Source organism: Mesoplodon mirus (assembly GCF_964341445.2).
Source record: "Mesoplodon mirus genome assembly, chromosome: 19".
Taxonomy (NCBI): domain Eukaryota; kingdom Metazoa; phylum Chordata; class Mammalia; order Artiodactyla; family Ziphiidae; genus Mesoplodon; species Mesoplodon mirus.
Window position 1 is genome coordinate 59,993,700 of NC_138995.1, and position 60,948 is coordinate 60,054,647.

A 60,948-nucleotide genomic window follows, 5' to 3' on the forward strand; every position below is an offset into this window, starting at 1 on the left:
TGTGAATTCTGTGATGTCTTTTAAGATTTGTTACTGGGCTGAAAGACCTCACACATGAATTATGTTCATAGTACAGGGCTCGAGGATGGGAGGTTTCAGGTAGAGTATGGAAAAATGACTTCTCATAACCATTTAACTCATCAGAGTTCATTTCTGCATAGCTTTTACTCTGAAAACTTGGGTCTGAATACTGTTTCAAACTTATTCCTCTTGAGACATATTTATGGGGTCTTTCTGTAAATGAAACAAAGTTTTTGCTCAAAGGAAATATTTTTCCCAATGCATTGTTTTCATGATCTCTCTCCACAGGTCCACCCTTCCCGTTATCTTCCCGATGCCAATCATAAACTTGCCACATTACTTCTAGAAAAAACAAATCAATGAATACTACCATTATCATGAAATGGAGAGGGATGAAATCTCAAGTCAATATCCAAAGAGATGGAGAAAGCGATACAGCAGGTGCACAATGTAAGCCTGAGGCACCCAATAAAAGAAACAGTAATAAGTAATGAACTGAAGGACATGGGTGTCATCAAACATTGGAACAAATCTATGAATATTTGAAAGAAAAATAGAAGAGGTATATGAATATGGATAAAAGGTAAAAGAGGTTGGTTGTGTCTAATGAGCTACGGTAAAAGAACAACTAAGCAAAAAAGAAAAGACCAAATGAACTAGGCAAAGATCTGACCCAGGGTAGATACAAAGAGGTAAGTCTCCGCCTAGGTGGCTAGCAAAAGAGAGTCATATATGGAAGGGTAGTAAGAGAAGCAGGCAACATTCATACTGAAGACTTCTTTTCATTCAAAGTCACCTCTAAAGGTTCAGAGACTATGAGAAAAAAATATTAAAATGGGGGGAGGGATAAATTAGGAGTTTGGGATTAACAGATACACACTACTATATATAAAATACACAAACAACAAGGACCTACTATATAGCACAGGGATCTATATTCAATATCTTGTAATAACCTATAATGGAAAAGAATCTGAAAAAGAACATATATATATATATATATATATATATATATACACATATAACTGAATCACTCTGCTGTACATCTGAAACTAACATAACATTGTAAATTAAATATACTTCAATTAAAAAATATATTAAAATAACAAAGTTCCCAACCCAACAATGACCAACTGTTACTTTGCTTCCACAAACTCCCACTGCATTGGTTTCACTCACCTGGACCACAATGACTTGGGAATTCCCTCTCTACTACTGCTTTTTCTTTTTCTTTTCCTTTCTCCAAGTGCATCACTGGTTCTGGCTTGGTAACTTGATAACCTGACAAGGGGGGTAATCACAGAGAATCTGAGCAGTATTGGGCCCTGTGAGGAAAAGTTCTGTTTCAGGGAATGTATAGTTTAAATCTCAGCAAAATTGAAACTTTTCACTTGGAAAATGAAATTAAGTACAGTCACTGTATGATACTAAATAAAATAAGCTCTGTTACCTACCTATACTAGTCCAAGTCCAAAATCATTGACGATATCAGAGTATGCATAAATTGTAGCAATGGAAAAAAGACAGGCAATAAATGGGCTTACGCTGAGATATTTAGGAAAGTTGTCTTTACCCAATGACATTAGGTTGCTATAATTTTCCAACATCACATCCCGGTAGAGGTTTTTCTGAACAATGTCTAGCAGCTGCCACTCTTCCCAGGTGAAATCCACAGCCACATCATTGAATGACAATAAGCCCTGTTGTAACATAATCCTTTTTAATCTGGAGTTAATATAATGGAATAAAATAGTAACGATCTATAGGATATTATTCTATTTTTACTATGAAATTTTATAAACATATATCATTCTGTACCTAGTTTTTTTGTTTGTTTGTTTGTTTGTTTGTTTGCAGTACAGGGGCCTCTCACTGTTGTGGCCTCTCCCGTTGCACACGGCTCACGGGCCCAGCCGCTCCGTGGTATGTGGGATCTTCCCGGACCAGGGCACGGACCCATGTCCCCTGCATCGGCAGGCGGACTCTCAGCCACTGCGCCACCAGGGAAGTCCTGTACCTAGTTTTGATTGACATTCTGTGGGCTAAATTCATTAAAGCTCTCCTTTCTTTGTGCATTCTTCATTCACTTCTTCACTCATTCACTTACCCAATGTAAAATGTCACTGAAACTTTAAACTACTTAAAGACAATCTGCAACCCACCTTACAAGCATTTAATGTTACTTACTATATATATATTTTGCATTAAAAAAGGAAATAGAGCATGGTCCTGCCGTCAAATGCCTTCTGATCTATTTGAGTCCAAAGAACTGCATACAGTTCAAAGGGACAGGAGAAGAGGCTGAAAGGGACAGATGCCCAGGTGACAGGCAGGAACACGTCTTGGAGCAAGAATGCACATGTCCTGCAGACACTTGGTAGCCACTGCAGTGTTTTTCATATACAAAAGTATGCTATGCTCAGAACTGCCTATTGGAAATTGGACTACGTATTAAATCACAATACTCAAAACAAAGCAAACACAGAGCTTTCACTGTGTGTTATGTATCGTTCTAAGCATCTTACGCACAGCAACACAATGATCTGCACAGTGACCTTTATGTAAGCACTACTATTATCTTTTTTTTAATAGGTAAGGGATTTTTAAAATTTTCTATCTGTGCCTGTTATACCTCCCACATTTCCCTAGGAAGATGACTTTTCACTGGGTCCACTGTCTGGATGAGAAAAAAAAGTAACAGGAAGACCCATCTTCACACTTAAATGTCCAGGAAATCTTTACTGAATTCATGTGCTTCCTTCTTAAATACAAAGTAAATCTTGCAACACATTTTTATCTTTTGTGATGGTTTCCAGTATTAACAGAGAAATGTAGGCAACCCACTTCTGGATCCTGCTGCTTATGTGGCAATGTTCTAATTATCAGCACCTTGCAGGACCCTATGACATGCAGATGAGTTTCCCTTCCTGATTAGCTATTCTGGATCATTTATTCTATCTCCCAATCTAAGCACGTCCCTCCTAGCCACAATGTATCTATATATATTGTTCTCTTTAATTGGATACATTTTAATAAAACTCCAAAGATCAAAATGCAAAACAAACTGGGAAAAAAACCAAACAGCTCACCTGGGACTTGGTCATTTTTAACATCTTTTAGGAAGTGGCCACCACATTTAGGATCTGTCCTGAAATCCTGGTAATGGTGTCTCATCAAGGGTATCCTTAGCAAGGATGAATTTCCGGGCTTGAGACCTACTTTTTTCCTTTATAGGAGTGGCCTTATTCTAGGAAGCTGGCATCTATGGATTCAAGAAAAGATTTGTTTAGTATGGAAGTAATGATAAAAGCAAGTTCCAATACATGCAAGGAACTGTTTCAGGTATGTTCTTTTCTCACTTAACCCTCATGACAACCCTATAATGTACAGATGATAATTATTCCATTTTAGAGAAAACTAACAGAGGAAAGGTTAAGCACCTAGCTAAAACCCAACAGCTAGTAACTGGCAGAGAAAGGACTAAAACACAAACCCCCAGAATCAATAGATCCCCTGAGTCTAAGGAGAACTACCAGAATTATCCTTTCATCTTAGCCAACCAACACAAAAGGTAGGAAAAATATCTAGAACAACTACTTAAAGACCCAGAAGTCAGAGAAAAAGGAAAACAAACAAGGTGAGAACTCTGTGCTGCAGCTCACTGCCTGGAGAGACTTTCCAGTCCAGAGCACAGGGAGAAGGAACCCCAAAACCGTCCAGCAGTCTTGCTGAGTTAATGATACAGAATTTCAAGTCTGAGAAGCAAAGGTGGCTAGAGTTTGCCAGGTAGTACCTCAGAAAAAAGAGAAAAAAGTCACTCTGTAGATATGCAGAGGGTTCCTCTGAGTCTCTGGCTAAGGACTGGTGAACTGAGGAAATTACCAAGGCCCCTGGAAAGGAGGAGGTGGAACAATTCCTGGAGCTCAAACAAGATCAGGAATACTCAGCATTCCCACTAGCCAGGGTAGAAAGACCTTCCACCAGGACTTCAAACAGAGGCCTCAGAAGAGTACTGCCTCAGTAATAGGTACAGAGTAATCACAGACAAAAGACTGCTTTGGCTCCACCTAAGAAAGTTGAAAAGAAAGCCTCGGAAGAATCAAACCTTTTCAAAGTAACGTGACTACGTGCCAGAGCAAACCTCAAAAGTAGTTAAAGGAATAAAAGAAAATCCTGTAAACAACATCAAACTGACAATATCTGACATCCAATAGAAAATTACCAGACATGCAAAGAAGCAAAAAAAATAAGACCCAAAGCCAAGGGAAAATTCAAGCTAGAGAGACAGACCAAAATGACAAAAGGGATAGAATGGGCGGACTAGTACATTTCTTTAAAATTATACACACACACACAAACACACACACACACACATATATAATATGGAATATGTATATATTCCACATATTCCACAAGAGAAAAGCATGAGCATGATGAGAAAAATAATAATAAATTATTTAACAAGTGCAGTTGAAACAAATAGGATATTCATGTTTGCCTCAAACCAAAATTAACTCAAAATGGATTATAAATGTAAGGGTTAAAACTATAAAACTTCTGGAAGAAAGCATAGAAAAATTTTAAGTGAGGCAAAGATTTCTTAATCAGGGCACAAAATGCATGATAAAAGAAAAAGTTGATAAATTGGACTTCTTCACTACTAAAAATTTGTGATATTCAAAAGACACTGCTAAAAAATGAAGAAGGATCAAGCCACAGGCTAGAGGAAAATATTAACAAAGCATATACCTGACTAAAAGACTTCTATTTTAAAAATATGAAGAACTTTTCCAACTTAATAAAAGAAGAGACAATCCAATAAAAAGGAACAGAAGTTTCAAACAGACACTTCATCACAAAAAAAAAAAAAAAAAAAGAAAGAGATGGCAAATAAGCATATGAAAAGTTGCTTTGGGCTTCCCTGGTGGCACAGTGGTTGAGAGTCCGCCTGCCGATGCAGGGGACACGGGTTCATGCCCCGGTCCGGGAAGATCCCACATGCCGCGGAGCAGCTGGGCCCGTGAGCCATGGCCGCTGAGCCTGCGCGTCCCGAGCCTGTGCTCTGCAATGGGAGAGGCCACAACAGTGAGAGGCCCGCGTACCGCAAAAAAAAAAAAAAAAAAAAAAAAGTCAAGGGAATAACACATTCTAATTTGTGAATAGTGATTCCAAAGCTTGGGATGGTTAGGTGGGAACAAGGATGGAGGACTTTCCCATTTTCCAATGATCAAACATGACATTCATTAAACAAAATTATAAAGAAAAGCCAAGGTAATCAAATTTCTAAATTGGGCTATCATATGAGAAAAGAAGGATGATATGCCCATTGTTGCTAAAGATGTAGAAAAATCTGGCACACTGTGTGTAGAAGCATTATGGAATAGAAAGTTATTAGGGAAATTTGGTAAAACTAAATCAGAAGCCTCTGAAATATGCGTTTAATTTGACCTACTTTTATAAATTAAAAACAGAAAAATATCCATAATATATAATTCAGTTTAAAAATACATTTCAAAACATTACAGGTAGTTTACAGATAGTAAATTGGGGGTTAATTTTTTTTTTTTTACCACTCTCTGGGGCTTGTGGGATCTTATTTCCCTGACCAGGGATCAAACCCAGGGCCAGGGAATTCTCCAAGGGTGATTTTTATTTCCTGTTTTTTACTGATAATAAACATACAATGATATTCTGATTAAAAAAACTTAGAGAGCTCCATTTAATATCATATATAAAGTCACATAGGAGGAGGATTTTTTAATTATTCTAACTTAATAAAAATAAGTTGAAAGTATTGTTTTGAGTAGAAAGAAATCCCATTAGAAAGGTATACATTTGAATAATAATAGCTACCTTCTGTCAAATACCTACTTGTTATATAGACTTAATATTTGTGTCCCTCAAATTCATACGCTGAAGCTTCAATGTGATGGTATTTGTGAATGGGGTCTTTGGGAGGTAATTAGCGTTAGATGAGGTCATGAAGACAGGGCCTTCATGAGAACCGGTGAGGTGGAAATCAATTTGTTTGAATGGGAAAAGAGACTTATAGAACTTGGTACTTTATCCAAAGTCACAGAAACAAGTGGCAGAATTGACATACAAAGCTAGGATTAACTTGATTTCAAGCGCGTACAAGCACACGTAAGCTCTTAAGTATTCATGGGCACGATTTTAACAATTCATGGATCTAGATGGCAGGTACACAGCAGAACATTTGGCTATTCTTTCGACTTTTCTGTATGCTTGAAATTCTCCAGTATAAAACGTTGGGAAATATAATACCCCAGTGCTCAGCACACACCCAAATGTCTGTCCACCTGAGGCCTCTTTATGTCCCAAACCCCCTCAACCTCTCCTAAGGATACCCACAGAGCTCCCCAACCTGCACTTCGCTGTCGCACCCATTCACAGCTCCCCAGACATCTATTTTTCACTCACTTGCCCCTCCGAAGCTCAAATTCCAACCACAGGAATCCCAGGTGACTAACCCCCAAGCCCTATCCTCACCAACCTATCTAGATGGACCCCTTTGACCATTGGCTCTTCCACCTCCTCTTTCCACCGCCTGGGGCGGGGGCGGGGTGCGGGGGCGGCGATCCGGCGCCGACCTGTCATTGTCAACAGCAATGGTCTCTCGTTACTTCCTCAACCCACTCCTCAACACTGATGCTGGCCCAAGCCACCCACAACGCCCCCAAAACTCCGAGGCCGCCTTCAACAACAATCCTCTACAAGTACCCACCACAAACTACATCTCAAGTCAGAATTCCCACCACGCGGGATTCTTAAATCCACTCGCAGAAATCTCACGTAGCCTCAAATGCCAATTCTGTGACAGTACGCTCGGGGAAGCCAAGCTTTGGACGCTACTTCCGTTTCCGCTGACGTAAGTAGCGGGCCCCTGTTATCACTCACATTCAAGGCCACTTTGGAAATGAGCGATGGGTTCTGATGCCTGGAGGAATTAGTGCCGTGCAATATGGCCGCGCCCATGGCGTTACATTATGTGGGAGCGGCCATATTGGATCGTGCGCCGCCATTTTGGACCGTCCTGCCGGCCAGTACGGAGAGGCGGAAATTCAACCGGTTGTCTCCAAGATTTTTCACCCTGGGCTGTTCCATCTCTGCAGCTGCTCAGGTACATGTTCAGTAGCGTTTCAACACTCTCGCCTACAGTCTTCCGACCTGACCCGGGAGCTAAACCAGTCACAGGCCAGGCCTAAGCAGAATGGCCGCGCCCACTCTCTTTCGGATCCCTTTTTATGCCGCAGGAAAGACGTGGCCGTGTTGGGAAGGTTGGGGCTTCGGGACAGAGAAATGGGGAGCGTTTGCAGACAGGATGCCGGTTAAACGTTGCAGAGAATGGGGATTAGGAGGCTAGAGCTGTAGCTGAAGGAGCAGAGGTGTTACGAGGAGAGCACTCTGGACGTACCTCGTGAGGCGAGACCGTGAGGGGGTGAGGACCGGGGCGGATACGTTTTGTGGAGCAGACACTGGCAACCACAGTCCCCGCCAAAAGAGTATCACTTCTGTCTCACGGTACAAGGTGACTCTGTAATAGAGGCGGAGCGGGCGCGCAGCCCTTAGCTCCAGGGGTTAGAGGTCCCGCTCTCTCTCAGTGGACCACCCGGAAGAGAGTGCGTGAGAGGCAGATGGGGACCTCCTCCGAGGGGCCCTGGCCTTGCGCCTGGCGGGTGAGGTGGGGGACCTGGGGACAGTCTGAGGACTGTGTCCTGCAAAACTGGAGAGCCCTCGCCACTGCCGCCACTGGCTGGGCCCGGGCCTTGAAGTAGACGGGAACCTCTCCCCCATCCCTGCCTCTGGGACCTAACGGCGGCTGTGGTCTCCATGGGTCGAAGTCCGCAGGACCCTGCCCCTGTTTGCGCTGCCAAAGGAGCCTGAAGTCTGACTGGGGCCTGGGCACCCGGCTCCCTCAGTGATGACAGCTGGGCAGGGTCTGGAGACCTGGCCCTGAGGGCACCGCCAACTGAGATCCACGTCTTCAGCCAGGCCTGGGCACTGGCGGGAACATCTAGTCTGGGTGCTGGACCAACGCTCCTGGGCAAGGTAACCGGCCTGCGCAGGGAGCCCCTCCTCTTAGCCAGGGCTTGGACTTCTGAAAGCTGAGCCTTGGGACCTTGCCCTTTCTTGTCAGAACAGAGAATAACATTTGTTTTGGTGGAGGTTTCCAGGAACGTCGTGACCTGACCTCAAGAGCAAGGGATCTGATAGCAAGAAGTGTGCAACAACTAACCACACCCCTCCCTCACCTTTCCTGTAAAAGGGCTTTGCTGAAAGCTTTCAGGGAGTTCAGGGTTTTTATGGCACGAACCACCGGTCTCTTTGCATGGCCCTGCAATAAACCTTTCTCTGCTCCAAACTCCAACGTTCTGGTATTGTTTGGCCTCACTGTGCATCGGGTACGTGGACTTGCGCTCAGTAACAAATACATTCAAGAAGGATTCTGTGTATCTTGAATAGTCACAACCCGCCCAGTCATTTGTTTTTGTGAAAACTGTGATACAGGGATCAACTTTCTTTTTTCCTCTGTATAGATAGTTGTCCCAGCAGCTTTATTTAAAGTGAGGCTCTTCTGCACTGTTGGGCAGTGCCACCTCTATCATAAATCAAGCGTCCATGTCTGTATGGCTCTGATTTAGGACGTTGTTCTGTTCCATTGCTCTCTCGTTTATTCCTGGGCCAATACTACTCTGTTTTAGCTACGGGATCATTTCTAAGTCTTAGGTCTGATAAAGCAAGGCCGCCTACTGTATTCTTTTTCTGCAAGAGTGTCTTTGTTCTCTTGGCCCTTTATATTTTCACATAAAATTTTACCTCAACTTGTCAACTTCCACACACACACACACAAAGTCTGGGATTTGTACTGGGGCTGCACTGAGTCTATAAATCTTTTGAGTAATGACATATTTATAGTATGAACGCTTAAAATTCATGAACACCATGTATCATTCCACTTATTCTTTAATGTCTCTGAATAAAGTTGATGTTTCTTATAGAAGTCATTTTTTAGATTCATTTCATGATACTTGAAATTTTTAATGCTCTTGTAAATGGTATTTTATAATTTCATTAACCTTTGTTGGTCATATACAGAAATACAATTAACTTGTATATTGATATTATACCAAGCAAACTTGATAAACTGTCTTATTAATTCTTTTTTTTTTTTTTTTTTTTGTGGTACGTGGGCCTCTCACTGTTGTGGCCCCTCCCGTTGCGGAGCGCAGGCTCCGGACGCACAGGCTCAGCGGCCATGGCTCACGGGCCCAGCCGCTCCGCGGCATATGGGATCCTCCCAGACCGGGGCACGAACCCGCGTCCCCTGCATCGGCAGGCGGATTCTCAACCACTGCGCCACCAGGGAAGCCCGTCTTATTAATTCTAATAGCTTTTGTGTAGATCGTTGTATTTAAATTTTTAAAACTTCATATTTTCCCTCTGCCTCAACATCCCCACAAACAAGCTCTGACTACACTGACCACGCAACCATGTACACCAGTGTAATAAGGTTGGTCCCTGCCTCAAGTTCCTCTTCCTACCCTCCCGTGCCTGTGACCTAGCGTCATTCAAATGCACCAACGAAATCTCCTCCAGTCTTTTCTTGTGTACTCCACCCTAATCCGCCAATAAGAGCACTTCCCCGTGGATTCTTCCCCATGGATGCTCCCACCCCCCTACTTGGTTGAGCCTGATCCCTTGGTGCTCTCTCTGATGTGACCTTTCAGCATGCAGTGACTCTTGTCTCTCATGACCTGTGAGTATAACAAACTTTTTTTTCCCTGTACCTATTCTGAGTCCCTTCTTGTGGTCTCACCCGACTGACCATCACCTAAAAGAACACAAAACAATTATTCTAGATTTTTATGTAAACAGTCATATCATCCTTGGGCTTCCCTCGTGGCGCAGTGGTTGAGAGTCCGCCTGCCGATGCAGGGGACACGGGTTCATGCCCCGGTCCGGGAGGATCCCACATGCCGCGGAGTGGCTGGGCCCGTGAGCCATGGCCACTGAGCCTGTGCGTCCGGAGCCTGTGCTCTGCAACGGGAGAGGCCACAACAGTGAGAGGCCCGTGTACCACAAAACAACAACAACAAAAAACCCCCCAAAAAGTCATATCATCCTTAAATAGTGAATTTTCCCCATCATTTCACATTTTAAAATCTTTATTTTTCTACCAATTGCACTGGTGAGAACTTCTGTCCAATGTTGAAAGAAGTGATGATGCAGCATTCTAGCCTTCTTCCTGATTTCAAAGTTTCTCCTTTAAGTATGATGTTCACCAAAGATTTTTATAAATTCCCTTTATCAACTTTAGTCATGCCTATGTGATTAAGCCTCCATTAAAAAAATCCATAAACCACAGAGAGCTTCTGGGTAGCTGAACAACACATCCAAGTGCCAGGAGGGTGGTGCCCTCCATCTCCACAGCGACAGAAGCTCCGGCATTTATCTGCACGTCACCCTTAGCCAGACCTAAGCTGCTGCTGATGTCTTCACTTAGCCTCATTGCCCTTTTGAGGACACAAGGAAGTTCTGACTGTTTTGGAGTTCAGAGGTCTGTACAGCAAAGAACATATTCCCTGGGCAATGAAAAGAGCCTCTGGCAGGGAGGACTCCAAGGATGCCTCTGGCATCAGGGGGGATTCTGAAACATCATTGTCATACTTCCTTCAGTTCTTCAGAGATGGTTTTTTTTAGTTCCTCAAACATATTTATAATAGCTGATTTAACGTCTTCCTGTAGTAATGACATATGAGACCCCTCCGATAGCGTCTATGGATTCCTTTTTCTTCCTGTGTGAAGGCCATACTTTCCTGTTCTTTGTGTCTCACTTTTTTGCCAAAGCGAGACGTCTTAGAAAATACAGTGTTGTTCCTTTCGGTATCCGATGCCCCTTCTCCTCAGAATTCGTTGCTATTGCTGTTACTGTTCTTGCAGTTTGTTCAGTGACATTCCTGGTCTGTTTCCCTTGCAGGGTGCAGTCTCTGAAGTCTCTGCCTGCTTAGCTTCCTTAGTTGTCCTGAGTCAGTGAGGCCTTCACCTTTTGCCAAGGGTAGTTTGTGCCTTAATGCTCCACTACTTTATTTTTTCTTTTTTATTATTATTATATTATTATTTTAATTTTTATTTATTTATTTATTTATTTTGTGGTACGCGGGCCTCTCACTGTCGTGGCCTCTCCCGTTGCGGAGCACAGGCTCTGGATGCGCAGGCTCAGTGGCCATGGCTCACGGGCCCAGCCGCTCCACGGCATGTGGGATCCTCCCAGACCGGGGCACGAACCCGCGTCCCCTGCATCGGCAGGCGGACTCCCGACCACTGTGCCACCAGGGAAGCCCTTTTTTTATTATTTTTAAAGATTTAACTATAGTTGATTTACAATATTGTGTTAGTGTCAGGTGTACAGCTTCAGATTATTTTCCATTATGTTATTACAAGATGTGGAATATAGTTCCCTGTGCTCTACAGTAAATCCTTGTGTTTATCTACTTTCTATGTGGTCAGGTATATCTGTTCGTCCCATACTCCTAATGTATTCCCCAACCCCTCCCTCTACTACTACTTCGATGCTTAGGCAGTTTACAAGTCTGTCCTAGCCTTCTCTTCCTGCTGCAGGATTTCAAGGTCAGCCAGAGGTGAATTATCAGTGATCGTCAGGTCTTTTCTGGGCATGTACATATCGCTGTGTAGGTGTGTGGCCTCTTAGAGCCTCAGGAATGTGTCAGAGTGTTTAACAGCTCCTTATGAATATCTTATTCTTCAGACATTCCTTTTTAAAATTTTGGCTGAGCTAATGTTTTCCCCAACTGGTTTTGCGGCCTTAAGCTACCACAGTGTTAAACAATTGAGACTGGTTTTTGACAAATGGTTTTCATGGCTACTGTAGCAGTGAGGTTGCTGTTTTTCTAAAGCTAGTGCAGAACTGGGGAGGGGGGATGGGAGTAAACAAAGTTAGAACTCCACAAACCCTACTGTTTTTACTGAGGTTCAACATTTTTTCTTGACTAAAAATGCTCTTCAGGTTGTTTGTACGCCCTTTGGTTCATTTCTAGAGTCGTAAAAGAGTTGACTTTAATCATTTTTCCAATATTTGAAAAAAATTTAAAATATCTTTATTGGAGTATAATTGCTTTACAGTGTTGTGTTAGTTTCTGCTGTGCAACAAAGTGAATCAGCTATACATATACATACATCCCCATATCCCCTCCCTCTTGCGTCTCCCTCCCACCCTCCCTATCCCTCCCACCCCTCTGGGTCACAAAACATCGAGCTGATCTTCATCTCCCTGTGCTATGCAGCTGCTTCCCACTAGCCATCCATTTTACATTTGGTAGTGTATATACGTCCATGATACTTTCTCACTTCATCCCAGCTTCCCCTTCCCCCTCTGTGTCCGCGAGTCCATTCTCTATGTCTGTGTTTTTATTCCTGCCCTGCCACTAGGTTCATCAGTACCGTATTTTTTAGATTTCATATATATGCGTTAGCATACGGTATTTGTTTTTCTCTTTCTGACTTACTTCACTCTGTATGACAGACTCTAGGTCCATCCACCTCACTACAAATAACTCAATTTCGTTTCTTTTTATGGCTGAGTAATATTCCATTGTATATATGTGCCACATTTCTTTATCCATTCATCTGTCGATGGACACTTAGGTTGCTTCCATGTCCTGGCTACTGTAAATAGAGCTGCATTTTTCCAGTATTTATGTTGCTTTCATAAAACAGTGGGTTTACACAGGTCCTCTGCTATTTTGGAAGTCCTGCCTCCTCACCATTTAGTTCTGCACAATAATCTAATAGGATACAATTTATTAATTTTATAGGTAAATACCCTAAGTCTTATAATAAGCTGCTTCCCGTGAGTTATAATTATTGTTGGCACACAAAGCCAGCACTGCTTATCAATATACAATATTGCATCCGATTTAATAATTGCCCTAATAAACCATTAAACTTATGATATATCCCAAAATTATTTCTGTCCAACTTCACTTCCATCCTTCCGTCAATGACTTCAAAGGAAGAACAATCACAAAGCATCAAGATAACACTAACACTTATGCACTATTGTATTTATTTGTTTGTCTGCCTTCTGAGTGAAGCTGGAAGCCTCCACACGGCTTAGTCAGTGTCGTCCAAATCTTTCCATCATCAGTATCTTGGGTGTATGTCTGTCATGTGCTGGACATCCATATATCCTTGCTTGAATAAGTGATTAACCAGAAGATTTGAAGAAAAGAGAAAGTGTTGTGAATGGGCTATTAGTCACGTGGGATTTTTTTTTTTCACCATTTAAGAGCAGAATCTTGGCGCTTGGAGATCCTGAAGGAACAATATCAGGGGGCTGAGGGTGGGATAACATGCTGCCAGAAAGGTAGCGGTGTGTTGCACCCAGAGGTGAGATTGGGAAAAAAAACATTACAGATTATAAGGATAGAATGGGTGAAGTAAAACAGAATGAAGGTGATTGCTAGAAGCAGGACAGTTTGAGTGGCTTTTGCCTCAGGAGAGAATCTATGAGAGTTTCTGAGAGTGTGAATATGGTTCACTCGCTGGTGGTGTCTATGTAGAAGGCCCATGTAAACACTGGCCCCATTCATGAGTCTCATGAACACAACATCTGGCAAAGTCATGATAATTGTGAATTTTGCGGCACTAGACATTTCAGGATTTTTTTTTTTTTTTTTTTTTTTTTTTTTTTGCTGTACACGGGCCTCTCACTGTTGTGGCCTCTCCCGTTGTGGAGCACGGGCTCCGGACACGCAGGCTCAGCAGCCATGGCTCACGGGCCCAGCCGCTCCACGGCATGTGGGATCTTCCCGGACCGGGGCACGAACCCACGTCCCCTGCATTGGCAGGCGGACTCTCAACCACTGCGCCACCAGGGAAGCCCCTACCCTAATTCTTGAGTCCCTACTATGGGTAATGATACAATTCACAGAGTTCCACCTCCTCTTTTTTTCCTTCCACTGCCCAGAGTTAACCACAGACTTGATGTTTCTTTTTATACTTTACATGTATGTGAAATAAAATTCACACTTTATGGCACGACAAGAAAATTTTATTTATTTTATATTTTTATTTTTTGGCCATGCCACGCGGCCTATGGGACTTTAGTTCCCCAACCAGGGATCAAATCTGGGCCCTCGGCAGTGAGAGTGCAGAGTCCTAACCACAGGACTGCCAGGGAATGCCCAAGAAAATTTAAACATATAAAAATGTTCTCTGCCCTGTGGCCTCCCCTCTCCCCGCACTGTGCATTGTGTATCTGCATTAGGCACTGACCAAACCTGCCCCATCAGGAGAAATACCTGCTCAACCATAAAGAGCAACATCCTCCGAGCATCAACAAGACAACTCCTAGATCTTCCATTTCTTCCTTAGATCAACTAATTTTTCGTTGACATGTACTTAGTCTTCTATTTCTTTATAAGTCAGTTTAGATTATATCTACCTCCCTCCCTAGACTAAAATGATGAGATCAATGTTCCTATATTACCGTTTACCTTCTTTTCCCATTTCTCTCCCAATTTTTTTACTTTTATAATTTTTTTAAAATTGAAGTATAGTTGATTTACAATGTTAATTTCTGATGTACGGCAAAGTGATTCAGTTATACATATACGTTATTTTTTATATTCTTTTCCATTATGGTTTTATCACAGGATATTGAATATATTTCCCTGAGTTATACAGTAGGACCTTATGTTTATCCATCCTATATATAATAGTTTGCGTCTGCTAACCCCAACCTCCCACTCCATCCCTCCCCCTTGGCAACCACAAGTCTGTTCTCTGTGACTCTGTTCCTGTTTCGTAGGTAGGTTCATTTGTGTCATATTTTAGATTCCACATATAAGTGATATCATATGGTATTTGCCTTTCTGACTTACTTCACTTAGCATGATAATCTCTAGGTCCATCCATGTTGCTGCAAATGGCATTTTTTTTTAATGGCTAAGTAGTATTCAGTTTTATATTTTCTATAGTCATTGTTTTTAGCACTTACATTAGGCTCTGTCAATAAATTCCCATAATCTACTAAAGGCTTATATCTATGGTTAAACGGATTCGTTGCTTATTCACAGTTCTTTTGCCATTGCTTGTCTCTTACAGATACAATTCATGTTTTAGTAATTTCTTCAAGAAGTTCATGCATATTCTTGGATGTTCAACAATGTTTATTTGCATCTTGGTTCTTAAAAGACTTATTTATTGGAGGCGAACCATTACCTTTGTTATACTGAGCCTTCTCATTTAATAGACAATCTACTTCCTTTATTTTGGTCATCTTAAAGGTCTTTCAATAAAGTGATATAAATCTTTCAAATTCTCTCGTAATTTTTATTGTGAATAGAGAACTTTTCAAAAGTGTTCTGATTATCGCTAGTGCCTAGCACTCCACTGAAGTTGCATATTGACCAAGCATCTAGAGAATGCTACTAGATTCATTTTTTTTCTTTTTTCTTGAAGTATAGTTGATTTACAATGTTGAGTTAATTTCTGCTGTACAGCACAGTGATTCAGTTATATATATATATATATATATATATATATATATATTTGCATGTATACACACACACACACACACACACATATACACACACATTCTTTTTTTATGTTCTTTTCCATTATGGTTTATCACAGGATATTGAATATAGTTGCCTGTGCTATATGGTGGACTCTCATTATTTTACGTGGTTGTCTGTGGGTTCTCCTCTTTCCACATAGGCAGTCACATCATCTGCAAATAATGACAATTTTATTCCCAATTTTTACACCCTTTAGTTATTACTGTCATGCTGTGCTGCTTAAGACCTCCAGCAGAGTGTTAAGCAGGAATCGAGGCAGCAGACTTGTACCTCAGTGGTGAACAACTAGGGAACAGCTTCAAAGGTTCCTCATTAAATATGATGTTAGCTATAAAGTTCTGGTAGCTAATATCTATTAAGTGAAAGAAGATATATTTACACCGGTTTTGCTGAGGTTTTTTTTTTCTGTAAGCAACTTGATTTTTATCTGCATTTTGAGTGCCAAGGTTCCTGCAATGTTATTCTTTTGAAATATACTTTTATTGATGTAAAAATTCACAAAATATAAAATTAACCATTTCAAAGTATACAATTCAGTGACCACTTACTCTATCGACAATGTTATGCAACCACCACCTCTATCTAGTTCCAAAACATTTTCATCAGTCTAAAAGAAAACTACATATCCATTAATCATTCAAGTTCCCCTTCCCCCCAGGTCCTTGTAACCACCAATTTGCTTTATGTCTCTATAGATTTACCTATTCTTCACATTTCATATAAATAGAAATACAATATGTGATCTCTTGTGTCTGGCTTCTTTCACTCAGTGTACTGTTTTTGAGGCTTATTCATGTTATAATGTATATCGATGCTTCACTTGTATAGGTGATTAATATTCCATTACACATATATGTGTGTGTATAGGTACATGTATATACACATACCACATTTTGGTTTTCCAGTAACCCACTGCTGGGCATCTGGGTTGTTTCCACCTTCTGGCTATTGTGAATAGTGCTGCTATGAATAACGTTATGCAAGTATTTAAGTACCTGTTTTCAATTTCATTGGGCATATACCCAAAAGTGGAATTCCTGGGTCATATAGTAATTCTATATTTAACTTTTTAGAGGGACCACCAACTTTTTTCTACATAGCAATGGAACCATTTTATATGCCAGCAATGTGCAAGAGTTCCAATTTCTGCAATGTTATTCTTAATATTAGAAAAATACCAGGCATTTTAGGAAATGCTAAGAGGAAAGGAAATGTTTGTAGTGCCCAAGGACATGTTATAATAATGATTCCAAACTTCCTGTTTGACACAGCAGTGGAAATACATGCACTTGAACTCACCACACATAACCCTGTCTTCTTCCCTCCTTCAGTCTTATGTGCTGCTTGTTTTTTAGTATTTTATGTACATCTTTTATCATCTTTGGATATTTCAAAAATAAGGCTCTAGAAAAATGTAGGCTTCAAGAAGTGATGTATCATCACAGTTGGCAGAAATACTACAAAAGACAGTAAAAATAAGGACAACAAACTTTTGTGGTGTAATTCTTTAGACTTATTAATGAGTCAAATTACATATTAAATTTTGATTTATAAGGAAATAGAACACTTCTATTTATATTAGATTATATTACTCAACATTCTATGCCTATGCTGGAAATTTATTAAACCCTAAAAATTACATTCTTCATGTAATTCCAAAAATAAAAATAAAATTAAATACATAAAGTCCATTTTACGTAGTATATAGTCTACAACATAACCCTTACAAACCTTGGTCGAAATCCAACTGATCCTTATGTTCTGATTTTTTTCTATATTCAAACAGCATTGTATTTGCAGTGAAAATACCTAATATTTGTAGTAGAATATTCTCTGGAATCCTTTCTAAAACAATTATATTAAACCCTTAGAAAATTATTTCATTCTATAGTTTCCAGGTTTTACTTAATTACTCAAATCTAGAATGCCACCAAATGTAGAAAAGCCCTAACAATGAAATGATGACATTCCATCAACTGTAACATGCATCACAGTTTAAGATACAGTCAGATGTGAAGAAATAAAACCATGAAATGCAAAAATAAAATATAATTTATCTGGCTTCCCTGGTGGCGCAGTGGTTGAGAGTCCACCTGCCGATGCAGGGGACACGGGTTTGTGCCCCGGTCTGGGAAGATCCCACATGCCGCGGAGCGGCTGGGCCCTTGAGCCATGGCCGCTGGGCCTGCACGTCTGGAGCCTGTGCTCTGCAACGGGAGAGGCCACAACAGTGAGAGGCCCACGTACTACAAAAAAAAAAAAATATATATATATATATATATATGTATATATATATATATATAATTTATCACTGATGCTTTTGCCACATTCATTCATAAAGTCTCTGTGTGGAGCAAATTGTTTCTATTTTCAAGAGCTCATGGTGCTTAATGATAGCCAATCCTCCATAGGAAGCATTTTCAGTGACTATAATCACAGTTTTTCTGTAATGTATGCGTTTACTGGAGTAGAACAGAAATATCATTCCTTAAGGATTTTATAACTTCATTGAATCTAGAAATTATCCCCCTGAGAACGGGGTCTTTCTGCTATATGAGTTAGCGGGCAATTAAGGAGCTCTGAATTGTAAATAAAGCATTTTGACAATCACTGCAATTCGTACCCTTTTGTGGCCAAAGGCAGACTTTAACTATATCTACTGGACTCTCTCCTGAATTAAGTAACTGGTGTTTAATATGTCACTTTCAAAAGCTTTCCACATTTCTTGTTTCAAAAAGATTTATCTATTATATGAATCTGTCGATGATTAGTGAGCTTTGACATCTATATGAAGGATGTACTACATTAACAAGGCTTTCCTCCTATCTGGGTTTGTTGATGTAAGGAAGATATGCATTATCGGAAGATAATGCATGCATTAAGACTACCACATTCACTCCACCTACAGGATCTCTCTCCTGTACAAGATGTTCAAAGAGTTTTGAGTTTCTAGGGAATACTGTCATTATCACAACGTTCCTGAAATTTCTATTTTTATGTACAATGAGATGTAATTTTTCTTAGCTTGGCTGCATTCACTGCAACTGTAGGGTCCCTCTCCTGAATGAATACCATTATGTTTAACAAATATGACTTGAAAAAGAATAATTTCCCACTTTCCCTGCATCCATAGGTTTTTACCTCCTAAATGCATAGGCTGTGACTTTCAAATAAAGTCTTTTGACAATTGCTGCCTTTATAATGTTTCTTTTTTGGTGAGATTCCCTAAGGTTTAATGAGGAGATGTCTTCAGTTGGAAGATGTACAACTTTCATTCCATATATAAGGTTTTCCTACAAGAGTTCCAAAAGGGTCTATATAATCAAAGCCTTCATAGGCATTTCTATTCTGTATGAGTTCTCTGAGTAGATAAGATTAATCAAAAGAGATTTCTCACATTCCTACAGTCATTGCATAGAGGATTTTCCTCTATGCTGAGTTTGCTGATGATTAGCAAGAGCTGATTTCCGAAAGAAGGCTTTCTGACATTCATTGCACCCGTAGGGTCTCTCTCCTGTGTGAGTTCTCCGGTGACCAATGAGAGTTGACAAAGTAGCAAACGCTTTCTTACAATTGCAGCATTCATATGGTCTCTCTCCTGTATGAATTCTCTGATGTACAGTAAGATAGGATTTAGCTGCGAAAGCTTTGTCACATACACTACATTTGAATGGTTTCTCACCTGTATGGGTTCTCTGATGTATAATGAGAGTTGACTTACAGGACAGAACCTTCCCACATTCACTGCATCCATACAATTTTGCCCCAGCATGACAATTTTGTAGATGGTTAGTGAGACCTGACTTCTGGATGAAAGCTTGTTGACATTCATTACATCCATAAGCCCTCTCTCCTGTGTGAATTCGCTGATGAATCATGAGCTGTGCCTTAGTGGAGAAGGCTTTCTCACAATTTAAGCATTCATATGGTCTCTCTCCTGTATGAATTCTCTCATGTACAATGAGATGTGCCTTTGTTGTGAAGGCTTTATCACATGCACTACATTTGAATGGTTTCTCACCTGTATGGGTTCTCCGATGTATAATGAGAGCTGACTTAGAGGACAAAGCCTTCCCACATTCACTGCATTCATGGGATATCCCTACTGTATGATGAGTTTTCTTATGATTACTGAGATCTGACTTCTGGATGAAGGCTTGTGGACATTCACTGCATCCATATGGTCTCTCTCCTGTGTGAATTCGCTGATGAAGCAGGAGCTGAGCCTTTTTTGAAAAGGCTTTCTCACAATCTGAGCATTCGTATGGTTTCTCTCCTGTGTGAGTTCTCTGATGTACAGTGAGATGTGTCTTAACCATGAAGGCTTTATCACATACTGTGCATCTGAAAGGTCTCTCTCCTGAATGAGTCCTCTGATGTAAAATGAGTTTTGACCTCCAAGGAAAAGCTTTCCCACATTTGTTGCATCCATAGGATTTTCCTTCTCTGTGACGGGTTTTCTGATGATAGATTAGTGCTGACTTTGTAATGAAGGATTTCTGACATTGACTACATCCAAATGGTCTCTCTCCTGTGTGAATTCGCTGATGAATCAGGAGCTGAGCCTTTTTTGAGAAGGCTTTCTCACAATCTGAGCATTCATATGGTTTCTCTCCTGTGTGAGTTCTCTGATGTACAGTGAGATGTGTCCTAACCATGAAGGCTTTATCACATACTCTGCATCTGAAAGGTCTCTCTCCCGAATGAGTCCTCTGATGTAAAGTGAGCTGTTTTGACTTCCAAGGGAAAGTTTTCCCACATTTGCTGCATCCATAGGACTTCCCTTCTCTGTGACGGGTCTTCTGATGATAGGTGAGCACTGACTTTGTAATGAAGACTTTCTGATGTTGATTGCATCCATATGGTTTCTCTCCTGTGTGAGTTTCCTGATGAGTGATTAGCTTTAACTTACTGGGAAAGGCTCTCTTACAATCACAGCATTCATGGGGTTTCTTTCCTGCATGAGTTCTCCAAGGCATGGTCATGAGTGGTTTACAAGTATTCACTGCACTTTTGTTGCATCCATATAGTTTCTTGCCTAAAGAAGTTGAGTCATAATTAGCAAGCTCTGACGTCTAGATTAAAGCCAGAGTACCCACGGAAGAATGAGCAAGACAGCAAAAGAAGGGTTTTTTTTTTCATTTACTATAAAAAATATTAGTGAGACAATCAGTAGAATCTGAATAAACTCTGTAGATTGGATAATAGTTCTGTAACAATATTAATGTTCTGATTTTGATAACTGTATTCTGTTTATGTTTTAAAATGACCTTGTTTCTAGGAAATACACACTTAAGTATTTAGGGGTAAAGAGTTCAGGAAAACAATATGTACCTCTGTGTGTGTGTGTGTGTGTGTGTGTGTGTGTGTGTGTGTGTGTAATGACAGATAGATAGACTATGATAAAGCAAATGTGGTAAAATTACCACTTAAGGAAATCTGCAAAAACAATGTGCATAAAATTTGTGTATAATCTTGGGATTTCACATTAAGTCTAAACCATTTAGAAATAAATATTTTCAAAAAAAATAAAATAAAATAAAGGAAGACACTTACATAAAACTATATAGGATGATTACTCATAAAGGCCTGAATGCAGAATGAATAAATTGTTTTATATTCACACAATGGCATCCGGCACAGTACTCTGGTATTCTTGATCTAAATGCTCATTATACAGTGTGCTGATTGTAAAAATTAACTATGTTATACTTCAAACATTTTTATACAAAGTAAACAGAAATGTAGTCAGTAGTCAGGAAATGCTCACGTGTAGGAGGACCCTGGAAGGAATTTTGATATTATACTAATAGTAACAGGATGCCATTCAAGGCAATAGTAGGAGACAGATGTACTAGTTTTCACTTTAAAAATGTCATCCTGGACTTCCTTGGTGGTGCAGTGGTTAAGAATCTACCTGCCAATGCAGGGGACACGGGTTTGATCCCTGCTCCAGGAAGATCCCACATGTGGCGAGCAACTAAGCCCGTGAGCCACAACTACTGAAGCCTGCACGCCTAGAGCCCGTGCTCCACAACAAGAGAAGCCGCCGCAATGAGAAGCCCGTGCACTGCAACAAAGACCCAACACAGCCAAAAATAAATAAATAAAATTAAAATTCACCTTTTAAAAAAAATGTCATCCTTTGCGTATCTGTATCACAAGGTTTTAAATCTTGTGACATAAATACTTTTTTAGGTTTGTGGACTGTGGTTGTGAAAATTGGTAATGATCTGCTATGTCATATAGCATTTTTCTTAGATTTTACTTTAGATCTTTCTCTCTACCCTTCCACTTGAAGACTCTTCTTTCTGTATGATGGTTTATATTCCCATATCCCTTTTTTTCTTTCCAAGTAACTGTCAAAACCTTATGTCTTTAAAAATGCAGATGTTTCTGAAGTTTATGTTCATGACCTTTGGGGGAGAGTAGCTTGAAACACTGACTTTCCTTACTTACTATTTATAAATAAATAACAATAGTAAAATTTTTAAAATCATCTGGTTATTATGTGGAGAATAGAGAGAAATAAGATTAAAGAAGTGAGAGTATCTTCAAGTAAACTAAAAAAATTTTGGCAAAAAATACTGGATATTGAGGCTTGAGTGAAAACAATAGTTACAGAAAAGAGTGGAGGCCCTTGGGATATAATAAGGAGACAGGAAGACCAGACTTGGTAATGGATTAAATTTGTGGTGTGAGTGAAAAGAGGAATGAAAAGTGATGTGAATTTGAGATAGGTATTAGATCTCCAAGTGCAAAAAGGAAGTATCCAGGTGACTATATGAGGATAAGGGAAGGTTTGGCCTGTAGACAGAAATTTGGGGGTCATCAGCATATAAATAGTATTGTTAAGGCCATGAAATTTAATGCATTTACACTGCTAACAAATGATAGAAATAGACAAAGATGAGGCTTTATGCTATCCAACTCTGAAGACTTTAGAAGATGCCCAGAGCATGGAGAAAGTCCATCCATCAGACACAACCAATGATTACAAAGGAAAGATGCCAACTAAAGTCTTGAAAAAATATCTGGGGGAAGCAGGTTAAAATAAAGAACCCTCAGGGCTTCCCTGGTGGTGCAGTGGTTGAGAGTCTGCCTGCCGATGCCGGGGACGCGGGTTGGTGCCCCGGTTTGGGAAGATCCCACATGCCACGGAGCGGCTGGGCCCATGAGCCATGGCCACTGAGCCTGCACGTCCGGAGCCTGTGCTCTGCAACGGGAGAGGCCACAACAGTGAGAGGCCCACGTACCGCAGAAAAATAAATAAATAAATAAATAAATAAATAAATAAATAAATAAATAAAGGACCCTCAGCTTCTCACCTTAAGTGTAGTTATCCTATCCTACTGATTCTTTCTTCTCTAATTAATTCTGAAAGCAATAGCCAATGAACCTTACCAAAGCTTCAATATCATACTTAGAGACCACCACTGTGGTCAACATTCCCACCTTCTAGCTTGCTTTGATACATTCTCACATGGCCCACAGAAAGCCACCTGCACAGTGGACCAAATCTCCTTACCCCAGGACAAAAGGTGCTGCTGTATTAACTGGAAGAATTGTTACATTTGACCAGGTAAAAGAAGTGAAAACAAGAGATGTGGAGAAAACAGGAACTGACATTGCCAAAGAGGAAGCAGAAGAAAAGGAGGAAGTCTGGATGCTGCAAAGAAAATGATGTTCTACTGAACACTGAATCAAACCAAAAGAGAGAAAAAGAGGCACATCTTCCTTGAAACAGCAAGCAAGAGAGCCTTGCCAATGATTTAGGTATTTGTAATGACCTTCAGAGTTTCAGCCTTTTTAAACACATATGGAAGGGTCAACACTTCATGGCTAATTACTTTACTTTCAAGGTCTCCCATCTTGCTGCTTCTCAGTTGTTTACTCACTAGAAAAGTACTGTCACTGCATTTCATCTTCTACTCTCCATGGCTCTTTTCCAGGTTTGAAATTAAGGATTATATCTGCTTTGGTAGCCTGATAGCCTGTTCATGGGCAATGACAAAGACTTGGACACTTACAATTGGACTTGGTGGGGGACGTCTAGGAAGAGTACAGAATGTTTCAGGAATGGACACACTTTCACCTTGGCATATTAAAGATCAAATGAAGGTGAAAGCATGTTAATTTCCACCTGGGAACAGAAGAGGGTCTGAGAATCTATTGTCTATAAACTCAAATTCAGTATCTTGAGGCCCTTTGGAAGCTAGGGCAACTGAAAAAGGAAAGGCTATTATTGGCTGTGTGCTCCAAATGATAGGGCAATCATCTTTAACTAGTGTCACAGGTTACTAGAATTCTCCAACAACATATCCTGGTACAGGTTCTTCTGAGCAGAACCTAGTGGCTATCACTCCTCCCAGGTAAAGTCCACAGAAATATACTCAAATGATACTAATTCCTGTAATTATCACACATTCTTCTTCCAATGTGTGGTGACCATTACTGATGAGAAAAAGACCTACCGGTATATGTTATGGCTGTTTTCACCATAAGTTACAAAGGCTATATCTCTGTGTCATAGTTCTCACTAGTCATTATGGAAAGAAGTAAAATGCCATTTTATCTATCTTGCAACTGAACACTTAAGTATCAACTAATCCAGTAAATCAGAAGTTTTTGAAAGGTATATTCACTATATCCTGCAGGTAAAATATCCCTAAAACAGTAATCTCTGTAAAATATTTTTAACATATATTTAAAAGGTGGAAAAGAACTAAATGCTCATATAACACAGCAAAAATCTGTCCTCAAGGAGCTTTTATCCTGAACACTTTTCAACAGATAGAACAAACAATAGAATCAGATATGAAATGACTACACATGCAGGAATTATCAGCTCAGAATATTATGAATGTTTAATGTAAAGCTTTAATATATTGAGAAATAAGATATCTAAAATATGGGGAAGGAATAAGATATTATTAAAATGACCATTTAGATGTACATAAACCAGCAGAAAAATTTAAAAATAAAGTACAGTCGATCCTCATTATTCGTGGATTTATTGTGAATTCACCTACCTGCTAAAATTTCTTTCTGACTCAAAATCAATAATCACAGCACTTTCATGAACATTTGCTGACATGCATAGAATAGTTTGAGCAATGAATCATTTGAGTTGCCCAATGTGTATGTTCCCAGCTAAGTCTGAGCAAAATGATGTTCTGCCTTATTTCAGCTCTGCTATTGAAAACAAGTGTCCTTTTCGTGGTCTACTTAGTGTCACGTTTTTCACATTTTTAAACTTTTTTTTTGGTAATTTTGTTGTTTAAAATGGCCCCCAAGCACAGTGCTCAAGTACTGTCTAGTGTTTTTAAGTGCAAGAAGGCAGTGATGTACCTTATCGAGCAAATATATGTGTTAGATAAGCTTTGTTCAGGCAAGAGTTATAGTGAGTTTAATGTTAATAAATGAATGATACATATTAAATAAGGTGTCTTTAAGCAGAAACACACATAAAACAAGGTTATCCACTGACTGACTGACAGAAATGTTGTAACCAGCGGCTTGTAGAAACCTAGTCCATAATCCCCCTATGAGCAATGTTCAATATTTGCTAATTCAGTGTTCACAGTGATTTTATAGAAGTACAGTGAATAACAAGAATCAACTGGATACGGTAACTAAAATTAGAGACCAATTGACAAACTAATAGCCATATAGATACGGCTGAAGAATTAGTATACTCGAATAAAGAATGCAAAGAGATAAAGTATATGAAAGAGAGGGTAAGAAATAATGGAGGTGAGTTCTAAAATTTAAATGGATGTACAAAAGACTTGAATAGCCAGGGCAACCTTGAAGAAGAAAAAAACTGGAGGGCATAACCCTACCAGATTTCAGCAAAAACCTACTGTAATTAGACAGTGTAGTATTATTAGTACAAGGATAGTAAATACAACAATGGAACAAAATACAAAGATCCTGGAAAAAGATTCAGTATACACTACCATCCACTTTATGACACAATGCCAACATAATTCAGTGGGGAAAAAGAACAGTCTTTTCAATAAACTGTACTAGTTCAACTGGATAACAATATGGAGAGAAAAAGAAGGAACTTTCATCCCATGCCTCACACACAGGGAAAAATAAATTCAAAATGGATCACAGATCTAAATATAAATAGTAAAATATTTAAATTTCTAGGGGAAAATTCACACGACTATCACGAGATATGCAAAGATTTCATAAACAAGATGCAAAAATCACTAACTAGGAAGGGAAATATTGACAATATTGGGTTATTAGCGGGCAAGACAGATCTTTACCAATTCTCACAACCATGGTCCACTTTAAAAACATCATTCTGTGTGTGCTTGTCAGTTATACTGGTAAGATCTTATGTAACATAAATGTAGCCTACCACTGGCTGTAGGCAAAGTTTATCACTTTAATTGCTCGGATTAGAAAAAAGAGAAAGGTGTAAAATCAAGAATCTAATTCTCACTTTACAAGGCTAGGGGGAAAAAAACAACTTGAACCTTAAGTAGGAAAAAAAACTTAAACTGCTATATAAGGTTACTAAATTTGGTACATCCATAGCAAGACTGATTAAGAAAAAAGAGAGAAGACAAATTAAAACAAAGTGATGAAAAACTAATCAACACTACAATTCCTAAAGGCATTACAAGGACAACTTGGTTTCTATTTTTTAATGACAAAGCATATTTACACACATCATAGTGAAATTGCTGAAAACCAAAGACAAAAAGCAAATCTTGAAAACAGCCAGAGGAAAAAAAAGACACATTAGATACAAGGAAAGAGTAATATGAATGATTGTTGACTTCTAACCAGAAACAATTCTGGGAGGCCAGAAGATACTAGATTCACACTTTTTAAATGATAGAGGAGAAGCATTGTCAATTTAGAATTCTATCTCCAGGGAAAATATTATCTAAAAATGACTGTGAAATAAAGACATTTTAAAATAAACAAAATCTGAGAGAATTCACTACCAAAAGACCTGCAGAATCCCACAGTAAATTATAATTTCTATAATCCACTTGACGCAACCTTGTTGAGCATATGAAGTATTTATAATAGCTGTTTTAACATCATTTCCTGCTAATTCTATCACCCATGTCATTTCTGGGTCTCATTTATTTCTTATTTATACTTTTTTCCTCTTTTTAAATTTTTTATTTTTTCATTTATTATTGGTTTTAAAATTTGGGGGTTTTTTCTTTAAATTTTTTTCCTTTTTTTTTTCTGGGTCTCTTTCTATTGACTTTCCTTCAGGTTTATGGGTGCTATTTCCTGTTTCTTGGCATACTGGGGTAGGCTCTAATCAGACTTCAGACTTTGTGAATTTTACATTACTGATTGATGGACTGCTTCCTATTCCTTTTGAATACTATTGGGCTTTGTCCTGAGAAGCAGTAAATTACTTAGAAACAGTTCATTTTTTTAGTGGTTTGCATTATGCTTTTTTGGTAGGAGAGTTCAGAGAAGCCTTTAGATCCAATTTGAGCCACCCACTGAGACAATGCTCTTCTGAAGTTCCACAGTGAGTCTCCAAATGTTAAGGAGGTGTTTCCATTCCAGTTGGTGGAAACACAAATTATTCCCAACTTTGTGCAAGCTCCAAGGATGGTTCGGCCTGTTCATTTCCAGTGGTTCTTTCTCCAGCCTAGGGAGTTTCCTCACGTATATGTGCTGATTACAACTTAAAAACTTGTGGAGGAACTCTAGAACTCTGACCTAGAAATTGCCCTCCTACTGCCCCTCCCCTGAGCTACTCAAACAAATCATCTAAAAACAATACTCACCACAGCCCGTGCTTCTAATCTCATTATTGGCAATTAGCCTGGCCTATGAATGAGCTCAAAAAGGACTAGAGTGAACTGAATATGGTATTTAGTTTAAAACAAATTATTTCGACTCATTAGATTATGACTAAGTTCATAATTACCAAGTGCCTTTAGTATATATAAATATTATTATAGCTTTCACAGCATCTCTTGTAGGACTGCTAGAACTCTGGAACTCTCCCACTCTCTGGGCACAGCTCTCTCCTCTCCTGTCATCTGCCCCATGGATTGATTTCAGCCACACTGAATTCTACTAACTCTAAACTCTGTCTCAATTCAAGGAGACTGAGATCTTTTGGGGCTCCTCCTCCCTATGCTGCAGAATGGAAACTCTCTCCAGGCAGTAGGCTGGGGGCAATCATAAGGCTTACTTCATTTGTTTTCCTTCTCTCAGAGATAGCTGTTCTGAGCTCCCTATTATCCAACATCTGAAGAAGTCCATTCACGTATTTTGTCTTTTCTTGTTGTTATTTAAGGTGGGACGATATATACATCATACTGTTGAAGAAAAAGGAGTTGTTGGAGTTGGCTGTGAAAAATACTGGTCAGGATTTAGGTTCATTATGATATATGTGGATATATTAATTTGTGCAACTTCAGAAATAGATACAAACGTATGTTTGGTAGTATTTCTAGCAGCATAAATCTCATATTCCTTTAGGACATTTAAGAGTTCTTTTCCAGTGCTGAGAATTTGATTTATACATTTCAAGAGCACTCCACAGTGTTCACATCTAACAATCAGTGTAAGATTCTCTGATTAAAGAAAAAATGTTAATATACTTAGATTATAATTACTTTAGATAATTATTTCTCTGGAAACATGCTTTTCCAAATTTACTTAAGGGCTAGGTAGGAATTTATCAAAGTGTAAATTCTCTGAAATCTAATGTTTTTGTGGTAGGCAAAATAATGGCAAATCCCAAAGGTGTTCATTCCTAGAATCTGTAAATATGTTACTTTGCGTGGTAAAGGGGAATTAAGGTAGAAGATGGAATTAAGTTATTTTAGGACCATATAAATTGTTTCTAGAGTTTTAAAGGTTCACAGAGAGAAACCTCAGAATGGATTGTACCCAGAGCCTATCAACACTAGATTTAGAAGATGAGATTTGGCACTCCTGAGCTGATCAGTTTTAGGTTAGGTTTTGGACTCTGAGTTGGTCCTGTAATGGGCTGAGACATCTGGAGATGCTGGGATAGGATGAATCCATTTGCATGCGGGATAGGCACAAATCACTGGGTGCCAAAGGGTGGCCTCTGGTAGGCAGAATGATGGCCTCCCAAAGATGTCTACATCCTTATGTCTAGGACCTGTGAACATGCTATATTATAAGGCAAAGGGGACACAAGGTAGTAGATGGAGTTAAAGCTGCTAATTAGCTGACTTTAAGATAGGAGATTATCCTGGATTATCTGGGTGGGCCCAATGTAATCACAAGGGTCCTTAAACGTGGAAGGAGGAGACAGAAAAATGAGTGTTGGAGGGATGAAAGAGTTGACCAGCCATTGCTGGCTCTGAGGAAGGAAAGGGGCCACAAGCCATGGAATTTGGGCAGCTTCTAGAAGCTGGAAAAGCAAAGAAACAGATTCTCCTCTAGAGCCTCCAAGAAGAAATGCAACCCTGCAAACAACCTTGCTTTTGGCCCAGAGATGCATTTTGGACTTCAGAGATCCAGGATAATAAATTGTGCTGTTATGAGATGCCGAGTTTGTGATAACCGGTTACAGCAGCCATAAGAAACTAATATAGCTGTCCTTCAACATTCATTATATTCTTAGGTTTTCACTGCACAATGCAATTCCTGGTGTCCAAGAAGATTTCCTTTATTTACAAAAGTCTTTCCCACTTTCCAAGGTAAAACTGTGATGATACATGACTTAGTTTGGTGATAGAATTTCCATTTTTTATTGCCTTTGGGGGATTTTTCTTCTCTATGAGTGCTTCCACATTTTACTAAACATGTCTTCCACCTTCAGTGCCTCTAGAGTTGTCTTTCTATGCTCTTCTGACAAGTGATAAGATACAATTTATCATTAAAACCCATCACACTCTAAGGTTTTGGTCCTGTGGGAATTCTTTGATATCAACTGCAATATCACCTCTAGGAAAAGGCTTCCCCACAAGAGCTGCATTTCTGCCCAATGTGATCTCGCTGATATTTACTAAGCCTAACTTCTCACAGAAGTGTTCTCCACAACCACCCCATCCACAGCATTTCTCTCCTAAGCAAGCTCTGACACATAATGAATGTGGGGAGGATTCTTGCTCAAGGCTTTTTCCCATCTCAGGTATCTGAGGATTTTTTTCCTACACAATATCTGTAACATATAAGACATAATTGATTACTGAAGGGGTTGTCGCATTCACTGCATTTGCAAGGCTTAGTCCCTGTGTAAATTCCCGATTTTCTACTGAGGCTTGACTTCTTGGAAAAGGCTGGTCCACAATCACTACATTTCTGCCCCCTAGGAACTCGCTGATGTTTAATAAGGGCTGGGTTCCCGAAAAAGACATTTCCACAGGCACTGCATTCATAGGGTTTTGTTCCTGTACGAGTTCACTCATGAATAAAGAGCTATGACTCACTGAGGAAGGTTTCTCCAGCTTTGGGGAATCCACAGCTTTCTCTCTTGTATGAGTTTTCTTATGTTTGATGAGGACTGACATGTGGGCAAAGGCTTTGCCACATTCACTGCAAGCATATGGTCTCTCTCCGGTGTGAGTCCGCTGGTGCTGAATGAGCTCTGACTTGCTTCTGAAGGCTTTTCCACAATCACTGCATTCATATGGTTTCTCTCCTGTATGAATTCTCTGATGCTTGGTAAGGTCTGACTTAAAAAAGAACGTTCTTCCACATTCACTGCATTCATAAGGCTTCTCTCCTGTGTGAAGTCTCTGATGTGCAATGACATATGCCTTCTGGGAAAAGGCTTTCCCACACACACTGCAACCATATGATTTCTCTCCAGTATGAGAGCGCTGATGTCTGTTGAGCCGGCACTTCCGGCTGAAGGCTTTTCCACATTCACTGCATCCGTAGGGTTTCTCTCCTGTATGAGTTCGCTGATGGACCATGAGCTGTGACTTCCTGGAAAAGGCTTTCCCACATTCATTACATTCATGGGGTTTCTCTCCTGTATGAGTTCTCTGATGTTCAGTGAGCTGAATCTTCCTCATGAATGTTTTCCCACATTCATTGCATCCATGGGGTTTCTCTCCTCTTTCAGTTCTCTGATGTCCAATGAGCTGTGCCTTCCTGGAGAAGGCTTTCCCGCAGTCACTGCATGTGTATGGTTTCTTTCCTGGATAAATGTTTCGATGGTCATTGAGCTGTGATTTAGTGCTATTGGGTTTCACAGAGCCATGGTATTTAATTCTGGTAAGAGTTCTATTATGCTGGAGGTAGAGAGATGAGTTCCCATATCCACTGAACTCATCAGAATCCTTTCCTGCATATCTTCTATTCCCAATAACAAAACCTAAATGTGATTTCAAACTTTTACAATATGGGCCAAAATTATTGTATCTTTGTGTTAAAGGAACAAGACTTTTGCATAAATCAAAATTATTTCCAAGTGCATAAGTTTGCTGACATCTTTCCAAAGTTTTAATCCCGTTTTGGTTTTCTGGGTGCCATTGCATAGGATCAATCTCCCATATTTCTTCTAGGAAAAAGAAAACATCCATGATAATTTTAGGGGGTAAAAAAGGGTACAAAAATGCCATGGTTTGGGCTAGCTCTTTTAAGATCCCAGTCTAAGAGAAATGTCCACTATGGAAATGTATCCTATGCTCTGTGAAAAATGACAATATTGCATGCTGCAACTAAGGAGCTGGTGAGCTGCAACTAAGGAGCCCGCCTGTTGCATCTAAGACCTGGCGCAACCAAATAAATACATAAATAAATATTTTTTAAAAAGAGACAATATTATAAAACAGTAAAAGGAAAAATAGCTATTTTAGAAACAATGATGGGCAGTCTACAATGAATAAATATAATGTGGGCTGCTTTCCAAATAGAGCCTCGCAAAATGGGGACAGAAGGAGAAACAGAACCACACTGATTGGAATACAAAAAAAGAAGATGGAGGGGATGGATCTATCCATCCAACAAACACTGAATGGGTCGGTGTTTGGGAATATACTAGAATATTAGAATAATATATTAGAATATTAGAATTAGTATGTTACTACACTTTGACTAATATTTTCTGTCTCCATGGAGCTGTCATTCTAATAAGAAGAGAGAAAGAGAGCAAGAATCAAGAGGTAATCAAAGTAGTAAGAAAATTACAGAACATGAAAAATGGTATGAAGGAGGTGACAGAGTAGTGGAAGGTCAATCTTAGACAAAGTAGTCATCTTCGAGAGAAAAAAAAGTTAAGCTGACATCACAGGACTAGAATGAGCAATGTTATGCAAATAACTACATGAAGACTATTCCAAGAGGAAAACAGGCAATGCAAAAATCCAAAGGCAAAAAAAACTTAGGCATGATAGAGAAACATAAGGGAGGCTGACATACTTGGACTATCCTGAGCTTGAGGGAAGTAGAAATAGATAAGTTTGGAAAGGTCTGTAGAATTGAGGGTGTATAGATCTTGTAAACTGTTAAAAATTGGATTTTATGCTAAGAACAACAGCAGGAAGCAACCAAAAAATTTCTGACAGAAGTACAACAGGTTTTGAATTGATATTTCCAAAAGGTCACATGACTCATAGGAAGAATGAATTGGAGAAATAAAATTGTTGAGAAAACACACAGGAGGCTACAGTAGAGTTCCAGCAAGAGATAATGGTAGCCTCAGCATGGATGACTACCAAGGAGATGAAAAAATGTACAAAAACAAAGTATGCATGATGGAAGAGGAAAAGATAAGTATAGAGGAAGGAAAGCTAAGACTCACCATCACAATGAACTCTGGAGGTAGAAAAGGGAAGATTCAAGGACAGGGCCTCAAGATGCGGCTGAAGCATCTGTTTAGGAGCTGGTGCCATTTAATAAGACGAGGAAGAATAAAGACATAGGTTTGGCATCTGTGGGATATCAAGTGCTCCATTTTGAGGTACACATCAGGTTTGAGATGACTAATACACACTCAAGAGAAAATATGATGTACCTGGCTGGATATATGAGTGTGGAGAAAGTTTTAGACTTAAGATAATAATTTTAAGTCATGAGTATACAAATATTATTTAAATATCTGGACTGCATGAAACTAGGTGAGATAATTTAAGAAGAATGAGTAGAGAAAGGGGAGGGCCCAGGACAAGGGCATTCCAAGTTTTAGAGTTTGGGGAGAGGAATACGCAGAGGACATGAAAAGTCCATCCAGAGACATCAAACGATATCTATGCTGATCAAACAAATAAGCAACATGGGTTTTAGTAACAAAGGGTTACAACCGGAAAATCAGAATGTAGGATCTACAGAGTGTGATTTCAAGAGTATTGAGGTAAAATTTTCAATAATCGCCTTGTTACTAAGTCGTTCCCCTCTCATTCTGACTACACACCAAAATGAAACTTTTCTAAGACACCAATCACTTATTTAATAGTAATATTGTAGTTAATACTCCAACTTTCTATTAGGTATGATACAACCTCACATGATCTAATATATCCAGACACACATATAACCATCTGAAATTTAAAACTAAGTCCTTGGGCCGTCTACCCACATCCCATGTACTGACTGGTGGAAATACCACCTTCTTCGATCATATTGTAACTGTATACAGAGCTGCCCCATAAAAATTTCTGCAGTGATGGAAATATTCTATATCTGTGTTTTCCAATATGGTAGCCACTAGCCACGTATGGCTGTTGAGCACTTGAATGTGGCTAGAGTTGACTGCAGAAATAAATTTGTAATTTTACTGAATGTTAATTAAATTTAAATTTAATTAAATGTTAAATTTAAATTTAAGTAGCCCACATGTGGCCAGTGCCCAACACACTGGACAGCACAGGTATAGACCATCATATCCTGTATTTCCCATTATAATATATTTAATATACTCATCTCCAAATTTTCTACTTTCCACTAATGCCAGATTCTTCCTTGATCTCTGTTCCTAAATCATCTCTGTCACCCACCAATGAAGAGATTCTGAAGAATCATTCCCATCCAGGACGAAGAAAACATTCATCGTCCTTACCTTCCATTCATCCTAGAACTCCAAGCTATATTTTCCCATTGTTACAATGTTACCACCCAGCTATCAAGAAAGACTCTCTAGAACTAGCCAAAAAAGACAAGACAAAACCAAAATCACACTTTCTAAGCCAATTATTAACATAAAACCCAGAGTAATCAGCCATTTCCTTGCAGTCTCCTATAGGCCAATCTATTAAGAATCTCCCACACTGTTTTCCTCATTTCCATCTCCAAAGTCTTCTTTTTACATTATTACTGACCCACAAGGCCTTCTGTCAACACTTTTACTTAAAACCCAGCTCTCTTTCCTGCAGAAATTATTTTATTATGCTTTCAAAAAGAAGCACACTTTATCCTCTCAGTAACACTTTATCAAAGCTCGGTTTTCTCTGATTTTGTAAATCAATCCTTGTCTATATCTCATAATCAAATGCTAAAAATTTTAAAATTTTATGCTCCTACGTCAACCCTTTCCAACAGAGATTGTTACACTTGTCTTTTATTTCATCTGCATCTCCCTCAGAGCACATTAGAGTGGTGGTTCTTCAATGACAGGGCTCAAAGCACAACTGCCTGGCAAGCCTTTCAAATACCTCATAGGCTCCGGTCACCCCCTACACCTAGCAAACCAGAAGCCCAATCTCAAGAGACAGAGCCTATAGTTGGAAAAGGCTCCCACGTAGTTCACACACATCCCTGATGAAAAACAAAATTAAAACCAAAATGCAACCAAACCAAACCAGTTTTGGGGATTCCCTGGTGGTCCAGTGGTTAGGACTCCACGCTTTCACTGCCCAGGGGGCAGGTTCAATCCTTGGTTGGGGACCTAAGATCGGCAAGCCATGCACCCAGGGGTGGGGTGGGGGACCACCAAACCTGCTTTCATGAAAGATGTGATAAATGGATGCAAGTGATACTGTCAGTGAATTATTCTGTGGTTACGCTAAGTAAGGAAGAATAAGGTACAGACCCTTTCCTCTATATGGAAAAAGCCTCATACCAACCAGTAAAACAATACAATAAAATATATGATCAGGACTGAGTTAGTGCGGTGTAGATACGAAAACAGATAGGAAGTCAGGAAAGAGGGCGTTTCGAGTGTGCACTTGAACTTCATGGACAGAAAAAGAGAACTCAGAGTGAAAGAAGGCGGCATCTGGATGTAAAAATGCAATATGATCAAAGGCATAGATGCCAGTCTTTGGGTTTTTTGACATAATCTGTGGCATTCAGTAAAATAGATCACTTCCTCCTCTTTGGAGTAATTTTGTCACTTGTTTCCAGGACATCTTCTGACCCTGTTTCTACCACAGCCCAATGCTTTTCTTTTTATTTGGCTGGGTTCTTCTCAACTTCAAAAAATAAATGTGGACCTCTTGTTTTCTCAACCAGCTCTCACTCTTCATGTTTTCTCATCAAGTCCCACTGCTTTCATGCCCCCTATCCACAGAGGAATACAACCAGAACCTCAAAAGGAGCTAAAAGAAAAACTGAAATCAACCTATATATGTAGGAATTGGAACAAAGCAAGTCCATATCATCATGGCCATCAGGGGACCTGAGAGGGTGGAATTTCCAAAAGGCCTTTTGAAAACAAAATTCAATAGGAACAGCAGAGACCTTCAGAAATATAGAACAGAGTAAATAGGAAAGACTCAAGGCAACTCAAAGGTGACCGGGCACCAGGGTGTAGAGCAGTACAGGAGAACCTAAATAAAATGCACATGGAGGAAAAGGATTCACCAGGAGGAAAAATGATCTCATTCCTGAAGGTGAAGGAAAAAGGATTTCACAGGACGGATATCTTGGGTGCAGGCAAAATACAGAATGAGGGCAGATCAGACTATAGAAAGAGAGGTGGGAATACCTGTTAGAGTGCAGAGAGGTTAAATCTTCCGTATATACGAATACACATTCTGATGGTGAAGACATTATCTGGGAGAAAGGAGGGTTCTGGTTTCACATACAGGAAGTAGAACATCATAGGGCAGAGGCCCTGGTGCCTGGCAACACACAGATGATTAGAGTGCAGGTCATACATTAGCAGGAGTCAATGTGGGACTCTCCAGCAGAGAACAGAAAGCTTAGGCCTTAAGAATGAATTAAACTTTTAACAGAAGATTAAAAAAAACAAAAAAACAACAGAATCTGAAAGCTGGGGAAGCAGAGGTGAATTAGTAGACAGAGGTGCCCTGGGAGACGAGGGGTGTGTGGTTTTCAGATGAATGAAGCTGAGGTGGATTGTCATGGAAGGATATTAATCAGCCCTTTCAAAAGGGATGGGGATATTGCAGAGGTAGGGAGCAGCGCTAAGTGCAAAGCAATGTGAACAGGTAGTGAGATGTATCTCATAGCAGGTAAGGTGAAGAACAGGAAGTAAGGCCCCTGCAGACAAAGAAAAGGAGAAGGCATGAGGGAGCATGCTGGGAGGAATGGAACCAGGTTAAGACCTCAAGGTCCTGGATGAGACAAACTGCAGTCAGATCCAGAAAACTGAAAAAAAAGGAAGACATCATCCTTTAGTGGCAGGCAAAGAAGAACAGCCCTAATACAGAACATGCAGGACTTCCCTGGCGGTCCAGTGGTTGGGACTCTGCACTTCCACTGCAGGGGGCACGGGTTCGAACCCTGGGAGGGGAACTAAGATCCCACATGCTGCGCAGCATGGCCAAATAAAAAAAGAACATGCAGAAAGGTGTTAGGCTTACGGGCCACCAACTGGTGTAAGGAAAGTTCTCTAGACAGCATTTCAGAAGCATCAACCCTTCACTGACCAACTGGAATTTCCATGTCTTTTCTCCCCATCTTCTTGGTTGTCACTCACTCACCTGGACGGGTTTGACTCTGGCCTGCTCCCTCTACCGTCCATGGGGGTTCTCCTTGTTCCAACTGGAAGAGTGAATCTGGTTTGGGAGTCTGATATCCTGTAAATGGGAAATCACGGAACGCTTGGCACCGAGGATTTGAGCCTGGGGAAACTACAAAAACTGGAGAAAGTTCTATTTCAAGGACCACACCCTTCATACTTTGGTAAAGTAAAAACCTTTAACTCGGAAAGGGACAGAATATACTCTAGAACCTATGATGCTTTAGTCCAAACCATGAAATATTCCAGGAACCCTACAGATTTCACTAAATGAGAAAGAAAAGGCAACTGACTGTGAGGCTGCCTGTTGGGCTGCACCCTGCAGGCCTACAAGGCCGTACTTGCCCAGCTTCAAAACTGAAGAAGGAGCCTGGAGTCAGCGACAGAGACATCAATGGTTTCATGGATGGGGGAGCTTAAGTGTCTGAAGAAAGGTCCTGGAGTGACACCCCCCCATGTGTGGTAGATGGCGGGCAAGACATGGCAGCAGACTTCGCTGGGGGTGGGAGGTGGGGGGGGTGTTACCAGTTATAGGGGAAATTGATGTCAGGTTGGCTCATTGGTTACCAGGGAAACCAGCAGAAGGGCAGGTTCCTCACCACCCCTATGATAGCCTATCAGAGTAGAGATGTTCTGATCTAAAGCTAGAGCGATCAGTAGCTGGGGCCTGGAGCAAGGATGCATGAAGGTCAGTCACGTGAGTAGGGTTCAGGCGAAGCAGGCACTGGTAAAGCAGGGGATGGACAGACAGTAAGAGAACAGCCATCCTGGGCGGCCTGACCATACACTGCCCTTACCTACTGACACTAGGTTGTAGTAGTTTTCCAACATGACATTCCTGTACAGGTCCTTCTGAGATGGGTCCAGTAACTGCCACTCCTCCCAGGTGAAACCCACAGCCACGTCCTCAAATGACAAAGATGCCTGTAATAACAAATTCCAGTGCAATCCTAGGTGGAATAATACGATGTGGAAAATAGGGACAGGAGCACGTTCTGCTCATCTTCCCCATGATAAATTATGTGCACTGTGACTATTTCACATACCATAGACCATGTGCCTTAGCCCACCTGGGTTGCTATAACAAAATACCACAGACTGGGTAGCTTATAAAAACAAATTTATTGGGACTTCCCTGGTAGTCCAGCGGTTAAGACTCCACGCTCCCAATGCAGGGGGCCTGGGTTTGAACCCTGGTCAGGGAACTAGATCCTGCATGCCTCAACTAAGAGCCTGCATGCTGCACCTAAAGATCCCGCATGCTGCAACTACAGCTCCTGCACGCCGCACTGAAGATCCTGCACATGGCAACTAGGATCCCACATGCCGCAACTAAAACCCAGCTCAGCCAAATAAATAATAAATAAATATTTTAAAAAATTATTTCTCACAGTTATGGAGGCTGGGAAGTTCTAGATCAAGGTGAGTGCATGGCTGCATTCTGGTGAGGGCCTGCTTCCTGGTTTGTAGTGGGCACCTTCTCACTGTGTTCTCACATGGAAGGGTGAGGGATCTCTGTGCATTCTCTCTTATAAGGACACTAATCCCATTCGTGAAGGCCTCACCCTCATAACCTACACACCTCCCAAAGGTGCCACCTCCTAATACCATCATCTTTGGGGGTTTAAGATTTCAACATACGATTTTGGGGGGAACACAAACATTCAAACCACTGCCCCATGGAATTCTACAAATTAGTCCTTCCCAGCATAAAAAAGTACTAAAATAATATTTGCATAGAAATAAAAAACACTGTGCAGTAAGAATGTCTTTGTTTATAAGTATGAAAAATCTATCAATAATTTAGATATCCATTAGAGGCAGACAGGGTATGCTATACCTCCATGCTATGAAATACTATGCAAACATTAAAATCAATGAGGTAGACTTATTTTTCATTTTTATTTTTTAATTTATTTATTCAATTTATTCATTTTTGGCTGTTTGCGCCTTCGTTACTGCACGTGGGCTTTCTCTAGTTGTGGCGAGTGGGGGCTACTCTTCGTTGTGGTGCACGTGCTTCACATTGCAGTTGCTTCTCTTGTTGTGGAGCACGAGCTCTAGGCATGCAGGCTTCAGTAGTTGTGGCACGTGGGCTCAGTAGTTGTGGCACATGGGCTTAGCTGCTCTGCAGCATGTGGGATCTTCCCGGACCAGGGATCGAACCTGTCTCCCCTGCACTGGCGGGTGGAGTCTTAACCACTGTGCCACCAGATAAGTCCTCAATGAGGTAGTTTTAAATATACTGGTATCAATGACCTTCAATGAAAAAAATCAAGCCCCCAAATAGTATATACAGAATGATCCCAGACATGTGAAAAATCTTAATAATATACTCAGCTATATATGTATAAGGACACATTTCAGGGTGCTGCCAGAAATGATGATCTCCCAAGCCTGGAACCTTCTTCTTCTTCTATTACTGAAATGTTCCTTCTTCTTCTTCTATTGATGTAAATGTAAATATAGATATATTTTACCACACATCAATTATAGAAAGACACTGGTGGGAGACCCGAACTATTAACATTTGTTAACCTTTGGGTTGGGAGTTTGGCAAAAAAAGGTAAAACGGGATATTCTCTTTTGGTGCAGATACCTCTGTGTGCTTGAATCTCTTGCATGCAGATGTAGCCATGTATCATTTGAATAATTAAAATACAAAGACCAAACCAAGAATAATTGACTCTGACTTCATTTTTTGAACCTAGGATTAAGAAGATATAAAGGGAGAATTTTCGTCAATATCTGTTACACCAAGCTGCTCGCGAAGAATGGGACTGTCAGCTGTCTCCTGCCAAATCAATAACAAAAATCTGGTTGAGAGAATTCTTCTTCATGGAGGACAACTCAAAGGTCAAGCAGCCCATTCATTCTATTGGATAATTCAGGCCTTTATTCCTGGGTAAAGTCAGACTATTGTCAAGGCACATTGCTTTAGAAGAATTTTGTCCAGTTCAGTTCTGCTCTGGCATGCCTAGTCCAAGGAACACGATAAGAAAAAGCCAGAGGAAACATCTTAGGCCTGTGTTACAAAACTGATCATGAGAATTCTGTCTATTACAAAACGTCTCTGAAGAGCTAGCAAAAGAAATTTTTTAAGATTGAAGAGCGGACTTCTCTGGTGGTGCAGTGGTTAAGAATCCGTCTGCCAATGCAGGGGACACGGGTTTGATCTTTGATCCCTGGTCCGGGAAGATCCCGCATGCCATGGAGCAACTAAGCCCGTGCACCACAACTACTGAGCCTGCGCTCTATAGCCCGTGAGTCCCAACTACTGAGCCCGCATGCCACAACTACTGAAACCCACGCACCTAGAGCCCGTGCTCTGCAACAAGAGAAGCCACCACAATGTGAAGCCCGCGCACCACAATGAAGAGTAGACCTCACTCGCTGCAACTAGAGAAACCCCGTGCGTAGCAACGAAGACCCAATGCAGCCAAAAATAAATAAATGACTTTATTTATTTATTAAAAAAAAAAAAGCTTGAAGAGCGGTGAAATGTGTACTTCCCCTGAAGAACTGGTGTGCCTTCTCCTCACAGACAATGCAAATCATGTAACGTTTCACATTTTTCCTATTATAATGGCTGCCAAGAAAAGTAGACTCAAGTTCGAAACTAAGGCAACCCGAGGGTCTTACACAGTCACCTACTTACGCTCCAACATTAAGAACTTTGTATGAACCCTAGGGCCCTCATATCTTGCTTCTGAACTTGCCTTGATTTTAAGATTACAGGCTCAATTTATTTTCCAACAGATCCTGATTTTTATCAACATATACTGTTCTCATTTCACCAGACTTTTTTAGAAGCATCCACAAGTCTGCCGGGAAACAAAGGATAAAATCGATAAAACAAACCTCACCTGGACCTTGATCATCTTCTCCAGTTCTTAAGAAAGGGTGTGTCGGGAATTCCCTGGCAGTCCAGTGGTTAGTACTCTCGCGCTTTCACTGCCGAGGGTGTGGCTTCAATCCCTGGTCGGGGAACTAAGATCCCACAAGCCGAGTGGCTCGGCCAAAAAAAAAAAAAAGGGCATGTAACTCTAGGGTGTGTTCTGGTGTTCTGTCTTCTGTCTCTGTGGGCCTGCCTGGAAGTTGTGGTCAGAGATCTCAGGTCAGGCTGCTGCCAGAAATGATGATCTCCCAAGCCTGGAACCTTCTTCTTCTTCTATTACTGAAATGTTCCTTCTTCTTCTTCTATTACTAGAACCTGTGAATTCAAGAGCAAATTCAATGATTGAGCCTGGGACCACAGCTCTCTCTCCCTTGCCATGTGGACTCACACTATGAGAAGGCCCCAATATTTCATGTCTCTTTAACCCTCTGAAAGCTTTTACATCATGGGGCTGTGCCTCACAGGAAGATATGGAATGGGCAAGAGGAATGCCTTTTATTTTGGTAAAGTTGGAAGAGAGTGAATGTGGAAGAGGAGATGGGAAACAAAAACCAGCTCATGGTCTTGTCACATAGATCCATTTCAGAAAAGATAAAGTACAAAAATGGTGGCTCTATAAACAACAAGGTCCTACTGTATAGCACAGGGAACTATATTCAATATCCTACGATAAACCATACTGGAAAAGAATACAAAAAAGCTGGAATGTATATATATATGTATGGCTGGATCACTTTGCTGTACAGCCGAAATTAACACAATATTGTAAAACAACTGTACTTCAAAAAAAAAATTAAAAAAACAAAAGGTGGCTCTGGAAACTGACTTAAAACCACCTGAGCCCACATACATCTAAATTTTCTGTTTACTATACTGAGGCAATTATCCCAGTTTAAAGATCAAGGTACTTAACAGATCACAAGGGAGGAGATTAGGATGAGGTGGGGGCTTCTAGGGTGCTGCAATATTCTATTCTTTAATTTTTAGTATTATACTTGAAAAAAACTTTTAAAGAAAAGTACAGATCAGTTTCACCTATAAATTTTCTTTTTTTTTTTTTTTTTTGTGGTATGCAGGCCTCTCACTGTTGTGGCCTCTCCTGCTGCGGAGCACGGGCTGCGGACGCGCAGGCTCAGCGGCCATGGCTCACGGGCCCAGCCGCTCTGCGGCATGTGGGGTCTTCCCGGACCAGGGCACGAACCGGTATCCCCTGCATCGGCAGGCGGACTCTCAACCACTGCGCCACCAGGGAAGCCCTCACCTATAAATTTTCACAAAAATTTTTTAAAATTTCAAGCAAAAGATGCAACAGTATAATTAAATGTCTTGTACAAAAAAAACCCCAACAAAGAACAGTATAATCAAACTCCATGCATCCATCATATGACTTCAATAATTATCAACTCAAATCTAATTTTATTTTATCTACACCACCACTCACTTCCCCACCACCACTGGATTATTATTTCCCCCCCCGCAGATTATTTTTGAAGCAAATCCAAAACATCTTTTTACTTCGAGATGCAAAAATATTAAATAAAATATTAACAAATAGAATCCAGCCCCATGTTAAAAGAACAAATCATTATGAACAAGTATGGTTTCTTCTAGGAATGTAAGATATTGGGAAACCTAGCAACATAAATCAAAGGAAATTTTAAAGAGAAAGAAATTATGAATGAAAATAAAATTAAAAAGCCTTTGAGGGGAATCTAATATACAGCATAGTGATTACAGTTAATAATACTGTATTATATACTTGAAAGTTGTTAAAAAAAAGTAGATCTTCAATGTTCTCACCACAAAAAAGAAACGCTAATTATGTGACATGATACAGATGTTAGCTAACTTATGGTGGTTTGTTTTGCAATATATAAGTGTATCAAATCAACATGTTGTACACCTTTAAACTTACAGAATGTTTTATGTCAATTACATCTCAATAAAGCTGGGGGTGGGGAAGCCCTGGAGAAAGAATAATAACTTGATAAAGTGCAGGTACCATTTATCCAGACTATACAATGTGCCAGGCACTACACTTTGTACTTAAAGAACTTTTGCTCATTTAATCTTTCTAACAGCTACGAAGTGGGAATCATGACAGCTTTCTTCACAACTGATGAAGCTTAACTCAGTGATTAACCCACCCAGGTCAGAGGCAGAAGCAGGTTCTTCTTACTCCAGTCCCATCACTTGCTACCTGGCCAACATTATTTGCAGATGACAAAAATGCTCAGCTAGAAAAGATGAAGTAATCAATTTGAAGCTATCAGTAATAACATGAGTGGAATGAGGTGACAAAATCAGCATATCTTTTTAATTTTTGCACTTGTGCATTACATAAAAGAAACAAAAAAGAGGGAGCGGGGTCATATGGGGAAAAAATGACATCATTTACAGTTACAACAAAAGGGTAACTATTTACAAATAAACATAATAAAACAAGTCCAAGACACATACAAAAAAAATCACAGCTGGTCAAAGAAACAAAAAAAAACTTGAGTTAGAGGAAATCCATCACGTGTTCCTGAAAGTGTAGTACCTAGATCTACATCAGTTCTACCTCAATCAAAACACCCACTTGATGGAACATAACTGGAACAGTTTTTTTTAAAAGAAAAGAAAGAAGAAAACTTCCAAAGAGTTTGTAATATGGAAACGGTTATGACAGGAAGTTAGATAAATATATATAAAATCATACCAATACCTACACACTTGATCCCAACGCTAAAAATGAGATATACTAAATTTAAACAAGAGTTGTTTTCTGGAGGCGTATTTAGGAGGATGAGAATGTCATTACTTAGGTCGGGATGAACCTGAAAACCTATTCTCAATAGAATACACAGTAAACATGGACGCAAGAGGACCAGAAACACCATTTCTAAATTAAATATGCGACATGGGCTTCCCTGGTGGCGCAGTGATTGAGAGTCCGCCTGCCGATGCAGGGGTCGCGGGTTCGTGCCCCGGTCCGGGAGGATCCCACATGCCGCGGAGCGGCTGGGCCCGTGAGCCATGGCCGCTGGGCCTGCGCGTCCGGAGCCTGTGCTCCGCAACGGGAGAGGTCGCGGCAGTGAGAGACCCGCGTACCGCAAAAAAAAAAAAAAAAAATGCGATAAGCTCCCCAAACGCTGTCCCCAACGAGGATATGATTCCCAATTCCCCCAACCTCAGCCACCCAAACGCTACTCTCCAAAAAACCTCCTAAGTTCTCGTCCCAACACGGAACCCCGTGACCTCCCTTTCCATGGGGAACTCTCAACACGGATTCCCCGACTGATCCGCTAACACACAACACCCCAGCGAGGATCACCACTCGCCTCCCCCCAAAATCGACCTCTACGTCGTTTGGAACAAAAACAGCAAAACACCCCAACGCGCCCTCCCAGGCCCCGAGACACGCCCAGAACCGGACACTGACCTGATGGATGAACTCCGTCTTCACCGTTGGAGGCAAATCACGATACCGCTGTTCTAAACACTTTACCTCAATGTCTGTAAACCGGCAACCAACTCCCGCGGCGGACACGAGGCGTAGAAGCTGAAAGGATGGTGGCCGACGAGGTCCACAAACCGCGGTTCCAGAGACCCGGAATCCGGCTCCTCGCGGTCCTTCTATGACGCAATATTTCCGCGCCGGGTTCGAGGCTCTTTACCGGGAGCCGCCATTTTCCCACGTACTGCCGAACGTCGGGGGAGGGCTTCCTTTTCCTGCCTTCCGCGGAAAGGTCAAAAACGGTGAGAAGCTGTTGAAAACGACCTATTTCACCCCCTTTCCAGGTCACCTGACCCGTTGGGCCCCGACTTTGCAACATTCGCCAGGGGCGCTGCACAAAAGCTTAGCTTCTCAGAAAGTCAAGCCTGCCCGGATCTCTCTGCAGGAAGCGCAGAGATGGTCGCGGACATGAAGGCACTTTGATTTAAAGGATAAAGAGAAGCTAACAAGCGCAACCATCTCAAAGAAATTTGGGGGCGGGGGGAAGGGACCCAAACCAAGCCTAGCAACAATTGAAGGAGAACTGGCTAGTGGAATGCTGGCTGGAGGGGGTGTTGGAGGAAGCTGCATTTGAGGCTGAGAACCTCTGAGGAGGGTATTGGTCTGAGACTGGGCAAAACGCAGGATTATACAGCTCTTGTTCTGACTGGTACGGAGGGAAACGGGGAACACGGTCCATCAGGGGCTGCGCACAGCAACGAAGACCCAATGCAACCAAAAATAAAATTAAATAAATAAATTTATTTTTTAAAAAAAAGCTCTGAGAAAGGGAAGTGATTCTGTTAAGTATTGCGGCCCAACTGATTAAGCCCCACTCCCAATAACTGTACAACCTGGCTCAGAGAAACTTCGAAGTAAAGGGTTAATCATTCATTTATTGACCCAGCAGATGTTTATAAAATGCGTACTCTGTGGCAAACACAGGTCTGGGTGCTGGAAATATGAAAGGTATAAACGCAGACAAAAATAACACTTTTTTTTCGTGGAGCTGTACATTGTACTGTTACAGACCAGGGTTCTTGGCCTCTTTAATCAATAGGAATTGGTAACAGGCCAGATAAGAAACTCGGGCAAGGCTTTATTGTGACTGGTGCTGCAGCAGGAGGGAGAGAAACAAGTAACAGGTTCCCTTTATTGCTGGGGGTAGGGGTGTGGGGAGCTGGTCCCTTAAACGGGGTGAGGGTAGGGCGCAGGTCCAGGGGTGGGGCAGGAGGGTGGCTTAGGTAGTCTGCCCATCCCCTGCAGGGCTGTGTGCAGGGATTAAGCACAGGACCCTGCTTCTGCTCTCAGTACCTCAGAAGTGGCAGATGGGTTTTTGTCTTCTTGTATCTTGTTCATAATTGGCCCCAACTGTGCATGCACAGCAGTTATTTTTAGTCCCTTCTATTATAGTTTCATTGTATTCTGTTGCTGGAGGAGACTTTTGTCCAGGTGCAAGCACTGCAGCAAAGTGTCCCAGATCCCAGCCTGTCTCACTACTGGTGTGCAGAATGGAAAAGTGAAGTTACTTGGTTTTATTTCCTCATTATAGCGAGTGTTATGATTCCCACCTACAACTATGGCCTAAAATGCCCGGAGGGTAGAGCATTGAACAAAAGACTTTAGTCTGAAGCCTTAAGATATAATGGAATTTGCTTCTCTAGGTTTTGGATTTGCGTGGGACCTGTCACCCCTTTTTCCTTACGATTTATCTCTCTTAGAATGGGAATATCTATCCCACCTCTGTCCCACCATTGTATTTTGGAAGCACATAACTTACCTGTTTTCAGGGGTCCAAAGCTGGAGAGGAGTTTTGCCTCAGGGTGAATTGTACCTCAAGTCTTACCCATCTGACTTAGATGAGACTTTGGATATAGACTTTATTTTTTTTTTAACATTGTATTTTATTTTATTTTGGCTGCACTGGGTTTTCGTTGCTGTGTGGGCTTTCTCTAGTTGCGGTGAGCAGGGGCTACTCTTTGTTGCAATGCGTGGGCTTCTCATTGCTGTGGCTTCTCTTGTTGCGGAGCATGGGCTCTAGGCACACGGCTTCAGTAGTTGCGCTGATGGGCTTAGTTGCTCCACGGCATGTGGGATCTTCGCGTCCCAGGGATCGAACCCATGCAGGCGGATTTCAACCACTGCACCACCAGAGAATGCCTGGATATAGATTTTAGAGTTAATGTTGGAATGAGTTAAGACTTTTGGGGCTGTTGGGATGGAATGTATGTATTTTGCATGCAAGAGGGACATGAAATGGAGGGGACAGGGCCAGTGTAGGAATATTATGGACTGAATGTTTGTGTCTCCTCAGATTCACATTTTGAAGCCCTAAGACCCAGTGTGGCTCTATTCAGAGATGGGGCTCCTAAGGTAAGTAATTAAGGTTAAATGAGGTTGTAAGGGTGGGGCTCCAGGAAGTTTAGTGTCCTTATTTATAAGAAGAGAAACCAGAAAGCAGTGTCTCACCAGAAACTATATCTGCTGGAACCTAGATCTTGGACTTCTAGCCTCTGGAACTATGAGAAAATTAATTTCTGTTGTTTAAGCCACCTACTCTGGTATTTTGTTATGGCAAGGAGAGCAGTCTAATACAGTGGTGAATTATGTGGTTTATAAAATTAGACAACTTTTAACCGACTTTGCATTCTTTGGATAAACCCAATGTAGTCATGAAGTATTTATCTTTTTAAAATGTTGCTTAATGTGTTCAGTAGAAACCTGGGAAACATTTGTGGGGTCATGGTGGAAGGAATATGATTTTGGATCAAGCAAATTTAATATGGGCTTACTATGGATTGATTCTGGCTTTGATGTGTGAGCTCAGTGAGAATGGCTCTAACAGTTTGCTTGGTTGGTTGACTGAAACTTGACTCAAAGGTGAACTATATTAAAGTTTAAATGCCAGAAATTCCTTGTTCCACATTCTGTAAAGTATCCAAAAGTATATGGAGTTAGGAAAGCTAATGTAGATTTGTCATATAAAACCAGCTTACCCATCCCCTAAATACATATCCCAGGAGTATCCAGAAGACAGTCTCTTCAGTGAAGCTAATCTGGCTACAGAAAATGGAAGTATACTATTATAAGATTCTGTTACTATACACAAAGAGGTATATATGATAATACTTATACTGACAAGTTAATGATACATGCGGTAAACTAAAGGAACCACTTAAATAACAAAATTATGGGGAATTCCCTGGTGGTCTAGTGGTTAGACTTTGTGCTTCCACTGCTGGGGGCCCGGGGTTTCAATCTCTGGTCGGGGAACTAAGATCCCACAAGCCGTGCATGGCGCAGCCATAAATGAATGAATGAATGAATGAATGAATGAATGAATGAATGCTAATAAGCCAATAAAGAAGATAAATAATCATAAGACATACTCAGTTACTCCAAAAGATGGTAGGAAAAGGGGAGCAAAGCTTAGATGGGGGCTTCCCTGGTAGTGCAGTGGTTAAGAATCCTCCTGCCAATGCAGGGAACATGGGTTCGAGCCCTGGCCCGGGAAGATCCCACATGCCGTGGAGCAACTAAGCCTGTGCGCCACAGCTACTGAGTCTGCGTGCCACAACTACTGAGGTCCGTGTGCCTGGAGCCTGTGCTCTGCAACAGGAGAGGCCACCACGATGAGAAGCCCACTCACCGCAACAGAGTAGCTCCCGCTTGCTGCAACTAGAGAAAGCCCACGCACAGCAACAAAGACCCAGCACAAGCCAAAAATATAAATTAAAAAAAAAAAGGATAGATTGGATGAATAGCAAATTGTACATTTTTAATCTCAACCTAACTACATTCTCACATTAACATAAATGATCTAAACACCCCAATAAAGACATATTGTCAACTCGATAAAAAAGCAAGGCCTAACTATATGATGCCCTCTAGAAAACCACTTTAAATATTAAGTGACAGGTTAAAAGTAAACCATGTTAAATAGAGATATGAAAGATATAAAAAGAAAGTCCCAAGTCAAATTTCTAGAGATTAAAAACTACAATTTGAAAGAAAACATACACTGATGGAATTAATGGCAATTAGACACTGCATAAGAAAAGATTAGTTAACTTTAAGACACAACAATAGAAACTATCCAAAATGATACACGGGGCTGTGCTGGGGGGTCTTAAAAAGCATGAGCAGTTTTTTAACCTATTTGCGTAGGCAAAAGAAAAGACCAGTGAAGTTGATGACAAGGCAAAAGAAACTCACGTACAAAGAGAACAAAAGCTAATAAAAGCTTTTATTAAAAAGAGAAAAGCCTTGGGGCTTCCCTGGTGGCGCAGTGGTTGAGAGTCTGCCTGCCGATGCAGGGGACATGGGTTCGTGCCCCGGTCTGGGAAGATCCCACATGCCGCGGAGCGGCTGGGCCCATGAGCCATGGCCGCTGAGCCTATGTGTCCGGAGCCTGTGCTCCGCAACGGGAGAGGCCACAACAGTGAGAGGCCCGCGTACCGCAAAAAAAAAAAAAAAGAAAAAAAAGAAAAGCCTTGAGTTCTCAGCCAATGGGGTAAGAGGTATCATTGTGAGGAATGCCAGGTGGTAATCTCTCAAACTGCCATCTACTCTCTTTTCAAGATAGTGAATGAAGAAACAATATTATGGGAGGGCTTATAAAATATGAACATGTAATGTATAAAATATTTTTTAAACCCCATTACACATTGTTATAATTAACATGTTAATCACTTCTCTACCTTTTTGATCCAATGGAATAGTTATAACTGTTGATATAGTTATCATACTGTCCTTGTTTGCTCAGTCTAGCATCGTCAGTTTCAGGTCACTTCTGATTGGTTTTTCTCAATATTGGTCACACTTTCTGGCTTTTATGCATGCTTGGTAATTTTTGTTTGGATGACAAACATTGTTAGTTAATGTGTTTGCACTCCTGTAAATATTCTTGAGGTTTGTTTTGAGATACATTAAAGTTACTTGGAAACATTAAAGTTACTTGGTCCTTTCTGATCCTACTTTAGATCTCAGTTGAGCAAGACCAGATTGCTTATTGGATGAGACTCAGCCAATTAACAGTGAGTGCCTACTCTACGTCAGGCATTCTAGACATCTGGTATATAGGGGTTAACAGAAGGTCCCTAAACAGTAGAAGTACTTGTTACTTCTTGATGAAGTTTACAGTCTAAATTTTACAGACTATAACTTACATTCAAGACCTTATATTTGAGCACAAGCTCAGGAAGATGATACTTGTTATTTGATATTTGTTATATTTGTGCTTTGTATTGAAACTGATATAGTAATGTTTATACATGACCTAAAATCCTCATATATTCCACATTAAAATCCTTAAGAAAACAATTGAGATGTTCTCTCCAAGTGATTCTAAGTTTTTACATCATGTGTTTTTTAAAAATCATTTACAGTGCCATTAAGATACCTCATCTACTTACATGCCTCCACTCCTAGCTTCTCCCTAAGGGACCTGACCTCATGCCCTTCCTCAAATCCCAGTTTTCCAGCAGTAGACTTGGTCTGAACCTTAACACTACATCAGTTTTATGCCAGTCCCTACTTACATTACTCCTGGCTACAGCTCAGTAATTATAGAGATTCTGAAAATATTTGCCAGATTGGTTAAAGGCCTATAGTATTCCAGTCTAGAACCAGATTCAGCCCACACTTCCTGAACTCCTTGACCTATTCCCAATCTGATTCAGTCGATCCAGCTCTGTGAAGTATGAGATACCAGGCCAAAGTTGATTCTATGAAGATCTACTTTTCTCTTCCTCATGTTACACTCAAACATGTAAGACTCAAGAGTCCCTGAGTTGAGCGGAAATGGAACCACCCCAACATTCTTCCTGACATCTATATCCATTCCATCAATGAGGCAAAGGGAAGGGTTGGGCAGGGAGCTATCTCCAGAAGGAAGAATGCAGCTGAATATTTATCCAGTTTAGACTTTCACATTCCCAGGATTCTGAGAATAATTTGGATAATCAGAGAAGGGGAAGAATTAGGATGGAAGCAAGAAGAGTCATCTTAATTTGTGTTCAAATTGCCCATCTTATTTTCATGTTTTCAGAAAAAAATTACCAAGAGTTATGTTGGAATGTATTTCGTTAGTTAATTTATAGGTTTAAATTACTAATTGTCCTTGGGCTTTCAGTTCATTTTGCAAGCCTGATTTCACTACCTTTTCAAGTCTAGAAAATTTAAAAAATCACATTTATAGTGACCTTTATGGTATAATGCTTAGTCTTATTTATAAATTGAACTTAAGCTCATCCAAGGACATTAAGCTACATTTATGAATTTAATATTCATTTCTGTTGAGGGAATTCAGTTGTCTGAAATAATATTTAGATAAATTTAGAGCCTAAGAAATGTGGCAGCTAATCATATATTGGGTGGGCATTGAAGATAATTTTTTTTAAAAAAAGAAAAAGAATCCACAATTAGGAGAAATGAGTATAACGTGATAACCTTAACCAGTGATGTGGGGTAGACTCTCTTTCTCCTTAAAATTATGGAATCATAAGCATAGTAACTAGGAATATGGTTCAAGGTTTCCTGTCCAAAAATTCACATCAGGTATATTGTGTAATATATTATGAAGTGGGAATTGGTACATAAAGCTCTCGAATATTTCTCATTTTCACAGGCTTTGCTTCACAAGAACTTTAGTAAGATATTCCACAATTAGTGTGTTCACAGTGTTTTATTTGTATATGATTTCATCAGCTAATGGATGGGGCAGAAAACCCTGCCACATTCACTGCCTTCCAAGTTTCTCTGCAGTATGTAATGACACCTACTGAGGGAAGGACTTTACCACTCTCATATTTTTACACACTATAAGTTTGCTGATGACCTTTGGTAATCACTGATAATAGGGTCTACTTTCCAAAACACAGAGCTTTCCTAACCTCTGCCTTCATAGGTTTGCTTTTTATACATAACCATATAATCAGCTATACATTATTGCTCAAGGCTTTTCCAAATAGAATGTACCAGTTTTTTCCTATGTGTTTTTTGTGACATAAAATAAGATGTAATTGACCACTGAAGGCATAACCACATTCATGAAGTTTCTCTCCTGCACAAACTCTCTGTTATCTCCTGAGGGTGCACCTCTGGCATCTGGCTGTTCCATAAGGACTACATTCCTATCTGCTAGGAGCCCACTGATGTTTAATGATGTCTGAGGGGTTGCAGAAGGCATCTGTACAGTCACCATATTAACAGGGTTTTCCCCCTGCATGAGTTCACTAGTATCTAATAAGCTGTGACCCTCTGTAGAAGGATATTCCACCTTCACTGAATCTACTTGTTTCTTTCTTGTGTGTGTCCTCTTATGTTTAACCAAGCATGACATGTGGGAGAAAGCTTTCCCACACTCATTGCATCCATAGGGCCTCTCTCCCGTGTGAGTTCTTTGATGGACTATGAGCATTGTCTTTGTAGTGAAGGCTTTCCCACAGTCACTGCATGCAAAGGGTTTCTCTCCTGTGTGAATTCTCTGATGTTTAATGAGTCCTGATTTCTGTGAACAAGATTTTCCACAGTCAGTACATACAAAGGGAGTCTTTCCTGTATGAAATCGCTGATGTGCTATGAGGCATGCCTTCTGGCTGAAGGCCTTACCACATTCAGTGCATCCATAGGGTTTTTCTCCAGTGTGAGTTCGTTGATGTATAATAAGATTGCCTTTCTGTATGAAACCTTTTCCACATTCACTGCATATATAAGATTTCTCTCCTGTATGAATTTTCTGGTGCAGAATGAGCTGTGATTTTCTGGAGAAACCTTTCCCACACTCATTGCATACATGGGGTTTTTCTCCTCTTTTGTTTCTCTGATGTATAATGAGCTCTGCCTTCCTAAAGAAGGCTTTGCCACATTCAGGACATTCATAGGGTTTCTCTCCTGTATGAGTTCTCTGGTGTTCAGTTAGCTTGAACTTTCTGTAGAATGCTTTCCCACATACACTGCATACATGGGGTTTATTTCCTGTATGAGTCTTCTGGTGTTCAGTAAGCTGAAATTTCCTGAGGAAGGCTTTTCCACATTCACGGCACTCATGGGGTTTCTCTCCTTTGTGAGTTCGCTGATGTTCAGTGAGCTTGAACTTCTTGGAGAAGGTTTGCCCACACACACTACATCCGTGGGGTTTCTTTCCTGTATGAATTCTCTTATGTTCATTGAGCCGAGACTTCTTGAGGAAGGCTTTCCCACATTCAGTACATTCGTGGGTGTTCTCTATTTTGTGTATGTCCCGATGTTTAATTTCAGTATGAGTTTGCTCACGATCAGCATGGAGAAAGGATCTCCCATCTCCATTAAACTCAGCAGGCTCCATTTCTTTGCAGCTTGTACTCAGGTTGATTATATCTAAATATGATTTCAAAGTTTTCCCATGTAAATCAAATACATCATGATTTGGCCTTAAAGGAAAACAACTTTTGCTCTGATAAATAATATTCTCAAATGCATTCTGTTCATAACACTGTTCCAACTTCTTCAGTATCTTTTGGTTGTGCCAGTGTGGCTGCATATGATCATCCACTTTCTCAATTTCTAGGAAAGAGAACAATGAACCCTTCCATGAGTATCATATGGAATAAAACTACTTCAAAAATACCTTGGGGGACTTCCCTGGTGGGCCAGTGGTTAAGACTTTGCCTTCCAATGCAGGGGGTGTGGGTTCGGTGCCTTGCTGGGGAGCTGGGATCCCGCATGCCTCATGGCCATAAAACCAAAACATAAAACAGAAGCAATATTGTAACAAATTCAATAAAGACTTAAAAAAAAATACCTTGGGGGTGAGCTGGCTCTTTAATGGAAAACCTATGATATCAAATATAAAAGAAGTTCCAAGTATAAAAGTACCTTATCTTTTTTTTTTAAAAAACTTTTCACAATTGTTGTTAAATATATATGATAAATTTTACCATTTTAACCATTTTTAAGTGTATATTTATGTGGCATTAAGTATAATCATATTGTTGTACAACCATCACGACCATTCATCTCTAGTTCTGTTTCATCTTCCCCAACTGAAAAACTCTGTATCCATTAAACACTAACTCCTGTCTGTTGGAAATGGTTAAAGACAAAGTAATATAAAACACCAAACAACCCAAAAGATAACAGCCATCAGGGTAAAAATTCTTTACTTTCACTGAAGCCAAATTCTATGGGTGGAAAGGGAAACAATAAGATAAGGAATAAAGTAGGCAGTTGCAAGTGTGACAGTGGTTGGAAGAAGCAAAGGAAATAAGAAGTGGAAGATACCAGGATTTATTTGGAAGGAAGAATAAACAAGACTCACTAATGGACTTGATGTGAGGAGAGGTAACAAAAGAGGGAATCAAGTGTATGCCTAAGTATTTGGCTTGACCCATTGGGTAGCTGGGTAGTGCCTTTTAACAAGATGAGGAATATCGCTGAACTTCAGAATGTGAGGGGAACCAAGTTCAGAATGAGGGAAACCCAAGTACATTTTGAAACATATCATCTTTGAGATAATATCCAAGCACAGACACGGAAAAGCCAGTCAGATGATAAGACTTGAGTAAGGTCTTGACTGAAAATAGCAATGTGGAAACATCAGTATGTAAATATTATTTAAGGGGACTTCCCTGGCAGTCCAGTGGTTAGGACTCGGCACTTTCACTGCCATGGGCCCAGGTTCAATCCTAGTCGGGGAACTAAGATCCCGCAAGTTGCACAGCGCAGCCAAAAAAAAAAAAAAAAAAAACCCAAACAAAAAAATATATATTATTTAAGGTCAGAGTATTGTATGAGATCATTTTCTGACAAACATAAAGACTGAAAAAAGATGAAGGCACAGACGAAAGCTTTAGTCATTCAACATAGAGTTTTGGGTTTCCTAGAGCCCGCTGAAGAGACCCTAACATAACCACGCTGGTAGAGATAGAAGCAGACGTGGGTGTTAGAACATATACATCAAAGAGGCAACTCAGAATGTTGGACATACAGGTCATGATTTCAAGAAAATTCTAACAGACTCTTGGGTGCTCATCCTGTTGCTAAAACATGCCATTCTTCTTCATTGGGTAGACCATCATCAAATTCACTTTCCCAAAGCACCAATCTCATATTCTAACCTTGCATGGAGGTTACGTTGCATACGTTCCCACAGAAAGAGGGACATGATGATCCTGATGGACTTTCACAACAGGCTAGTGGGGCACAGTCTTTTTTAGAAGCAGATCTGCTGCACCAGATATGGGAATGCTCACCTTCTTCACTATTCTGTACCTATATGGATGTCATGGTGGAATTTTTCCCATTTCATTGTCCCTGATATACTAATCTCTCAACTTGCCAACAGCAGCGTCTTCTTCCTTAATCATATAGTAATGTCTCTGCTGGCATTAATTAAAGGGTCTTACAGAACCACCTTCCTCCTGAATCAAGACTTGTGACAATTTTATCTTTAGTTTTTCTTAGAACATCTGGCTATACCTTATTATTTCTCTAATGCTGCCACTGAGGTTAAAAATAAGACTATCTAGAGTTAGAATATACAAAACCTAACCTCCACCATGCCTCCTTTATTATTAACACATAAAAGTCACAACAGTAAGTCTGGTGATAAAAGTTTACATTACCATGATGTACCCAGTTTATCTAAGTTTCCACTCCACTAGCTCCCCAACAAATATCTTCAAATATTGGTCTCCACATGGCTGGTTTCAGGCCAATCTTTTGACAGTCCCCACATGGCCTTGCACACTTCCAGTTTCTTGCCATGTTTCCTTATCATCTTAATTCAAAACTGAGCTATTTCTCTCACCTAAGATACTTTATGATACTATCACTCTTCATTCTCTCTATACCACTTTAGGCTACTTTTCTTCTGAATTTCTGAAATAGTCTCTGTATTTACTATTTACTTGAATTTTGTACAGCCTTCAATGATAGCAGAAACATTTCACACGTTCAAAAGCTTAATTTGTAAATATTAGATGATTTCTCCTAGCTTTTCTCATAAAATCTTTGCTCTGAAAGACATTTCTTTGTTTCCCGCTAAATTTAGTCTCTTCTATCAAAAATCCTTAGCATCATCTTCCATCTGTTTTTTTCCCCTCTCACACTCCATACTGTGGGTTGAATGTGTCCCCCAAAGAGATATGTTTAAACCCTAACACCTAGTAGCTATGAATGTGACCCTATTTGGAATCAGGGTCTTTGCATATGTAATCAAGTTAAGACGAGGTCAAAATGGATTAGAGTGAACCCTAGTCCAATGACTGGGATCCTTCTAAGGAGAGGGAGATTTGGCTACAGACACACAGAGACATACAGGAAGAAGGTCATATAATAACAGAGGCAAAGACTGGAGTGACGTGTCTACAATCTAAGGAACATCAAAGATTTCTGGCCACTACCAGAAGTGAGGAATAGACAAGAAAGGATTCATTCCTAGATGTTTGAAAGGGAGCATGTCTCTACCAATTCCTTGATTTTAAAATTCTAGCATCTAAAACTGTGAGAATACATTTCTGTTGTTTCAAGTCACCCAGTTTGTGGTAATTTGTTACCTAGGAAAAAACATACCCCATACCTACTTAAGTGGCAAATTCAGTCTTTATTGTTCCAGAATCTTCTCATACTATCTTCAAGCTGGGTTGAACTCACCAACAACCAGGTCTCACATCTGATTTTCTGCTTCAGCACCTGCCTATTGTAGTCTATTTTCTACTGATAGCCAAGGGGATACCTCTAAAACATAAATTATATCACGTCACTGCTATACCCTAATCCTTCTAAAGGTTTTCTCATTAGGAGGAAGATCAAGTGTTTGAAATGGATGACAAGGCCCTATGTGACCAACTGACCTATTGCAAACCCCCAGTTATGACCCCATTGACCTCATCTCCAGTCATTTTCCATGCTGATGGTTTGGTGTTTACAGTCATTTTCACCACCAGACATAGTATCTGTGTATTTTTTCCCATTTACTTTTATTGTGATAAATTACACATAACACAAAATTTACCATCTTAATCATTTCTGAGTGCACAGTTCAGTGTATTAAAATGGATTCACAATGGTGTATAACCATCACCACTATCTCTCTCCATTAACTCTTTTCATCTTATAAAACTGAAACTCTATTTTTGTTAAATTTCTGCCTCCTCTTCGAGAGTGGGGATTTAGGTGTTTGATAGAAGAGAAATTTCTGTGTCATAGCAATATGGTCAACTGGGACTTAATGCCATCAGACTATGAGGAGGAAAAGGATAGCTTTAGGGAAAAGAATCCAGCAACAAAATCTAAAGTTTAACTAAGAGAATGATTAATTAACAAATATAAAAAGGAACTACAGTAAGGTTGGCATGAGGTTTTATGATTTCATTTAGGCTAGGAAATGAGAATGAGAAATTTTAGAAATGTCTTTCCTAATTACACAAAGAACAGGAAGAGCAGAGGCATTAAATACAGGAGCCCAGAGGGTAGAGGAGATTCAAGGTAATACCAGGATTTAAGATGTACAGAAGTACAAAAGAATCTCAATTTTAAAAAGGATGTTGGAAAGGGATTTTCTGGGAGGGAAGATGGTTCTAGTTTCTCACACAAAGAGTGAACTCATTGGGAATTGCCATGAAGACAGGTTAAAATATATGGTACCAGCAGGTATATTAGACAGTGTTAAGGGACATGTCAATTGCAAGTCTCCACAAAGAGCTTAACACATTTGAATAAAGTAAGGTTTTATAGCCTGTGAGAGCAGAGGGATGACAACAGAACCTTTGAAGAATCTCAGAGTGGGTAAAAAGAAAAGCAAGCAGATGAATACAGATTAAGAGACCACGTTACTACAAGAGTAAGGCACCTGAGGTGCAGTTGGATGTCGTAAAGGGAAATAAATATTTCCCAATGGGGCTTCCCTGGTGGCGCAGTGGTTGAGAGTCCGCCTGCCAATGCAGGGGACGCGGGTTCGTGCCCCTGTCCGGGAGGATCCCACATGCCGCGGAGCGGCTGGGCCCGTGAGCCATGGCCGCTGGGCCTGCGCGTCCAGAGCCTGTGCTCCGCAACGGGAGAGGCCACAACAGTGAGAGGCCCGCGTAATGCAAAAAAAAAAAAAAAAAAAAAATATTTCCCAATGGAGCAGGAAGGTGTATGAGTCAGAAGACAATGATGAATTCAAAGTTTTCTCTTAGAAGAGAGACACGGAAGGAGGAATTTCATACCAAGAAATGTGAAAGGAACATAAAATCATACTCTAACAAGTAAAGAATGGGAGGATTCGAAAAACCAAGCAAGAATAATCCTAGGAGGGGGAAGGTTGACATCTAAAAAGAAATAAACAGGGATTCCTTCCAAGATGAGATAAAGTGGTATATTTTCCTCAAGTTCTTGCACAGAAAAAGAGCTCTCATATGAGGAAAGGGATATATGGAGGCTGTTTCTGTATCCTCAGACACCCTCACCCCTGGGATGCCTTCTCTAAAGGACTAGAAAGTGATTTCCACAGCCTTCCCCCTCTTGCTGGTTCTCTCTCACTTACCTGGATGGGGGTGACTGTGAACTTCATCTTCTAAGGTCCATGGTGGTTCTCCTTGTTCCAACTTGGAGAGTATATCAGGTTTGCTAACTTGATACCCTGTTCGTGGGAAATAACAGAAGACTTAGGCTCATCAAATGGCACTAGGGATATGTGATGCTATGAGAATGGTACACTTTAGGGACTGCACGATCTGCATGTTTGGAAATTAAAGGCTTGTCTCTAAAACGCGGAGAGATTATACCTTCTCATCTGGGGCCAGGGGGAGGACTGAAAATCTCCCACTTCAGAGCACCACAGACACAACAACTCTTTCAGAAGCTGAAGAAAGAAAAGGCACCATCCAAGGGACACAGGGGAACCGTCCTCACCTATGGACACCAGGTTGCTATAGTTCTCCAGCATCACGTCCCTGTACAGGTCCTTCTGATCAGGGTCCAGGAGCTGCCACTCCTCCCACGTGAAGTCCATGGCCACATCCTTCAGTGTCAGCAATCCCTGTAACAACACAGTCCATGTGATAAGAGTGTTTCTCTCATTATTGAAATGGAAGGTGTGAAATAATAGAAAATATATATAATGTTCTCTCTCCTTGGTTGCCGGCTTAGCGCTCCTAAAACCCTTGTAGTCTCCTAAATGATAAAAGCACTAGGAGCATCTTTTGTTCTAACATTTGGTCTTTGAATTCAATCCTAATCTGACACTAACAGCTCAGAGTTACCATCAGGCTCCACAGGCTAAAGAGCTCAGTCCCACAAGACTGCCTTCACTTCAGCCACCAGTCCAAAGTCCCAGATTCCAGGTTCCCTGCACTTGTGTCCAACTTAGCTACAAATTTTGGGGTCCCCATAACTTCCCTGCTACGGTTTGATAATTTGCTAGAACTCAGGAAATTATTATGCTTACTCTTAATAGTTTATTATAAAGGACATAAATGAATGGTCACATGAAGAGGCTCATAGAGCCAAATCTAAAAGGGTCCTGAGTGCAAGGGCCTCTGTCCCTCTCGAGTTGGGGTGAGTCACCCTCCCAGCAAGTGGACTGTTTGCCTACTTGGAAGCTCTCTGAACCCCGTTGGGGTTTTTACGGACATTCCATTACATAGGCATGACTGATTAAACCACTGACTACTAGTGATAGAGCTCAATCTCCAGCCCCTCTCCTGTCTACTGAGATCAGAGGGTAGAGCCAGAAGTTCCAATCAAGGCTTGGTCTTTCTGGGGATCAGCTCCCATCCTGAAGCTCTCTAGGGGCCCATCCTAAGTCACCTCATTAGCATAAACTCACATATGGCTCAAAGGGGCTTGTTATGGATAAAAAAAGACACTCCTATCTCTCAGGAAATTCCAAAGGTTTTAGGAACTCTGTGCCAGGAACCAGAGACAAAGACTATACATATATATATATATATATATACACACACACATACATATATATATTATTATACCACAACGAGTCACTTGTTTAAAAATAAAGGCAATAAGGAGGTGGGAGGTAACAACTAGATTCTTGGGGGGGTATTCTCTTTCATTTATCAAAATTTTATAAGCAATTGAACTTTTTCTGGTTAAATTTTCCTTACTGATCAATTATTTCATTTTTAATAGCTTTATCAACTTGGGGATTTAAATTTAGTGTCAATACATAATAACCGTCATCACGCACAAAAATACTGGTACCTCGTTGAATGGCACAGTAGCAGTACCAGGATTAGATGTAATTGCTTTAAACTGATCAAACATCAATTTGATGATTATTTTGCTAGTTTCAATATTTAGATGTTCTTCTTTTCAATATAGTTCACTAATTTTTTTTTTTTTTTATAAAGGTGTCACATTTTATTTATTATCTTTAGCTGTGTTGGGTCTTCGTTTCTGTGTGAGGGCTTTCTCTAGTTGTGGCGAGTGGGGTCCACTCTTCATCGCAGTGTGCAGGCCTCTCAGTGTTGTGGCCTCTCCTGTTGCGGAGCACAGGCTCCAGATGCACAGGCTCAGTAGTTGTGGCTCACGGGTCCAGTTGCTCCGTGGCATGTGGGATCTTCCCAGACCAGGGCTCGAACCCGCGTCCCCTGCATTAGCAGGCAGACTCTCAACCACTGCGCCACCAGGGAAGCCCCAGTTCACTAATTTTATTCCAATTAAATATAACAACTTCTAGCTCTTTCCTATCTACACAAAATATTTAACTTCTTTGGGCATAAAAAGTACAGTAATAACTAGATTTTGAACACAGGGAAGGGCTCTGTATTTTCTGAGATAAGGTAAAGTTCTAAAGCAAACTCTGTGGATCTCAAAACCCCAAGCCATTACCAAACAAGAATTTATAACTCCCTGTGGCCAAATCTGTACTGAAGCACCCGTTCTACAACCTGTTCAAAGATGTCCTTTGATAACTGTGCAAACCTTCCATTTTCCTGGGCACTCTAGGTTTTATTCAAGGATAAAACCAGCCCAAAACAAGTGTGGGTATATAAGTCACCAAGCTGTGGTCTTTTGAAAAACTGTGCACTGAATTCTACTTGGTCTAGTCCAGCCGAGGACTCAGAATAATCATATAAGAAACAGCCATACACAACCTGCTTGTGTATCTATCAATATTAGAAGAATGGTATGAACACAATGAACGTTATCACCTCTAGAAAGAAACCAACAAAGAAATTTCCCAAGACTTAAGTACCATGAAATAGTGACATCTGAGGAAATGATCTGCCTTCTCCTCAGATTCAATGCATATCAAATAACTTACCATGATTCTCTGGTTGCAATGGCTGACAGATTACATGCAAGTTGATGGTTTATGTAACCAGGAGGGACCTGCAGAGTCATACATTATATACCAACATTGGTCACATAGTACGAAATCTACGAACAATATATACCTGATTCTACTTCATCTTGATTTTGAAGGTAGTTTATTTCTCCCCAGAGCCCATTTTTTTCCCAATTTATACTTTTCATTTAATTGGACTGCTTTTTTATTTCAGGCTTCTGGAAATCCATGAGGGAATCAAGAACAAAACAAACCAAAAGTCACCTGAGCCTTCGTCATTTTCTTGTTTTGGGCAATGCCAAGTAACTGGGATGTTGTTTTTAGTCTCTTCTGGATCTGCCCTAAATTTCTGTTCCAAAATCTCAGTCTCAGGTAATGGATGTCCCACGAAATGACCATATGCAACTCCAGGAACCTCCTCCTCGTCCTTTACTTGATTTCTCTTGCTCCTCGAAGCCAGGACCTGTGGAGTGAAGAGTAAGTTCATTTGGGTGATATATTCCCTCTGGGCCCAGATGCTGTCACTGCTGCTGGTCACCCACCTTAAGTCAAGGCCAGTGCTTCTAACTGTCCCCTTATTTGATGCCCCTGAGGCAGTAAAACATAACAATCTAAATGGGGGGAGGTATGCCTTTCTTCTGTGAAGTACAAGTAGTATGAGTGAGAGAGGGAAGATGGGAAAGGAAAACCAGCACAGCACAAAGCCTGGCAGAAGAATGGCAGAAGACTTCTCACACAGATCAGTTTTGGGAAGGTGAGGCTCTGGACATTTTTTCCCTTAAAATCACATGTGTCCAC

The 60,948-nt window shown here is 40.5% G+C and overlaps 2 protein-coding genes and 1 long non-coding RNA gene across 7 annotated transcripts; 1 reads left to right on the top strand and 2 right to left on the bottom strand.

The window, feature by feature from the left end:
* Positions 1-16,102: 16,102 nt before the first annotated feature.
* ZNF577 (zinc finger protein 577) lies at positions 16,103-44,026 on the bottom strand. 5 transcript variants are annotated; one of them, XM_082607818.1, is made up of 5 exons: positions 43,824-43,940; positions 40,368-40,714; positions 37,299-37,425; positions 36,464-36,559; positions 16,103-20,682 (listed from the first exon to the last, which is right to left on the bottom strand). In XM_082607818.1, the coding sequence occupies exons 2-5, from the start codon at positions 40,380-40,382 to the stop codon at positions 19,052-19,054; spliced, it is 1,869 nt and encodes a 622-aa protein (XP_082463944.1). In that variant the 5' UTR covers positions 40,383-40,714; positions 43,824-43,940; the 3' UTR covers positions 16,103-19,051. The 5 variants fall into 5 exon arrangements, with proteins under 5 accessions (XP_082463944.1, XP_082463945.1, XP_082463946.1 ...); XM_082607819.1 differs by lacking the exon at positions 43,824-43,940 and adding an exon at positions 42,547-42,623; XM_082607820.1 differs by lacking the exon at positions 16,103-20,682 and adding an exon at positions 26,355-31,140 and having other exon boundaries at positions 43,824-44,019.
* A 39-nt stretch (positions 44,027-44,065) lies between these two features.
* On the top strand, positions 44,066-60,599 carry LOC309795466. Its single transcript, XR_014292258.1, has 3 exons — positions 44,066-44,140; positions 46,192-46,250; positions 60,517-60,599. It is a non-coding gene; the product is annotated as an uncharacterized lncRNA (long non-coding RNA).
* Positions 50,581-60,549, bottom strand: LOC309795451 (uncharacterized protein; the record flags this gene model as incomplete). Its single annotated transcript, XM_082607817.1, has 4 exons — positions 50,581-52,421; positions 57,385-57,480; positions 57,753-57,879; positions 60,415-60,549. The coding sequence occupies 4 exons, from the start codon at positions 60,547-60,549 to the stop codon at positions 50,866-50,868; spliced, it is 1,914 nt and encodes a 637-aa protein (XP_082463943.1). The 3' UTR covers positions 50,581-50,865.
* Positions 60,600-60,948: the final 349 nt, after the last annotated feature.

Coding starts and splice junctions, on each gene's coding strand:
- ZNF577 (XM_082607818.1), bottom strand. Junction 36,560..37,298: donor CTACAACCTAGTGTCAGTAG/GTAAGGGCAGTG, acceptor TCCCATTTACAG/GATATCAGACTCCCAAACCA. Junction 20,683..36,463: donor CCAGAGTCAAACCCGTCCAG/GTGAGTGAGTGA, acceptor CAACTTCTTTAG/GCAAGAAACTATATGGATGC.